We start from the raw sequence: 60948 nt of genomic DNA, 5'->3' as shown, positions 1-60948 counted from the left end.
ATAATTATTTGCTACCTAGACTACATCAATTGCCTCCTAACTGGTCCCCACACTGCCAATTTTGCCCTCCTCCTATCTATTCTCCACTTAGCAGCTGAAGTGATCTTGTAAAATACAAGGGGGAACATTCTACTCCCCTGCCTCAAACCCTCTGATGATTATTTATTCCCCTTAAAATAATGTCCAGAACGCTTAGCCTAATATACAAGGCCCTTTTTGATTTGGTACCTATCCACCTTTCTAGCTCATCTAATAAGATGAGAATACTTCTCCATTCTCACATCCATATTGGCCTTCTTGTACTTCTCCTTGGCCTTGGAGTGATTTCCTCTTCTTCTGGATGACCTCCATCTCCTTTATCCCTTCCCCTCTCATAAGTGCCACTGCCTTATAAAAGCCTTCCCAAACCTCCCAGGCCAAATTTAGTCTGCTCCTAGCATCCTTTCCATCTCATTCAAGATAGTCATGACATTTCTAACCACATGTTAATGTCTCTTTCCCCTGTTATTCAAGCTTTATGAATGTGGGGACAATGCCATGTATTCTTGTTTCTTTACATGTTCCTAGCACCAAGGACAGTGCCTCACAATTATTTGTTGAAAGAAAGAATGAATGAATGAGGAGGACACCCGTCCTCTCTTGGATAATTCTTACTCATCTTTCAAGAACCAAGGTCAGATATTATATCTTCAGATTGGGTTACAGTAAAATCTGATTCATCTTTGGATCCTTAGGTTGTAGGTTGGGACCTGGTACATGGTTCATATATCATAAATGTTTGTCAAATCACAATAAACTCTTGGCCAGGAATTAATAATTATTGAAACTGAATGATGGGTATATGAGGGTTCGTTATACTGTTAAGTCTCCTTTTGTATATATTTGAAATTTTCCATAGTAAACAAATTTAAAACATTCATATTCACCTCAAGTCAAGTGAAAGTGTAGTCAAGGATGATCTTGAGGCTTCTGGCTTGGACAATCAAGTAGATGGTGGTGCCATTCACTGGGACGGGCGAAGTAGAACTGTATCCAGGCTACTGTGTATGTGTGTGTCTGTGTATGCGTGTGTTGGGGAGAGTTCTTTTTCACCACAGTGAAACTTCTTAGAAGGCCAATAAAAGGATGAGGTAATGAATTTAGATTTGGACATCTTTAGTTTGAAGTACCTTGAGGGCTTCTCCAGTCAGTTGTTCAATGGTTAGCATTTCCAATAAATTGAAACCTCTGCCTTAGAAGAATGAACCAGGCGAAGATTTCTGGATGGTAACATTCCCCCTCATATCCTTGATGGCCTCCTGGCCGCTGAGAACTATCCCACCATCCAAGGAGTAGTCTGTGCAGCATGGAGCCCCTCCGTACCTTCCTTCCCTCTTTTCACCCACATTCTCCCTTTTTCCTTCCCTCTCATGAATTTCTACCAGGGAGTGATTTATTCCAGACATTCTAAAGCCCTTGGGTGTCGCAGCTTTACCTTCAGCAGCAGGGGTAGAGTGTTAACAGACATCTGGGTTTCAGTCTGATTTCACCACTTACTTGTGACTGCAGGCAAGTCGCTTTACCTTTCTTAATCTCAGCATCTGTCTCTGAAAAATAAGGATAATAGTGGCGACCTCACAGGGCTGGTGTGAGGATGCATGCCTGTAAAAGGTTTAAACACAGAGCCTGGCACAGTGTAAGCGATCAATAAATACGATCTATTATTATTATTATTGTTACCAACCCTGTGTCCTCATTGCCTCTCCACCAGGACGTCAGGGACTGTTGCCGCAAGAGTGGAGCAGGCTGTCTCCTCGGGGCCCCTCCCCGCGCCGCCGCGGCCCGGCCACCGCCACAGCCGCTCCCGCTCCAGCCTCGTCGGTGCGGCGCGCGCGGGAGTGCGGGCCCTGGGCCCTGCGGGGCGCGCTCGGTGAGTCCGGCGCCTCGCCACAGAGGGCGGTGCCGGGCTAGACAGGGGTCTGTGGAGGCAGGGGCAGAGCTCTGGGACCCGGGGACCCGGGCGCAGGGCTGGCGGCTGACCAGGGCGGCTGGGCCGCGGGGCGCCCTGAGATCCGAGCGTCCCGCAGGGTGCGGCCCTCGGCTAAGCTGCGGCAAGTGTCGCCCGCGACGGGCTCGCGCGCCCGTTCCCGCGCGCGGCCCAAGATGGCGCCCCTCCGTCCACCCCCCGCCCCGCGCGCGCCTCCGCCGCTCGGGGCGCGGCCCCGCGGCCCGCGCGCTCCAGGGCGGGGGATGTTGTGATGGAGAAGCCGCCGCGGAGCCGGAGCCCCGCAGCCTGAGCCACCTCCGCCACCTGGGCCTGGGGCCTCCCCGCGCAGGTAGGAGCTGCCCCTGCCCGGTCCCAGCCCCGGAGGCCGGATCCCGACCTCCCCAGCGGCCGGCGGACCCCGCAGCCCCTTCCCCACGCGGCCTGGGTGTCCCCCGGCCAGGCCCCATCCTTGCGGGCGGTCCTCCCGCCGCGCACATTCCGACCATCCCCCTTTCTCCCCCTTGTAGGCTCCACCTCGGTCCTCACAATGCCCCCTCCCCGACCTTTACCTGGTGCCCCTCCGGGCTGGAGAGGGGCGAGTATGGGGGACCCGAAACGAGAGCAGGTGGGGGATGGGGGTTGGGGGAGGGGAGGTCAAGGGCTGGGAATGGGACGTGGGGTGAGGTGGACAGAACCCTGGCGGATTTCTCCAGGGTCCCAGGCCTGGAATCTGTCAAGCCGCATTCTGTTGCCCTCGGCGACTAAGGGGTGTGCCTTGGGGCCGGCCGGCTGTGTCCCCAGCTCGGCGAGGAGGCCTAGCACTCGCTGAAGCTCTCGTCCAGGGCAGCTTTCCCACCGCCAATTCGGAGGTTATTCGGAACGTATTTTGCAACTGCCTGTGCATTTCTTGCATTCCCAGCCCCTCGAGACTAGTCCCAGCTCTCTCTACTCTTTCAAAGCCGAAACCTTGCCTACACTTGCTGTCTTCATTTCCTCACTTCCATTCATTCTTAAAACCTCTTCATTTGGTCTCTGTCGCGGACACCCACTGAAACTGCTGGAGCCAAGGTCACCGGAGACCTCCAGGTGGCCAACTCCGAAGGACACTTTTCTGTTATCCCCCTTTACCTTTCAGTAGTATTCAGTGGTGTGTGGTAACTGTCCTGGAAGCATTTTCCTGGTTTCTCTTGTCCAGCATTGTCTGCTCCTTCGTGGTCTCATTTGTTACCTCCTTCCCCCCCGCTTTAGATGTTGGTAAAGCTTTTAGTTCTGTCCTGAGCTATCTTCTCTCATTATGTACTTTCTCCTTGGGTATTTTATTCACTACCAAGCCTTCAAATTTCATATATATATTCTGATGATTCTGATGATTCTGATGATATCTTCCCTGTGTTCCCTCTCTACCCTTCTTCCAAACCTGTTCTCCCTTCAGCTTTCAGAAATGGCTACTTTCCAGTCAGTTATCCAAGCTGGAATACTGGGCAACATTCTAGATTAACTTCTCTCACCCTCTGTATCCCTCACCCTCTGTATCTAATGTCACCAAATTCTGTCACATCCATTACCTAATTTTCAGATATTTTCCATTCATTTCACTCTGTTCTCACTGATACTGAATTTAATCTAGGCCAAAACTCTTTTTTTCCCTTCATTGCTCTAATAGCATACCCTCTTGCCTACCTCCCCTTAAATACTCTGAACACAGTGTGATCCTTTAAAATGGCATCTATCTGATCAGTTATTCATTCAACAAATATACTTTGAGCACTTTTTATATATCTGGTACTGTGTTAGGCACTGAAGATATAATTATGAGCAAAATAGACTGGGATCTTGTCCCCACAGAGCTGATAATCCAGGAGGGAATCAGAGAAGAGTAAAATCACAAGTGTAATAAATACTGTGAAGGAAAGGTGGATGGTGCCTTGAGAATACATAAAAGCACAAGCTAAACTGGTCTGGGAGATAGAGAGAGGGCCAAGGAAGGCTTCTCTGAGAACATGACATTTGAACTAAGATGTAAAGGATGAGTATCAGTTAGTTAGGCTGAGTGAGGGTTAGCAGAAGGAGGTTCCAGGCAGCAAGGAAAAATCACATGCAAACACCTTGTGAAAGGAGAGAGCATCATGTCTTCGAGGAATCAAAAGAAGGCCAGTGAGGCTGGAGAGCAGAGTGCTGATACTGGAGAGGAAGGCAGAGGCCACACTGAGCAGGACAATTTAGGCCTTGTTAATAATTATGATCTTAAGGTCTTTGTCCTTGGTACAGATTGTGATGGTAGTGGATGTGGAGAGTAGATGAAATCCAGAAATTTTCCTCAGAGAGAAAATTATCAGTATCTGGGGATGGACGGAATGTGGGGAGTGAGGGAGAAGTTAGTGTCAAGGATGGTACCCCTGCTGCACAACCGGAAGGGTGGTTATATCACTCCATGAGCCAGGATCCTAAAGGAAGACTAGTTAAGGTGTGGGAGAGAGAAGCTTAAGCAGGCATGTTTGTCTGAGAGGCCTTTGAGACATCAGATGGAGATGTTGAGTAGGAAGTTGAATGTACATGTTGTGGAGCTCAGATGAAGGGTCTGAAATGGAGATGTAAATTTGGAAATGAGCAGTGTATAGGTGGCATCTGAAGCTATGGGCATGAATAAATACATTGAATATTTGGTGAGAAAGAGTAAAGGGCATAAGAACAAGCCATGAGAAACCCTAGTGTGTGACAGTTGGTAAAGGAAGATGAGCCAGCATAGGGGGCTAAGGAACCACAGGACAGGAACTAGAGTGTAGGAAGAAAACCAGGAGATGTAGTGTGGGGAAGCCATGGAGGAGAGCCATGGATGAAAGTTGGATGAGGGGCAGGGTGTTGAGTGGTGTTGAGAGTACAACCAAGAGGCTGTGTGGGTTGAATTAGATGACACAGGGTCCTGTTGACCTTGGCAGGTGTTGCCGAGGTGTGCTGGGAATGCAGGCAGGGTTGGAGACGGCTGAGCAGTGAGTGTAAGGTGAGGAAATGGCAACAGTGAGTAAAGACAGCTCTTTCAAGAAGTTTGCTTAAGCTGGGGAGAGAGAGCAGCTAGTGGTGCTGGAGGAGCATCTGTCAAGAAACATTCTGTTTTTAAGTTGGGAGATAGTGGATCCCATTGAGAAGGAGAGGTTGATTATATAGAAGAAAAAATGGATAAACAGTGGTAGAAAATTCCTGGAAAGGCATGAAAGGAAGGAGCCAAGTAACAGATGAAGCAGTTGGTCTTAGGAAGAAGGAGAAAGGGGTAGGTGCTGAAGTCAGCAAATTTGTGTTTCTGGACATTCTCCAACTGCTGGCTTCCATTTCCTCTGTGAAGGAGGAGTGGGAGGTCTTCCGCTGGCAGCGAGGGGTGGTACTGGGGGTGGTCCAAGGAGAGTTGTGTTTTTGTCTCAACTTAAAGGTCCCTTCCTTGGGGCACCTGGGTGGCTAAGTCAGTTAAGCATTTGACTCTTGATCTCAGCTCAGGTCTTGATTTCAGGGTCGAGTTCAAGCCCTGCATTGGGTTCCATGCTGGGTGTGAAGTTTACTTAAAAAAAAAAAAGTCCCTTCACCAAGTTGGTCTTTGCCGATGTCTAGACTGGAATAAGCCTCAGACTCCTGTAGTGCCTTGTTCCTCCCCCATCACAATACACCATCATTTATTCAACAAATAGGGAGTGCTTATTGGTGCCAGGGACTGTTCTAGACACTGGCACTACACTGCTAGATTGTGTACATCACTGGGGAGAAACCAATTCTTTATAATTCATCACTCTTCCCCATGCCTACTACAGTGCCTCACAAATAGTAAGCTGGCAGGCTAGAGGACTCTTGACCTTGAATAGGACTCACCCCTACCCCTGTGGTCTGATATCAGCTCCTTCAGGCTTAGTGGCCACTCTTTTAGCTCCTTGCCTTGAGCCAGAATCCATGTGGATCTTTCCATCCTTTGAGAGGGATCAGGGACTCCCAAGGAGAAGGGAGAAGCTGGCATGTGCCCCTTCTTAAAGATACTAGTCATCCTTTGACCTCAAAAAGTTAGGTGATGGTACCACACAGTGTCTTGAACCAGGTGCTCAGGCTTCAGTATTTGTTGGCAACAGAGCTGCCTCATTTCTCCCCCAGTACTTTCTGCCCTGGTGACCGGAGGGACAGGGATGCCCTGGAGTCGAGCTGGCTCTTCACCGTCTCAGCCTCACAGTATATGTGCCCATCCCAGATCACACCTCCAAGTGCTAAGGAGATTGGTCCCATCCTGACCTCTTAGAAACCTGGAACCATATACTGCTGCTTCAGAGAAGGGCTCATCGTCTCCATCATCCTCTGAGTTTGCCAGAGTCATGGGGTCTTCTACATCCTGGAACTCATGGAGATCCGACTATTGAACAGACTCAAGCCAGGATGTTGGTTTATGCTAACTCCATCCCTCCCTTTTTCCCTAGATCTCGGTCCTTGCTGCTCTGGGATTCCTGCCTTCATCATTCTCCAGCACCTTACCTAACACTCCTATTGCCCATCCCCAGCCCACAGGACCACACAAGCCTGTCTCAATGTCTGTTGCCACTAGTTCTGGGCCTCCTAATTCCTTTCTTCCCATATCTGTCTCCTCCATCTTTCCCTTCCATCCACACCAAGGGCCCACTCTGTCATAGACGCACAGCACACACTCTTTGGTAATGGGAATGTGAAGTTGAATAAGACTTCACTGGGGCACTGGGTGTCGTGAGACAGAGGAGGGAACAGTCTCCTGAGCATGAGGAGAGAGGACTGAACCAGAAAGGCTCACTGCTTAGGGGCCTTGACTGCTGAGCCAACTTTTGAAACATGAGCAGAGATTCTCACATGGGGACGTAGGATTCCAAGCTGGGGGAGCACTATAAACAAAGAGCCAGGGTTGTGAGGGTACGACCAATTCCGGAATCTGCCATACTTCGTGAGGGTGGAGTGTAAGGTGTGAAAGAAGGAGGGAAGGGGGAGGAGGTCTGAGAGGTCATAGGGATTGGCTCAGGTAGGCTCTTGGTGTCCTGCTAATGAGCACAGACTTTATCCTGAAGGCAGCAGTGAGCCATCTAAGTTTTCCAACTGAGGAGTGACACAATCTGGTTTCCATTTTTGGAAGATTACTGTGGTTCTAGGTAGCGGCAGAGCCATTTATTTTTCTCATTTATACCAGTGACCGTGAGTTTGCTTATTGCCCAAGTGGAGCCACACCAAGCAGCCAGCAGTTACATGTGAGGCAGATACACAGACAACATGTTTTCATCTATGCCACAGACGTATACACAGCATTGTCCTAGGGGCAGAGGAGCTGGGCAGGATGGAAGGGTGGACTATGGCTCCTGCCTCAGGACCGCGCACTGCGCCTGAGAGACAGCAGAATGTTGCTCAGGCAGCCAAAAGCACCTCACCAGCAGCCTTGGCTCAGGGCTCAGAGCTGCACTGAGGTGCAGAGAGACCCGGGGCCAGAGGTTCTGGGGGAAAGAACTCCCCAGTGGGGCCAGGGGGAGAGAGAACTCTCAGGTGAGAAATCAGGGAGAAAGAGCCATATGGTAGGAGTCAGAGAGAGAGGTGTGTGTTGAGGGGCAGTAAGTGAGGGAGAGCTGTGCTGGGGGGAAGGGTCAAGTAGGAAGAGAGGACTCCAAGAGAGGGTATCAGGGAGGGGGAAGGGTGACACAGTAGGAGCTAAGAGGGCCAGGATGAGAGAGAATTGGGTAGTAGTTGGTCAGGGAGAATGACCTGTGAGGTGGTGGCAGGGAGGCTCCAGGGAGTAAGTGCTTTATAGTGGGGGGGTCAGTGAAGGAGAGCAGCAGAGCAATGGAAGGTCAGGGAGATGCGGAGGGGAGGGTGAGGCCTTGATGGTGGGATTGTTGGGCTATGTGGCTGGAAGGATAGGTAGGCAGAGAAGGTGGTCCACAAAGGGCTTGTAAGGAGATGGGGTCCAAGGGGAAAGGAAGTGGGTGCTGTCACTCTGGAACAGGAGATCCCCTCACCTGAAGGGCAGATGGGGTTTATTTGGGGCACTGTTGAGACACGTAACATGGCCAAAGTGTGCTTTCTGAAACTGGGAGAGGAGATGATAAAATGGGGCCTTTAGGAGATGGGAGGGTGGAGTTATACATTCATTCAACAAATATTTATTGAATTCTTATTCTGTGCCAAGAGTGTGTTAAGCTCTGAACATATTGCATTGAAAAAAAAAGACAAAATCCTGCACCATGGAACTGAAATTATAGTCATGAGGAGACAATCATAAAACAGATAATAATAATAACGTTGATTAATAGCTTGACAGTCTAGGCACCAGGGAAGGCTTGGGTGTAGCTGAGAGAGGGATTGGTGGCGGGATTCAGTTTTAAAAGGGTATCAGGGAAAGTGCCACTGAGAAGGTGACAGTTGGATCAAGACCTGAAGGGCTGAAGAGTATAGGTCAAAAGCCCCTGCAATGATCCAGGCATGGGGCATTATAGGAGCTGGCAGATGGAGTAATGCCCATGGTGAGACACTTTATAGAAACAGTCATCAAAATGTAGCTTCAACTGACCAAAGGAGCCATGGATTGGAACTGAAGGTCCTTCCTCTGTGACCTTCCTTCCTAGGTCCATGCCCTTGAGGGATGGCTCTGCAGCTCATTCTCTCCTATTCTTACAGCCCCTAGTAGGGGTGGGCTTCAGGGCTGGTTGAGCCCAGTGATTTAACAACAATGGGAACACAGCCTGGGGAGCTCACAGTAGGGGGCTGTGGATAGCAACGTGGCAGGAGGAAGGGAGCAGTTAGTGTCCAGTGTCCAGAACACATGAGCCAGTCCCACGCCAGCTGGGTCCCTGGCACAGTAAGCACCGGTCGGATAAGCTGGGGGTGGGGATGCACAGAGAGCCATTGTGTGGAGGCTCTGGTGTTGGGAGCGAGGGCAGAGCAGGGTCTGGCTGTACTGTCCCAGAAAGCTCAGGGCTGGGCATTTGGGGCCGGAGTGGACTGTGGGGCCTGGCCCCAGCCTTTGGTGGAGATAGATAGGGTTAAGCAGGTGATGGTGAAGGGGGACAGCAGTTGGGCCTAGTTGTTGTCATGGGAAAATAGCTCACAGGACATGGAGTGGTGGGTGCTGGCCTGCTGTGTGTAAGGGAGATGAGGAGATGCAGAGCACAGCCCCGGGCAGAAGCAAGGGTGCTGCTATCCAGACCTGGAGGCTGAACATGGTCTCCTCTCCCCACCCCGCAGGATCTGCCAAGGCCATGTCTGTTCCATCGTCACTGAGCCAGTCGGCCATTAATGCCAACAGCCACGGAGGCCCCGCCCTGAGCCTACCCCTGCCCCTGCACGCTGCCCACAACCAGCTGCTCAACTCCAAGTTGCAGGCCACGGCTGTGGGACCCAAGGACCTGCGCAGTGCCATGGGGGAGGGTGGTGGGCCTGAGCCAGGCCCTGCCAATGCCAAGTGGCTAAAAGAGGGCCAGAACCAGCTCCGGCGGGCTGCCACGGCCCATCGTGACCAGAACCGCAACGTGACCTTGACCCTGGCAGAGGAGGCCAGTCAGGAGCCTGAGATGGCACCCTTGGGCCCCAAAGGCCTGATGCACCTGTACTCAGAGCTGGAGCTCTCCGCCCACAATGCAGCCAACAGAGGGCTCCGAGGATCTGGTCTGATCATCAGCACCCAAGAGCAGGGGCCAGATGAAGGAGAGGAGAAGGCAGCAGGGGAGGCCGAGGAGGATGATGAGGAAGAGGATGAGGAGGAGGAGGAGGAGGACTTGTCTTCTCCCCAAGGGCTGCCCGAGCCCCCGGAGAGTGCGGAGATGCCCCCCAGACCCCAGGCCCTTGCCGACGGTCCCCGAGAGCACAGCAAGAGTGCCAGCCTCCTGTTTGGCATGCGGAACAGTGCAGCCAGTGATGAGGACTCAAGCTGGGCTACCTTATCCCAGGGCAGCCCCTCCTATGGCTCCCCGGAGGACACAGGTACCTTAATGGAGCTTAACTTGGGGAATATGGGAGGGCAATAGAGGCCAGGGCCAGCCTGGGCATGAATCACAGAGCACATGTCCTCAGTCCTCAGCAGACCATATCCAGCCAGGTTTTCCTGAATGAAACCATTCCTGCATTCAGAGTGCTTGCACAAGTTGATAGATCCTCCTGTCATGCACACCCTGATGGATGGTAAACTAGGTGTGTTTATGGAGTACTTACCAGGTACTGCCCTGTGCTCAGCATTATCATATTTAATCCTCACAGTAATGTTGTGAGGTAGAGACTGTTATGATGCCTGTACTACAGATGACAAAAAAAGGAGGCCTGGAGAGGTTAAGTAGCTTTCGTAAAGTCACAGACAGTCTGGGATCACTGTAGAACCGAGTCTAGACCTGAGCTCTTGGCCCTGCATACCCTGCCACTGATGCACACAGCACGATGAACCAGGTGCGCTTGAAACAGGTTTTAACAGGCCGGGTCTGGAGGCAGCAGCAGCACCTCCCCACAGAGGTCTATTTGGAAAGACTGAGGTCAGGGATTATGTGCAGAGACCCCTCTGGGCATTGCAAGGGTACCATTTTGTATCCTTTGTATCAGGAATGGAATATTGACTAAAAGTTAGGAAGTAAAGGAAGAATAAACATATTCTTCTTTGTAGGGTGGGTGGGGGGAGAAAATAGATATTAGGACTCCAAAGATTGATCATTACATGTGTTCTATTTAAATAAATTGAGTCTCCATATTTGCTCATGTCACATAGAGATGCAGACAGGGCTGAGGAACAAAGGACAGAGATAACGGGCTGTAGCTACTATCCTGGACTTCTGTGGGCTGGGGTGTAAGTAAAGATCAGGAAAGACTCTTGTGTGTGCCTGGCAGCAGGCACCATACCAGGCCCCAAATGGTAGAGCCTTTGCAGGGGGACATGCAGTTCATGGAGGTGAGCAAAGGGCAGTACACCATCCCCTTTCAAAAAACTTGTTACAGACGTTTTCAAACATCTACAGAAGTCGAGAGAATAGAATAATGAGCCCAATTTACCCATGACCCAGTTTCAACAATTATCAACACATGACTAATCTTGGTGCATCTATACCCCCACCTACTCCTGGGCCCTAGCCTAGGTTATTTTGAAGAATACACTCAAGCCCAAAAGTGTTTACCCATGCATTTCCAAAAAACAAAACTCTTAAAAAGATCTACAACATTATTGTCATGAACACAAAATTTTAACAATAATTCCTTAATATTATCAAATATCCAGTTAATGTTTATAATTTCCCAGTTGTTTAATAATGACCCCCAACTCAGCTATTTAAAAAAGTTTTGATTGTTTGAATCAATAACCAAAGAGTCCCAGACCTTTCAGCGGTGGATGTGTATCTTAAATTTTCTTTTGGATCTGTATATTGTTGTTTCATTCCTCTGTCTGTCCTCTATTTTTGCTTGCAGGTTGTTGTTGTTGTTGTTGTTGCTGTCATTTTAAATTGGAGACACTGTGTTTTTTGTCCTGGATTTTCCATGGTCTGGATTTGCAGACGCTCTCGCTGTGGCAGTGTTGAACAGGTTTCTCTTCCCCTAGATTTCCTGTAGATTTGGGAGTGAGTTCCAGAGCCTTGATCAGACTCAGATTTGAGAGGTTTTTTGTGTTTTGCTTTTGCAAGAACACTTCATAGGTGGTATTGAGTACTTCTATCAAAGACAAAGTCTGATTGCCTCTCTTTTTGTGATGTTAGTGGCCTTCGATGGTCATTGCTTGGACCCCCTTTAAAGGGAGCAGCTGCTACTCCACTCTAGCTTGTTATTTATAGGGTTGGTGGGGGGAAATGTAGTTGCAGTGGAGCCAGTTCATGCAACTTTTCTAGGTAAATGGAAAACTGGACATTGATGTGAAATATTCCAGTTTCTTTTTTTTTTTAATTTTTATTTTAATGTTTATTTATTTTTGAGAGAGAGAGAGTGTGAGCAGGGAAGAGGCAGAGAGAGAGAGGGAGACACAGAATCTGAAGCAGGCTCCAGGCTCTGAGCTGTCAGCACAGATCCCGACGTGGGGCTCAAACTCCTGAGCTGTGAGATCATGACCTGAGCTGAAGTCAGATACTTAACCGACTGAGCCACCCAGGTGGCCCCCCCCAATTCTTTTTTTTTAAAAGCACCATGCAGGCCCCACCAAATCTGAATCTTGTATCGGTCTATAGGCTGCTGGTTTGCAGCCCCTGCCCTAGCGGTGGGTATGAGTCAGAGGCCTGATTGCTCAGGGGCTGCTAGGATGGTCACTGCAGTAGCTGCCCTTGTGAGTCTTCTGGGAGAAGGAGGATAGAACTGCTGAAGGAGTGGGAAGGGTATGCTGGACATGGGCATCAACCTTAGTGAGAGAGAATGGTCAAGGATCAAGCTCTGGTGGAGACTGTGGAAGTTCAAAGTAGTGAGTGGTGTGGGGCCAGCCTAAGGAAGAGTCACTGCTTACTCTTTTGTAATTGTGGTACTATGACCATGAAGGCCACAGAGGAAGTCTGGACTCCTGAAGGAATGGAGTAGAATTGAACAAAACTATTTTCTCCTTCCCATCTTAGGATCTCCACAAAGTTGTTGATTGAATGCATAAGTGCATGAATAAATGAATGAATGAATGGTAAACGAATGAGCAAAAGAACTTTATTGCCTGTGTTGGGTTCATACTCGGCACCAGGCCTTGTCCTAGATGCTGAGAATGCATTCTACAAGGGACCTGCCCTTATGGTACTCACAGTCTAGTGGGGGAGACAAAGATAAACAGGCAGTTCTGATCAGCATGGTGAGCACTGGGATGGGAGAGATGCAGGAGGGGCACTCAGCCCTGCCTATGTGCATGGTGGGGGGAAAGGGGTGGGTCAGTTTTGAGAAGTGACCTTTACATGGATGCCTGAAGGAGGAGTGGGTCATAGCCAGGTGAAGATTGAGGGAGGGAGGCTGGACTTGGAAAGGATGAGGGGCTTGCCAAGCAGGGAGAGAGAGAGACAAGGGGGGAGCGGGGGTGATCAGAGATAAGGCTGAGGGGCAGAGGCTAGGGGCTCATAACAGCACCCAAACCCTAGGAGTTTAAGTTCTATCCTGAGGGCAAGAGAAAACAATTAGGAATATTAAAGTGGAGAGTAGTTTAGCATTTTGGAACAATCAATTTTGGGTTGTAGTGTGCAGCCCAGATTGGTGGAGATGAGGTTGGAGGAGGGAGCCCACCTGTGAGGCTGTTGCAGTGATCTGGGTAAGAATTCCAGGTAGTAGCTTGGACTACTGTAGTGACATGGGAGTGGAGAAGAGGAGAGAACATTATGCGATTCATTGACTCCTGAGTAAATGGCCACTCCTGGTTTCACCATGAAGGTGTAGATGAATGAATGAACGAACACAAACCTTTGAATTCGTGCGTGAGTGCCTGAATGAGTCGATGCAGGAGTGAAGATTCCTGAAAAAAATGTGTGCATGTGGCAGCAAAGGCCTGAGTGGGGCTGTGCTTGGAGGGAGAAGTGCCAGGCTCCAGAAGGGCCTCCCAGATGGTCAAAGGGGGGAGAGCGGCCCCTCCAGGACAGATCGGAAGGATGAAGCTCTTTGAAGCAGGAAGGTACAGGCTACCAGGGATGGCAGATGGATTGGTATGTGTGACTCAGTCAGAAGATGGTGAATTGGTCTCCAGATTCAAAAGGTGTATGATCCTTCATGAAGAAGGGTGTGGCTGTGTAAGGTATGGTTGCCCTGGTTGTTGGTGTTCCTGAAAGGTTTGATAGGAGAACCCTGAAGATGATGGAGGGCTCCTGGGGAAGAGCAGGCATTCTAATTCCCTGGGGCCTCAGGAGAAGGGAGGGTGGAGGGAGAAGAGGTGGTAATGGCTACCTAGAAGGCTGGACAGGCAAGAAGAGCCCCTCCTCTGTGAACCCACCTCACTTGGAAGCTGAGGGTGGTGAGATATCTTGCTCAAATAAATGACTCTCACATTAGGTGTGCATCCACCTTGGGTATCCGCGCCTGCTCCCAGTCTCTCTGTGCCCGGTTGCCCAGCAGCCTGGGTCTGGGGACTGCCTGTATCCTCATTGCTGCCTCTTGGACCAGTCAGGATTCCTGGTTTCCTTGGTAACGGGAAGCACGTCAGCAGTCTGGGCGCTCCCAGCCATCCTGGTGCTGCGGTTGCCGAGGAGACGCTGCAGCCTAGCTGGGCCCTGGCAGGTGAGGGGGGCTGTGATGGGAAGCCCCAAGCCCAACCTCAAGCTTGCTAGGGCCCAGCCCTTAAGGCCCACTTTTGGCCTCAAACTGCCGGGCAGGTTCTGGGCCCGGGAGGGAGCTCTGGGAGCCCTGAAGCCACACCCTTTTTGTTCTGAGAGCTACAGGCTTTGCAGGGCCCCAGGTGGCTGGGGTATTCCCGAGGGGTTGAGCTTCCTGGTGTCCCCAAGACTAGGTTTAACTGTGGTGCTGTGGCGACTGCTGCTGCTGCTGCGGGGTGGGATGGAGATTCAGGATTGGGGGAGGGGAGCCAGGATTAGAAAGAAGAGATGTAAGCAGGATGGGCTGGGGTCTTATGAGGACCCTCCATCCCCACCCCAAGGAGGTCCCCTCCCGTGGTGGTCCTGGCCCCTCCTTGGCGAGCGCCAGGCGGGGGAGGATCTTGCCTGGCAGGCGCTCTGCCCTGGTGAGAAGGGGGTGGGATGAGCTTTTCTCTGCAGCCCAGCACCAGGCTGTGAGCCCAGCTGGCTGGGCTGGAGGGGCTGTGAGGAGGGAGGGTGGAGGCAGGAGGGGCTGGGAACCAGCGCCATGTTCTCCCAGGACTTTTTCCTGGCCATCATCCTGCAGGACAGTAGTCCAGGTGAGGGGTGGCATGGGTCTGGGCATGATGTGGGGTGGGGCTGGGTGGGAGGAGAGGCAGAGGAGGCATAAGCTGGGCCACAGAGCTGGAGTGGTGTGGCTCTGCTAGGGGATGAAGAGTGTATGTCATAGGTATGTGTGCATGTGCATGAAATATTTGCCTGCGTCTGTGTGTGGTAAAGGGTCTGGGTGTGAGTGTCTGTGGTATCTGCACACATGTGGCAGAGGTTGAGTGTGCACTCACTATTTGTGTGGTACCCACACATGTTGGGGGTTGTTGTGGGTGTGGTCTCTGCGCACATGTGGTGGGAGCTGATATATATAACTGTGTGTGTGCACACCTCTGTGTATGGTGTCGGCATTAGTGTATGGCTGGAGTTGGTGTGTGTATGTATGTTTTTGCCCTTGCACATGTGGGTGCCCCTGACTTTGATACCTGCCGTCTATATTGGCATTTTCTATGTGTGCACACCCTTGTGTTTCTGTGTTTCTGTGGCTGCACAGGTGTGTAGTAGGGCTTGTATGTGTTGTGTGCCTGAGTGCACATGTGTGTGCAGGAGCTGATATGTGTGTGCACCTGAGATATGGGTATGTATGATAGGAGGTCAGTTGGGGTCACCCAACCTCCCTCCTTCTCTCTGCCTTCCTCCTTCCCTCTATGTAGCCACATTAGCTAGGCGCAGGGTCCAGGGGGAGACCTGAGTCATGTCCCCTGCGGGTGGTCCCCCATGTTGTGATTCCAGACTGCAGGCTTTAGGAGGAAGCAGGAACCTTGTGCTGGAGCCCTCCCCCCATCCCTCCCTCTGTACAGTGGAGTGTCAGTGAGGGGACTGGGCATAAGTACCCACTGCTTGTTGGGTGGGCACACCCTCATCAGCACCCCCCCACCCGGCAGATTCCTTCTGGAACCCCAACGCCTTCGAGACGGATTCCGACCTGCCGGCTGGATGGATGAGGGTCCAGGATACCTCAGGGACCTACTACTGGCACATCCCAACAGGGACCACCCAGTGGGAGCCCCCGGGCCGGGCCTCTCCTTCACAGGGGAACAGCCCCCAAGAGGAGTCTCAGGTGAGCTCACAGGTTTTTTGTCCAGGGATGGAGTGGTGGTGCTGCTGGGGCAAGATGAGCCACCCATTCATTGCTCCCATCCCTCTTCCTAGCTCACTTGGACAGGCTTTGCCCATGGAGAAGGCTTTGAGGATGGAGAATTTTGGAAGGTGAGGGGACCTGCTTTATAATGGGGGAACTGGAGAGGGGGCATAATTTTGGTCCTGACTCCTCTCACCCCTTCCCAAGGATGAACCCAGTGAGGAGGCCCCTATGGATTTGGGGCTGAAGGACCCTGAGGAGGGGACATTGTCCTTCCCAGCTCAGAGCCTCAGGTGAGTGGGAAGGCATAACACAGTGGGCTAGCCGGGGGATGGATCTCTCTGGGAGAGGCCTTGGGACAGTTCCCTGTTTGGTGATCCATACTAAGTGTTACCATCTTCCTCCAGCCCAGAGCCATTACCCCAGGAGGAGGAGAAGCTGCCTCCACGGAATGCCAACCCAGGGATCAAGGTTCGTTCAAGACCAATGCCCATTCCTCAGGCTGGAGCTCCTGTGTGTGTGGGAGACCCCCTCATGTCATGTTCTGGGAGTATCTCTGGTCTCAGTAAGCTCTCCAGGTCCTGAGTTAGGAGCTCCTCTAGTCTTAGCACAGACCCCTGTGTCTGGACCAGAGGCATGTCAGTGTTTAACTCAACCAGCCCAGTGGCTTGGCGGGGGTGGGGTGGGGGGTCCATCCAGGCTTGGCTCAGATGCTTCCTTGTACTAGCAGCGGTCTCCTCTGAGACCAGCACCCCTCCCACCAACCATATCCTGTTTGGGGAGCTCAACATACCCTCCCAGATGCCATGTTCTGAGTCAGGAACTCCTCTGCTCTCAGCAGGAGAGTGTCCCATGTTGGGGGTCCTCCAGTTCTAGCTCAGACCCTCTACCTCCCACCCCCTCTTCTGTGTCTGGCAGTGTTTCGCCGTGCGCTCCCTAGGCTGGGTGGAGATGACCGAGGAGGAGCTGGCCCCTGGACGCAGCAGTGTGGCAGTCAACAACTGCATCCGTCAGCTTTCCTACCACAAAAACAATCTGCACGACCCCATGTCTGGGGGCTGGGGGGAGGTGAGGGCTGAACTGGCAGGTGTGGTACAGTGGAGAAGGGAAGGGAGCTGTGAGGGAGAGGAGAGCTGGGCTGCCTGAGCAACGGCGGGGTGATGGAGGTGTCAGCCCCCCAAGTGACAGCCCTGTGACATGGGTGTGTGATCCCAGGTTGGGGCCTTGGGAGATGGTTTCTAACAGTGACTGGATGTTAAAAGGAGTCACATAAGAGATGACAGATGTGACCTCTACTAGAGTGAGGCTTGCACGGTGGGTGGTCCAACGCCAAGGTTGGGGGTGCCCTGAGCTGGAGGTGGCAGAGATCAGCACCTCCCCAGCTGGGGCTTCACTGAGTGCTTGCTCTCTGGGCCCACAGGGAAAGGACCTACTGCTACAGCTGGAGGACGAGACACTAAAGCTGGTGGAGCCACAGACTCAGGCCCTGCTGCATGCCCAGCCCATTGTCAGCATTCGCGTGTGGGGCGTCGGGCGGGACAGTGGAAGGTGGGAGCTGAGCCTGGGATCCTAGGGCGGGGACTCATCCATCAGTCAGAGTGGGGGCTCTCCTCCCTAACTTTATTCTTTGCCTCTCTTGTGCTGCCGGACCCAGAGAGAGGTACTTATGCCTAATTTACCTTCCTGTTCCTCCTCCCACACCTGGACCAGACACCTCAAAGCACCTGAGGTCCCCTATTCTGCCCTGCCCCTTCCTGCCTGCTGTGCTCGCCCATTTTCCCCTCCTCAGCATGCTTGCCTGTCTACCCATCAGCCAGAAGGCAGCACCCACAGGACACCATCCTGAGGCTGGAAGCCCTGAGGAGCTGCGATGGACAGGGAGGGTGTGGGTTTGTAGGGATGATGCCTTGCACTGGATGGCACTGGGAGACACTGAGGTGCCCCTCCCCCAACAGGGACTTTGCCTACGTAGCTCGTGATAAACTGACCCAGATGCTCAAGTGCCACGTGTTTCGCTGTGAGGCACCTGCCAAGAACATCGCCACCAGCCTGCATGAGATCTGCTCTAAGGCACGGCCCCCTCCACTCCTTGGACTAGCTGCCACCTTTGCTCTACAAGGATGTGGGTGGGGTCAGTGAGTTGGGGTGGGGGGGCTCCAGGGCAACGAAGCCCTAATGGATTCTCCCTCGCTCCTCCCCTCCGCTTCTCCCTTCCTCAGATCATGGCCGAACGGCGTAATGCCCGCTGTTTGGTAAATGGACTCTCCCTGGACCACTCTAAACTTGTGGACGTCCCTTTCCAAGGTCAGTGACACAACTCTTCCAGATCCAGCTCAACTGTGTTAGCAAAGGTGCGGTGACTCAAGAAAAGGCATGTGCTACTACATGGACATGATAAAAAATGGGCACATGGACACTGAATTCTTTGGAGCAAATAAGTGAAGGGACTCTGGTTAAAGGCAGATGGGGAAGGGGTGGAGGTGAGGACTTGGCTGGGTGCATGTCCAGCTTATGCCCTCATGGTGGGGACTGGGGGGTGAGCAAGACCTGCCACCACAGTTGATCCTCCTTTTCTTTTCCACAGTGGAATTCCCAGCACCCAAGAATGAGTTGGTACAAAAGTTCCAAGTCTATTACCTGGGGAACGTGCCTGTTGCTAAACCTGTTGGTATGTGTGTTCTTTACCTAGGGACCACCAACACTGATCCCAAAGCAATGCTCCCACCTTCTGCCTCCCAATACCTCTTTTATCAGACCTTCCTCATGCTTGATGTCACCTTGCCCTTTAAAGGTACACCTCCTCTACCTCTGTCCCATCTGCACTCTGTGTCCTGCCTATAGCAGCAATTGGCATGCCTTTATGGAGTGTGAACCAATGAACTAGGCAAGGGAGACCAACTCTTGCATCCTGTGGAAAAACTTTGATTGGGTTGGGAGGTAGGTCTTAGATGACTGGAAACACCAAGTAGCAGCTGGGAGCTGGGTTTGGTATTACAGCACTATGAGCTGTGAGCACCTAGAGAGGAAGCAGTGAACATAATTGTGAGATGCTTTATTGTTTGTGAAGTACTTCTATATATGTCATTTAAATTTTATTTTTATTTTTTTTAACGTTTATTTTTTTGAGAGAGAGACACACAGAGTGCGAGTGGGGGAGAAGCAGAGAACAAGGGAGACACAGAATCTGCAGTAAGCTCCGGCTCTGAGCTGTCAGCACAGAGCCCGCTGCGGGGCTTGAACTCGTGAACTATGAGATCATGACCTGAGCCTAAGTCGGATGCTTAACCGACTGAGCCACCCAGGTGCCCCTTTGTCATTTAAATTTTGATGATCCTATGAAGTTGGGATTTTGGTAATACCCATTTTGTAGATAAGGGGACTGAGAGTAGAAATCTGGTTCTCACTTATATTTCCAGTGCTTTCACAGTACCTGTTATTTATTTGTTCATTTGGCTAACAAATACATATAAAGCCTACCATGTGCTAGGTCCTGGGAGAACAATGGCCACAGCTTTCATGGAGGTTACAGCAGAAAAAAAAAAGGAATTAATCAAATAATCATATTAATAATAAATGTGTAATTACAAATGAACATTCATTGAAAGAAAGTAGCAAGGTGCTATAAAACTTGTAACAGAGGAACTTCATTTTGTTTAGAATGTCAAAAAAGACTTTCTTGAGAAAGTGACATTTGAACTAAGACCAAAAAATGAATAGGAGCTAATGTGGCAAAATGGGATAGAGATGAGAATAAAGCAGGGGAAGATCATTCCAGGCAGAATGAACAGTGTAGGGGAGGACCCATAGTGGAAGGCATTTTGGTACTTCAAAGGCATTGAGAGAAGATGATTGGTGCCAGATGACGCTGGGAGCTGGGTAGCAGTCAGACACTGTGGGACCCCATAGGCCATGTTAATGATTTGTCTTCATCCTAAGAACAGCAAGGAGCTATAGAAGAGTTTTCAGGAGGCACTTGGCATAATCAGATTAGAATGTTGTAAAAGCTTGCTTTGGCTATGCCATGGAGAAAGATGTTTAGCAGGTGGAAGTGGGCATGAAGAACTCAGTTGGGAGAGTCTTGGGAGTAGTCATGGCTGGTAAGAAGAGTATTGTGGACTGTGGTGGAGCTGAAGAAGAGTGTGCAGATTCAAGAGATGTTTAGACAATTAAAATCAAATATCTTGGTGATTGACTGAAGGTGGGACGAGGGACAGAGGCATTCAGGCTAACTCCTGACTTCCTGGCTTTGGGAACTAACTGGATGGTGATGTCATTCTCTAAAGGTAGCAGACTTTGGAAGAGGCCAGTTTTGGTATAGAGATTGGAGTTCAGTTTTGGACATGCCAATTTTGATGTGCCTTGGGGAAGCTGAGTGGCAAACTCAGGTTGGCAGCTGAATTCACAGAGGAGAGGTCTGGGTTGCAGATTCAAATGTGGCATTATTGGGTTATGGAGGTAATCAAAGCCATGAGTGTAGAGAAGACTGACCCCTGAAAGTAGGCAACCCACAGTGAAAAGAGAAATGAGGCTAGGCTTAGCTTTTAGGTCCTCCAGCATTTAATGGACAGTGCAGGAGGATGAAGTTGACAAGGATAGTGAGAGCAGCAGGAGAGAGGCCAGAGGAAAAAAAGAGACTGCTTCAAGATGTGGTCAGGTGTCACATCAAAAGATACTTAGGAGGAACTCAAAAGTGTTTGGTGAATGGATAAACAAATCAAAGAATGAATGAGATTTGCCTCAAATGACATGGCCAGGAGATGGTAGACCTAGGACCCAAACCTGGTCATCTTCAGTTCTCTGCTCTTCCCCTCAAACAATGCTGACTTTAATGACCAGCATCTTATATCCAATGAAGAAACCCTTCTTGGAAAGGATGGGGATTGAGGTGGGGTTTGAAAGAAGGCCTGGATTTGCAGCGGGGAATTGGTATTCCAGTTAGGTTGAATGGTACTGCCACAGACATGGAGCTGGAGGTGAGAAAATCATGTTCAGGGAGCAGGAAGGAAGCTTGGCTGACCTCTTCACCTTTGCTTTCGTTTCTTTTTGCCTTTCACCCTCAACTTTCAAACCCTCATTGCCTCTTCCGGTTACTACCCCTACTCTCTTGTCTTTCTGCCACCTTACATAGGTTCTCATAATGATGAAGCAAGCATCTGCAATCCTTGACGCTCCTCTGCTGCCTGTCACCGTGATGGGTCTGCTCTGTTGAGTCCCTAACCTCACTTCTTGCTTTGTCTTATGCTCCCTTTGTAACCTCTAGGAGTTTAGCATTGGCCCCTCCTAAAGCTGCAATATTCACTCAATCATTCATTTATTCAATGAATAAGTATTGAATGCCTGATTTGTGCCAGACACTATTCTAGGTTCTTGGTATACATGAATGAACAAAACTGACAGACTACTGCCTTCAGGTAGCTGACATTCTAGCCAGGAGAGAGAGGCAATAACAAAATTACATACTATGTTGGAAGGCAACAATTGATCTGGAAAAAAAAAATGCACAGTAGGATAAGGGGTATTGGGAATGCAGGGCTGGGGTTCAGGGTGTAGGTTTCACTCCTGAGTTGTTACCAAATATGGCAGACTTTCTAGGCCACTTGCTCCACTACTTTCCCCCCCTCCACGCTGATCCTCCCCCTCCTCTGAGGCCAGGCCCCATCCCCACAGCCCCATGAGTTTGTTAAGCTGTTTGACTTCGATATCTTGTCCACACTCATGGTCTTCAGGAGTTTCCATTGAGTGGTATAAATGTCGAAAACACCACAGCCCTTGGCAGTCGGATCTGACCCACTCAGGACTGCCTGTGTTGTCACCGTTCTGTGGGCTTCTAGGTTCCTCGGTTATGCCAGTTTGGATGCATTTGCCCATGTTGCCTTCAGGATGACTTGCTTGTACATCTGGAATTTCTTCAGTATATAAGCCCTGTGCTAGGGTTGGGGACATGGGGATGGATTAAACTTGGCTTCTGTTCTTGAGATGGTCACAGCCCAGTGTGGAGAAAGGTTTTCTAGCAGTTACCAGATGTGCTAAGAGTTGTTCCTGCAACATCCTCTCTCTTCCTTGCAGCAGGGAAGGCTTCCGGGCGGGACTTGGATGAACCCCAAAGGATGAGTATCGGGAGTTTCTCAGTCAAGAGGGAAAGGGTACTCCAAACCGAAGCTTTTCCACAGTTGCAGCCTGTGTCCCTCGAGGGCATCCTCTTCTCTTACTCTGCATTCCCCATCTGCCTAGTAGGGCATTTGCCAGGACTAGATGTTAATAAATGCTACATAAATCATTTGAAGCTCCGGGAGCAGTAAAATATGAGGCTTGACAGCTCAGATGAGGCCAGTTTTTGGAGGACCTGCATGCTTGGGAGAGGAGTTTGGCCTTGATCCAGTCAGAGGTAAGATGAGCAAGGCCAAGATGAGGGAGGACTTTCGAGGAAGACATTTGTCCTCTTCCTTGTCCTCTGCCCAAAGAGGGTCCATGTAGTCTGCTCCTTTGGGATCCCGGAGGCACTGAGAGGGGCAAGAGGGCCCAGGAGTGGCCCACAGGGCTGCATGCCTCCACGTAGGCACTGCTTATTCTAACCTTTTAGCTGCGAAGGTAAAGACCAGTAGATCACACTGCCTGTTCATGAGTAGTGCAGGGACCAGCACCCATGCAGCACCATGCTATGTGCTTCTCCTGCCATGGTTTTCTGCTGAGTGCAGGCAAAAGTGGGATGCAGGAGTGAAGTGTTGAATAACAGTTTGAGATGGAGGAAACCACTGTGTTACAGAGGAAGTTGATTGATCTAAAAAACCAGGAATCTTGCATTACTTCCTTTGAGCACATTATAGAAATTACTGAATCCAACTAAGATTTGACATTCCTTCTACTTCTGAAAACTAGGAATATAAAGAAGGGAACTTTAAGCATCAGTTTCCTTATCTGTAAAATGGTAATAAAAGAACCAATTGGGAGATTGTCATAGGTGTAAATGCAATTGTGCACTATAATGATGTAGCATGGTGGGACACAAAAGTCAACTTACCTCAAGTGGATACAAAACAAACCAAAGTTTGGGTCTTGGGAGAGGAGTGTTCTTTAGGGGCTGGTTTGAGAGTTGTAGTGTGACGTAATTGAATGTCTGAATGTGGGTGAACACTGAGAGCCAAGATGTGGGGAGGTCAGAGCTTTGGGGGATCAGCTCATTTAGGAGGCTGAAGGAAGAGTCAGAATCAGGTGAAGAAAACTAAGCCTAGGATTCAATATTGAAGAAACCAGAAAAGTGCTAAATTACTGAAGCCAAGGAAGAGGGTACCAAGGAAAGGATACCTGTGCAGCATTGTACAGGGCTGTAAACTGGTGAAATGGGGATGGAGCAAAGGCCCTGGGGTAAACTCTCCCCACCCCTAGTGGTATCATGTTTGTGTCCATATCTTCCAGGGGTAGATGTGATAAATGGGGCCCTGGAGTCAGTCCTGTCCTCTAGTAGCCGTGAGCAGTGGACCCCAAGTCACGTCAGTGTGGCCCCTGCTACCCTTACCATCTTGCATCAGCAGGTAAAGACTGGGATGGGAGAAGGCATGGCTGTGCCTCGCCATGGAGGGGAGCCTGGGGTGGTGGGGGAAGAGCTGCCAGTAAGGTGGATGTGCTCAGTGGAAGAGAGGGTTGGGCTGTTCCTTTCTAACTGGGCTCCCTCCCTCCAGACGGAAGCAGTGCTGGGGGAATGTCGGGTGCGTTTCCTCTCCTTCCTGGCTGTGGGCAGAGATGTCCACACATTTGCATTCATCATGGCTGCCGGCCCAGCCTCCTTCTGTTGCCACATGTTCTGGTGCGAGCCTAATGCTGCCAGCCTCTCAGAGGCTGTGCAGGCTGCCTGCATGGTAAGTGGGTAGGGTGATGGAGTGGTGATGCCCGCCCCACATGGGGCAGGCTGGAGAGTGACTGCCGCACCTGCCTCTTTGCAGCTCCGCTACCAGAAGTGTCTGGATGCACGCTCCCAGGCCTCCACCTCCTGCCTCCCGGCACCCCCTGCAGAGTCCGTTGCCCGCCGTGTAGGGTGGACTGTCCGCAGGGGCGTTCAGTCGCTGTGGGGTTCCCTCAAGCCCAAACGCCTGGGGGCCCATACCCCCTGAAGTCCTCAGTCCTCCCTCCACCTGCTTGCATTGGGCCCCAGGGAACTCAAGGGTATGGGGCAGGGAGGGGCCCTAGAGGCTATTGTTAGGCCTCAGGCCCCCTCAAAGCTGCCCCTCCCTAGTAGCTGGGATTCCCTGCCTAGGGGCTGGGGAGAGAGAGACCTAATCCCTTCGGGGAAATGACAATATCGGATCGATAAGAGGAGCAAGAAGCAAGGCCAGCCCCAGGCTCTCCACCCCCATGTTTCAGGTGGAGCAGGAGGAACTGGTCTAGGCCAGGCCCTATCTTGGTAGGGTCTGGCAGGGGCAGAAGGGGGACTGGTCCAGGCATGGGTCCCCTCCCCACTGTTCCATGGGCACCTCTGCTGTACTGATATCACTAATAAAGTCTGTCTGCCCTGCTAAGCTGTGTGCCTTCCTGTGCCTGCACCATACCATCACCCCCAGTACCCTGATCCCTCAGTTAGGATTATATTCCCAAAGCCCCCTTCCCCTGCCTCCTTGAAAAAAAGAAAGTGGGACACTTGCAGAGGGGTCTGGAGTCCAAGTCTCTTATCTTTATTTTAACGGCCTGACAACCAGGCAGCAGCAGTCCAGGGTTCCTGGCTGGCCAGCACAGGCCTGGGGTGAGAGCTCCTGTGTGGTCTGCTGTGGCAGGACCAACTTAGACCTTTGCTCCATAGTTATGAAAGGCAGCAGTCCCAGGGCAGCTGAGATGCTGGGCACAGAGCAGCCACCCTCTCTCCTGTATCTTGCCAAACCAGCTCCATGAAAGATGGTCCTGTTTCCCCGGTGTGCTTGGGGCTCAGGGATAGGGTTTTCCACCAGATGCTCTTCTTACCACAGCTGTCCTCTGGAGTTTTTGCAGCTTTCCTCACATTTGCACTTTCACAAATCTGGGCCATGGGGGTACTAGCAGAAAGATGGCCTTGGCTGCAGGCTCTGGACATCAGGGAGGCTTCCATCTGGCACCAGATGGCGACATAGAGCAGGGCTATCCGAGCGAGCTGAGAGCTGGGCGCACAGTGTAGTCAGGCGGCAGGGCATGCCACAGGGCTCTGAGGGGGGGTGGCCCTTATGGTAGAGAAACCAGAAGGTCTGGAAAAGTTGTGTGTCACCCCGCATGCGGTACACCAGATCATGCCAGGCGGCAGGCAGTGCATTGGGCAACCCGTAGGTTTCTCGAGCTCTATAGAGACGCTGCCAGTGTGGTATGGCTCCTGGCTCATTAGCCTGTGTCAGGTTCAGGATGTAGGTCTCATGATCTAGGACCACATGAGAGCTCCCCGGATAGTTGCCATCTATTTGGTAGACCCGGTAACCTGCAAGGAAGGAGGGCTGACTGGAAAGGGAAGGAACCAAGGCAACTCCAGGGAGAGGTCATATGTCCCGCCTGCCCCTTGCCAGCCATGGCCCCAACTCTGTTTCTGCTTCCTCTATCTCAACAACTCCCACATCACTCACCAGGATTAAGGCCGATGTAGGTGGTGGCACTGGGTGCCAGGAAGGCTACAGACAGTGGCCGGCTCAGGGTCTCCTCATCATAGAATACCTCAAACTCATCCACGTGGGTGTGGCCAAAGAACTGACCAGCCAAGGTGTTCTCATACCTGGCCAGAAGACACTAATTAGATTCAGAAGGTTTTAGGGACAGGGAAGAAATCTGGGGAGATGGGATGCTTTCTTTCTCCACACACTGAAGTAAGTAGCCTCTCTACCCCAAAGGGGCACCAGGAATGATAAAATACCCAAAGGAGTTTTCAAATGAACTTCAGACTCTTCATCTACCCCTCTTCTCCCCACTTCCCTCCTACCTGGCTACAATTCGATAATAATTCCAGCTCCAGCTTTTCAAGCAGTGCCCTGGGGGGATGTGGCCAATTATATGTACCTGCAGGGAGAGTTAAGGGAGGTTATCAGGGAGAATGCCCCTCTATTTGCTAGATGGAATGCTGCTTGATTCATCAATTGTTCAATAAGGCCAATTAGAACTTGAAATTTGGGGGGGGGGGGTAGGGGAGGGGAAGGAAGGTTATGAGGACAAGGAGGAGTCCAGGCAGCCCTGGCCAGGAGAGTTGGTACTCATCACTCTTACAACAGCTGTTACAGCTGGCCAGACACGGGAGTGAATGAGAGCTCCTAAGGGGGACCAGGAGCTGAACTCCTAGGGAATCCTATTGTTGGAACTCCAGAAAACCAGGCTTCTCTGCTCACAGATGCTCTGGCTCCAGATAGGAATATGGTCATAAAGGGCCTGCTTCTCCCCGCCACCCCCATGGAGCACCTATCCACCATGTTCTCACCACTTTCCCTCACCTTGTCTCCTCGATCCTCAGCTGCCTGAAGCTCTCCTACCAGCCACTGGAGCTGTCCAGCAGGATCTGTGGAGTTGATCAAGAGCCAGAAGTTCTCACGGGAACAAAAATTCATATTGAGAGAGATGAGGCGGAGGCCAGGGCGTGGGGAAAGGGCATAGAACCCCCCAATTCTGAAACAAAGTGAACACAAACAGTCAGCACTCATTCATAATCCTGGTCCTGTGCTCACAGTCCTATACTAAGCATTTGGGTGGAGGGCAGAGGCATACGGGACATCATCCCTACCAAGGGGCTCACATTCCAGCAGAAAACCAAACAGCACCGATTATAGGGTCCATATGACTGGGCAAATGGCTCAGAAAGCTAAGGGCTCTAGGCCTCAGAGATAAAAGAGAACTATAATGGGAAGCAAGGGCCATTCAGAAGGAGTATGATCTGGACCTGGAAAGTTGGGATGTTAAAGTTGCAGGGGGAGGGGAGGTGTTTTAGAGGGCCAACATGAACAGACACAGACTAGCATGGAGAAAGTATGCTGTCAATCCTGAGGGAGAGTGGCTGGACAGACATAAGGGCAGAGGTGGAGTATGGGGTTAGAGCCAGTGAAGAGAGCTGAGGACTCATGCTAGAAGAGTCACAGGTATGCCCAGGTCCCCTGCTCCCTTCACTATTATCCACTTTCTTTTCCCTTCCTGGGTTTCCATGGACCTCAACTACCTGAGGGTGTGAAGGGCTTCAGGAGGGAGCCAGGACTCCCATGCCTTGGCCATTGCCTCATAGAGCCAGCTGGAAGAGTGATTGCCCTCTATGAAGGGGGGAGGGAAGCCATTGACAGGTGTGCTCTCATGGTTGCCCACAGCAGGGTACACAGGCACTGGCCCCAAGAACTTCTTCACAAGGGCTGTGACAGTGGTCAGGGCCCGAAGCTGGTCCTGACGTGATTGGTGCCAGATATTGTGGGCGGGGATGTCTCCTGTCCAGTACACCATATCAAAGGGGCCGGCAGGGCCCAGCCCGCTCAACAGGCTCTCCAGGGTCCGCAGGGGCAGGTCACACTTGCTGTACTCGCCCCAGTATCCAGCACCTGGGCGGGAGGCAGGTGGCAGGCCAGAATCCTGGCGGCAACACAGTGGGTTCTCACAGTCAGGATCTGTGCCCTCCAGGTAGTCATGATCCCAGTGCAGGTCAGTGAGAAAGAGGATGCGGCTGACAGGGGCGCCTGGGGCCGGGGGCTTGGGTGGTTGTGGGGCCGGCTTTGGTACAGCTGGCAAAGAGATGTTCCAAGATGAGAAGACGTCCCAGTGCCCACAAGTGGAGCCCAGGAGCAGACCACAGGCCTCAGATGGGCTCAGCACTGAGCGTGTCCACACCTCCACCACATCATCTTCAAAGAGCTGGACAGTTGACTGGCACACAGCGGGCGGTGCTATCTTCAGCAGTTTGCAGAGCTTGGTGGCTATGGAGCCCACCCACTCCACACCGGACTCCTTCTGTGGTGGGAAGAACCAGTGATGAGAGGTCAGAGACAGCACAGGGACCAGGCCAACCCCTGGCTACCATCATCTGTGCCTTCATATCCAAACTGGGGCCAAGCCAGACTCAATGCCACTGTGGTGAAGAGACCTCAGAGCACCCCCTGACTCCCACAGATATTGCCCTGTGACTCAGGCAGCACTAGGCCAGTACTTCCTCTTCAGCTCAGTAGGCAGTGGCATTTCAGGCCTTTTGCTTGCCTGGCTGGCTTCCTCAGTCACTGTCTGCAGAGTGCCTTGAAATTCGGGCTGGGCAATATAGCTGTCCAGAGTTTGGGGACACATACAAAGGCAGGTTCCCTGGGGAGACCTGCAAAACTCACCTACCAACCAGCATTCATCATCCCATCAGGGTCAGGGCAGCCCCATCTACTCCCACACCCTTGGATCTTTCTGAATTCAAGTCCCTTCTGAGCAGCTAGTACAGGCATGGTGCTCCGGATTAGCGATGCCAAATGTAAGGCACAGGGGGATCCAGAGTCAGATATACCAGGAAAGGAGTCCCAGCCTTGTCGCCAGCTATGTGCCCTCGGTGAAGTTACTTCACCTCTCCCAGATGCTCTTCATTTGGCAAATGGAGATACTGTAATGAAAACACCTCACAGACTTGACTTGACCTGTATAAAATGGCTAGCACAGTGCCAGGCATATAATTTGAGCTCTTTCCTTACTTCACAAGGTCACAATGGAGGTAGTGGTGGCGTGTAGACATGGGTGTCCCTAAAGGAGAGCAAATCCGGTAAAGGCTAGTATCCTCCAGCCTCTTCATCAGGGATGCTCTTCATGACCCCAGCCCCAGCCCATCCACTCCCCGCTCCCGCTCCCGCCCCCGCCAGCGCTCCCTTGGCTGCTCCGCTGCAGGCCCTTTAAGCGCTCACCTTCAGCCCAAAGTCGATAGCGGTGAACAAGCTTTTGCAAACTGGGCAGGTGAGGTTCCACCACCCAAAGGCGTCACGGAGCTGGGGCACTAAGCGACCGACGTGTTGGCTTTGGACGGGAAGAGGGTGGGCCCCGGCCGGGGCCCAGAGAACCAACGCCAGAATCAGAGGCAGGCCCATCCACAGAAGCCTCAGTCTGGGGGACCCTCGGGTCCGGTCCGATTCCTGCTCCGGGCCGGACCTGCGGTGGCCCTGGCCGGGAGATACTCCATGGCGGGGCATTGCCCGGCTTCCTAGACAGGGCTGGTTCACCCCTCCGGGTCCCCCGGGTCTCGGCCCTGGCTAGCTCTCAAAGCGCGGGGCAAAAGCAGGGACGGCCAACGAGCCCCCGGGGCAGTCGGCTGACTGCTCCGCGTCCAGCCGCAAGGCAGCTCCGCCCCTTCCTCTTCCTGGGTTCCCCAGCAGGAGATCTCCCCAGCAGCCGGGATCCGGGTCTGCGAGGGAGGCTGAGGGGGCGGAGCGTACCAGGACCCCGCCCATGCCCCGCCCCGGCTCTGACCGGACTGCGCGCGCAGCTGAGCGGAGGGAAGCTGTGTGCGCCCTAACCGCGGGAGGTCGCTGTCGTAGTCCTTGTACATGCTGTGGAGGCAATCAAATGTGGCTGGTGAAAGGCTCGCGGAGGCTCCTAGGCGCCTGCTCTCTTCAAACCTGGACTAAATTCCTGGAATAGCTGATTGCCAGGCCCACCTGGCACACTACTGGCCCACCACAGGAAAGGAAATCTGGGGAACAGCACGCCCTAATAGGGCAGGGATTCTCACACTGAGTGTGTTGCCTCTGCCCTGAGAGCGCCTCCCCTCCATCTCCCCTGTTCTGCCACAGGCACCAGGACCCTTGAGTCACCCTGAGAATCTTTGAGTCACATTTGATGCAGAGTTCCTGATGGAAAGGGCTCTGAACTCGTGGGGACACCCATACATTTACCTTACAGATGAGGAAACTGTGGCTCAGAGATGGTGAAGTGACTAAAAAGGAGTACAGATCATACAGCGAGGAGGACCAGGAACATGAACTAGAACTTGGGTGTCCCTTGCATCTATGATGGTGAAAGTAACATTTACTGAGCTCTATGCATGTTCCGGCATGGATCCAGACACTTTATAGTTACTATCTTCAATTGGAACAACCCTAAGAAGTAAGTATAATACTATTATTACTTCCATTTTGCAGATGGGGAAAATGAAGCATGGGGAAGTTAAGTGGCAGGACAGCAGTTAAAACCTGAGCTGTTTACCTCCTCGAGTGCTTCTCCAAGATCCACAGAGCTACCAAAGTCCTGTCAGTTCTTTCCTTTGAGAATTTCAAGTGACTTTTCCTGAGTTCATCAGGGCATCTTCTCAGAGTAATTGTAGTATAATAAGTATATTTGGTCTTTGTCTCGAATTCCTGTTCAGGGCACTGAGCTCCTAAAACCCTTTGAATTTCCTGGGTGATTGAGTGCTTTTGTTATTTATACTACCCCTTTTCAATCACACCTAAATTTATGCTAATGAGCCTGAAGATGGGGCTGGTGACTTAAAGACAAAGTGATTAGAGGGTGAGAAATTTCAGCTCCACCCTCAACCTACAGGGAAGGGAGGAGTGGAGATTGAGCTCTTTATCTCTTTGATAGTTTCCTGTTGGTGAATTTAAGGAGTTGCTAGTAGGGTGGCACACCTGGAGAGCACATGGCAGCTTCATGACATCCCCCCCCCCCCCCCCCCCCCCCCCGTGCCTTATCCTGTGGATTTCTTCCATTTGGCTATTTCTGACTATACCCTTTATAATAAACTGGTAAATGTAAATAAGGTGTTTTCTGAGTTCTGTAAGCTGTTCCAGCAAAATATCAAACCTGAGGAGAGTGTCCTGGAACCCCAGAAGCTGGGCAATTCTGTGGGACTGAGTTCTTTAATTTGTGGGATCTGATGCTGCCTCTAGGTAGTGTCAGAATTGAATTGAATTGCTGTATAGCCAGTTGGTTTTGGAGAATTTGAGAGTTGTTAGGTATCACCAGAAGTGGTGTCAGAAGTAGGATATGCTGGGGTGCCTCGATGGCTCAGTCGGTTAAGCATCAGACTTCGGCTCAGGTCATGATCTCACGGTTCATGGGTTTGAGCCCTGTGCTGACAGCTCCAAGCCTGGAGGCTACTTCAGATTCTGTGTCTCCCTTTCTCTCTTTGCCCCTTCCCTGCTTGTGCTCTCTCTCTCTCTCTCCCTCTCTCAAAAATACATAAATAAACACTTAAAAAAGGATTTGCTAAAATAATAATAATAATAAATAAAATAAAATAAAGAAAGAAGTAGGATTTACTGGCCTGGCCCTAGCTTATGAAAACATGTGTTTTGGGAAAAGAGAGAATGAAAGGGTAGAGGAGAAGAGAAGGAACCTTTGATTCCTGGGTGGCAATGTTCACATAGTCACCCATAGTATCAAACAGCAATTGTGCTATAATCAATTACTAAAGGTAAAATTTACCAATGGAGTTTAGAGATGGATCTAATTCCTGGGAAATTGATTCACTGGATGCTTAAGGAAATGGAAACTAATAAAAAAGCAAACTATATAATCTCTCTTTCTCTCTTTATTTATTTTTGAGAGAGAGAGAGAGAGAGAGCACTCACAAGCGGAGTAGGGGCAGAGAGAGAGGGGAACAGAGGAACCAAAGTGGTCTTGGCACTGACAGCAGAGGGCCCAATGTAAGGCTTGAACTCACCAACTGCGAGATCATGACCTGAGCCGAAGTTTGATGCTTAACTGACTGAGCCACGCAGGTGCCCCCAAACTATATAATCTCTTGGTTGTTGTTATCTGTAATCGCTAAAATGAAAGAAAGGTAGAGGGCTGGGTGAGACCTTGATGCTGGACCAAGCTCAGATTTTGGTTAGTCTGGGTTTTGGCTTATGTTGGGACTATTGAGAGTACCTCTAAAACTCTGTCATAAGAAGATGGGCCACAAGGGAGAGGACAAAACCACGAAACTACTGAAACCATGAGGTATCATGTGAGGGAGTTGTTTTATTTTGTAGATTAGTATCATCAACTTCCTGAAGAACCTTTACTGAAATGGATTGTGAGTGTGACTAATTTAGGGGCAGTATCTTTGTTTTTACATGCTTCAGCATGGAAGAGCATGTTTGGGTTGTTACTGGACCCATAGCTCACTATGGAAAAATCGCAGATGGCCATACAGAGACACAGAGGGTTATTCCTAAGGAAATGACCAGCCTGCTAGATTGGATAAAACCACTTCCATCCCCCACCCCCCACCCCCCACAAGTAACTTTCCTGCTGTAAAATCAGTCCAAGAAGCCTTATCAAATTTGGTGTCTAAGCTTCCCTTCATGGGTGTTACTGATGTTAATAAAAACATTAGATTAACAAGAGAATGGAGAGACAAAAAGGGGAGAGTCAAAGTTCATCTTGATGGACAGCAGGATGGACATATCTAGATGGTTATTAAGAAGAAGGTTTCAAGTAGCCCCATTTGTCCCATTTGTCCCATTTGTTAACTATTGTTGCTCTCAGTCTCTGTCCTTGCTATGTAAGAGGACATTGATGACCCTCAGAGCCCAAATTCTACCTGTTTTCCAAGATCTTATCCCATGAAGTCCTTTCCTTTGCTCACATCTTATTTCCTTAACAGTCTCTTTCTTGCCCACTCCCTTCTTGCTCATTTGCCCAATTCTCTTTCTTACAGTGTTCTCTTTCTTACAGTTCATATAGTTGGTTTTGGTGGCACCATTATCGATGCATATCACACACCCTTATCCTTCTGAGTAGGTGATCAAAAGCCCCTCTTCCCCTGACATGGATGACATTATTCTTCAGGAATTGAATTAGATTCTGAGACAAAGATGAACATGCAAGAGATTTCTTCAGGGACACCTGGGTGGCTCAGTCAGTTAAGTGTCTGATTTTGGCTCAGGTCATGATCTCATGGATTGTGAGTTCGAGCCCCACGTTGGGCTCTGTGCTGACAGCTCAGAGCCTGGAGCCTGCTTTGGATTCTGTGTCTCCCTCTTTCTATGCCCCTCCTCAACTCATGTGTGCGTATGCGTGTGCTCTCCTTGCTCTCTTTTTCTCTCTCAAAAATAAATAAACATTAAACAAAGTATAAAAAAAAGATTTTTTCAGAAGTGCTTTTGGAATCTATAGCTGTGGAAGGATGGGAAAGATAGTGGGATTGGGCAGAGGGACATGTTGAGCTTTGATGCTACCTCAGTAGAGACCTCAGCAGACCCAGTGGGAGTTCTGAAGCTGGGATGACCCTTCAAAGTTGTCCTGAAATGGCATGAGGGGGCTTGCTTCATTTGGGGAAGTTCCTGTGGGTGCTGATAGCTGAGGGCTTTCTGTTGAGAGCAGGCCTAACAGATGGGAGAATAAGTCCTTCGTTCCTGGAGGGAGACCAGGTGGCAATGACAGTGTCTACCACAGTCCATCCACCTCGTGTGCCACTTGGATCCATTTCTTCATATAAGTTCTGGGAGCAGTTCCCCCAGCATTGTGGTGAGCCTCTCTCTTCATGGTGGAAACTTAGAAAAGGAAAGCTAGTAGGAAGAATTATGGTTACTGTAACTGATATCAGGATAGCAAGGAATACCCATCATTTTTCTTTTCTACCGCACATTCTAGATTTCCTTCCTCCTTAGCTAGCACCTCTGGTGATTTCAGTGGCTTTACCTGATGGTGTGATCCAGACTTTTACTCCTGAGGTGTGTGAGCATCTGGTATCCATGCCCTCCTCAAGCCATTGCTTCTGCATTTTTTTATTTTACCATCAAAAGAGAGGAGGAGAGTGTCAAGAGGCTCCCGAGTGGACAAGCTGATGCCAGACTATTTCTCCTCCATCTCTTTTGTGTAGCAGCTGCCCTGCCTCCTCTATTCTTGTAATCAGGATCTACTCTGTGGCCAAGATGGTGATGCTTCTTCTTGCCCTTCACACAAGGAGCCAAAAGTTGCTGGGCAGCAGCCATACTCTCTCCCCTGTTGGACACATTTTCCCTTTGGGAATCAGGACCTCTAAACCTGTGGGGCCTAGCATTGTAGGGACAGGAAGCACAAATTCTCCAGGCAGATCATAGGAGTAATGGTAAGAAGCCAATTCCTGCTTCCTCCCTTGTTTTTGGACTCATGCGTTCTACCTGTTGGGCACACTGCATAATATGAAGGTTGCTATTTTAAAGTGGACACTGCATGCTGGAAGACAGCACACTGTCTTTAGGTATCATTTTCAAGTTTATGCTTTAGCTGTGCCTTCACCAGCCCATTCCATCACTGTATCAGACTGGCAGTTTCTGGGTTGTGTGGTATGTAATGTGACCAGTGGGTTGCCTAATCACTTTATACCTCCTTTGGGCTCCTTGGGCTTTATACCCCTCCTGGGCTCACTTTATACCTCCTTTGCCAAAGACTGGGTCCTTGGTCTGATGTGATGGGATTCCATGCCTGTTGTTCAAACACTGTAAGCTCTTAGATGATGGTGATGGTTGACTCAGGAAAGGTAAAACCATGCCTGAAATATGTTATTTATTCCTGACAAAACAAACTGCTTCACCCTTTAGAGTAGAAGGAATCCAGTGTAGTCAACTTGCCACCAAGGGGCTAGTTGGTCTCTTCAAGGTATGGTGCCATCTTGGAGACTTGGCTTCTGTTTTTGCTGCTAGCAAGTTTGCTGCTAGCAGGTTAGACACTTGACATTTGGCAAAAACCTTTATCAGGTTTGGTAAGTGGGAGCCCACCCTATTGGGCGTATGGGAATGGGTTTCTAATGATTAATGCTGACGCCTAGCCTCTATTTTGGGAGGAGACTCCTATCATTTCTATTGCTGTCAGTGAGTCCACCAACTCAGCAGTAGTGTTTTCTGCCATCAGCCTTGGCCTATATAGTAGAGCCATTATGGAATGTCTTGGTGATGCTGGTAGCCCTCCTACCAAACATTCCTTATTACTTTGGCAAATTATGTATCCTGTGGAATATAGTTATTTCATGAGTTTTCCAACCTTATAAAGTCTATCCTTCTTGACACCCACTTTCTGAGCCTTTTTATCCTTCCTGTCAGTTACGGCATTTCTGCCTCACTTGGTGCAGGCTGTCACTTTCTCTGTGCTTTTAGTTGCAGATTAATTATTTTACACTTTTCATTACTCTTTTCTAGAGCATCCATGAGCTTAGCTATAATCACTCAACTTCCTTATTCTTTTTTTTTTAATTTTTAAAATGTTTATTTATTTTTGAGAGAGACATAGACAGAGTCGACCAGGGGAGGGGCAGAGAGACGGAGACACAGAATGGGAAGCAGGCTCCAGGCTCCAGGCTGTCATCCCAGAGCCCGATGTGGGGCTCAAACTCATGAACTGTGAGATCGTGACCTGAGCCAAAGTCAGACGCTTAACTGACTAAGCCATCCAGGTGCCCCTCAATTCCCTTATTCTTATAGTTACAGTTTCCCTCATGTTTCTCAAAAATCTGATTCACTGAACCAGCCAGTGCATTTCTTTGCACCAGGATACCATCCCAATTCACCAGGGACTCTCCAACTCCACCTAACCGATGCTGGGTCCCTGTCAGCTGGATGGCGAGTGATCCTGCTTTAAAATCCCATGTTAGCATCTGCTTTCTTAGAGCATCCTGGCACCAGCTGCTGCAGGTTGGGTTATCCATAGCAGACCCTAAGATGGAGATGAACTTGCTGGAGGTTTCTTAGGGAGTACTCTCAGGATCACCTCCTGTGAAGGAAAGGAAGCAAGTAGGATTGGGCAGGGGGAGAGGATGAATGTTGAGTCAGTCTCTGCAGAGGCCTCAGCCAACCCTACAGTGGGTTCTGAAGCTGAGAAGACTTTTCAGATTGTTCCAAGCTGAATCAGGGGGACCGAGCCTTTGTTCCCTTCTAAATTAATTGGTCATAGGATGCTTCAGAAAGGGGGTATGACCTTGGGCAAGGTGGCTTTCCTAGGTGAGGGCTCCTGTATGGGCTCATCATTGAGGGCCATATTCCAGCAGCACCCCCAACATCTGGGGGGGCCAAGTCCTTCATTCCTGAAGGGGAACCTGGGTGACCCATAGCAGTGTCCACCACACTCCTATTCCCAGGGTCCACCTTAAGAAAGGACATAAATACAACTTGGATATCCTATGGCCTAAGAATCATTATGAGCAGAGTTCTGTGGGGCTAAGAGTGAGAGTGGTAAGGGCCACTTTATTCTTTATTTTCTCTGGATTTTAGAAACTCTGAAACCTATTTTGGAGGCTCCTAGGCTACTGGACAATGGGTAAAACTCAGGGAAGGGGAGAGGAGCCTGGTGTTAAAGATCTAAGGCTCACACAGCCCCTGCTTCCATAGCAAATTGGGTGCCAGGCTTGGAGAGTGATTGGCATGGGAATAATATGCCTGGTTGGGACAGAGAACTTCCTAGTTAATTTGGACTAATTGGATCAGGTACCACTAGGGTACCTGTGCTCTTTTGTGTCAGGAAACCTGTTCAAATTCTGTACAGGTAACCAGCCAACTCTCCAGCTGCCTTTAGAACTGCAGATTAAATCCATAATTGCCCCTCCTCCCTGGCAGCAGCCTAGAACTGATGGGAAGAGGTCCCCCTCTTGTGGATATTTTAGGGAGTACTAGAGAACTAGGAATTTATGGATTCGAGGGCATGGACCCTGAAGAAATGGAATCTTCTGACAGGCAATTGCAACAGTGTGTCCCAAACCCTCCATGGTAGGGACTGTGGCTGTGGGGATGGGCGTTAGATTCAGTCTCCTGGGTTAGAATCCTGGCTCTGTTGCTCACTCATTGTGTGACCTGGAAAAAACACATCACTTTCTGAGCTTTGATTTCTTCCTAGATGACATGGGGATAATAATGGTGCGTGGTGGTTGTGAGATTCAGTGAGATCCCACGGACTTAGAACAGTATGTAGTGTCGAGGAGGTGTTTAGTGTCTGATGCCATCCTGTTAAGCTACATCTTCAATCTGTACTATCATTGCTTTAATGAGGTCCAGCTCAGTGCTCCCGGCTACCCATGCCCCATTCATAGTATCCATTGCAGGGGAGAGGAACTTACTGTGGTGAGGTGAAGGCCAAAGGAAAGAATGTGGGAAGAGGCATCTAGGTGGCTCAGTAGGTTAAGCATCCGACTTCAGCTCAGGTCATGATCTTGTGGTTTGGGAGTTCGAGCCCCGTGTCAGGCTCTGTGCTGTCAACTTGGAGCCTGGAGTCTGCTTCAGATTCTGTGTGTCTCTCTCTACCCCTTCCCTGCTTGTTCTCTGTCTCTCTCTCTCTCTCTCTCTCTCTCTCTCTCTCTCTGTCTCTGTCTCTCAAAAATAAGTAAACATTAAAAAAATGTTTTAAAGGAAAGAATGTGGGAAACTTTGAAAAATCCTTTCCCTCACTGCCCTCACTTCCACCTAATTACCCATGGAAGATGTAGGGAGCATTTACCTAACAGATGGTGACTTGGCTCCTTTTATTGCCAGGCAGTCATACATTTATTAGCTCAACACACACACACACACACACACACACACACACACACACACCCCCCACACACACACTCATACTCTGTTTGTCTAAACAAAAACCTCACAGAATTCAGCCTCCCTAGAAAAGCCCTTTAGTCATCTACTGTTATTCATGCAACCTCTCTCCCCACCCGAATTCCTTATGAAAGGATTCTTTCAGTAACAACAATTCCCTTCAGAGGGGGAGAGAGAAATTTTGCATCTAAGAGAAATATAATTTAGAAATTTCCCTATGTTGTTATACTAGTAACTGAGCAGTTCTAACCAGTCCAATAGGAGTTTCCATGGGGGACATGTGGGGAGTTGTGGGAGCAGAGAGGAGGCATGTCACCTGGATCTGAGGGCCTTAGTGCAGGTTCCCTAGGAAGTGAGTTACGTCTATGCTAGGACCAAAGAATGGAATGAGACTAATGTCCCTGCAGAGGGAACTGCAAGTGCAGTCCTGTGGCAAGGAAGGGCTGGCAGGTTTGGGAACTGAGGCAGAAGACAGTATGACCACAGGAGCCCTGGGAGGGAGTTGGAAGGTGTATGAGGCTGAGGCTGGAGACTGGCACTGGCCAGAGTAGGAGAATTACATTAGAGGTTAGTCTTAATCCCCAAAGGAATGAATGCATTTATTATTAATTAATTAATTAATTAATTATCCAGCCAGCCAGCCAGCTATTCAGGTGACACATACGCAGAAGTTTATTCTGCGCCAAGTGTTGGGCCAGGGACGCTGAAACACAGAGATGACTGTGCCCCAGCACCTCCCACAGACAGCTCATGGTGGTGGGAAGACACAGACATGAAGCACAGACCTACGAGAAAGGGCTTCTGGAGGCAGCTTTCTTGGTACTGTAGAAGTCGAAGAAGTGGTTGATTCCCGCTAACTGCAGAGAAAAGGTTCATGGAGATGAGGACATTTTTTCCAGGAGGCCAGTCTTGAAATATGAGTTAGTATTTGCCTGGAGGACGAGATTGGGAAGAGGTTTCTCCTTCCTTTTCAATGCTTGAGATGTACTAACCATCTTTCAGAGCCTAAACAACAGGCTCCCAGATTTCTCAGGGCCTTTGCACCTATACTGTTCCTTCTACCTAAAAAGATCTTCCCTCTCCTTTCACTTAATTAACTGCAACTCATTCTTTTAAAAAATGTTTATTTATTTTGAGAGAGAGATAGGGAGCAAGCCGGGGAGAGGCAGAGAGAGAGGGAGACAGAGAATCTCATGCAGGCTCCACACTGCCAGCACAGACCCGGATGTGAGGCTTGAACTCATGAATCATGAGATCATGAACTGAGCTGAAATCAAGAGTCAGACGCTTAATGGCTGAGCCACCCAGGCACCCCTGCTACTCATTCCTTAGTTCAACTGTGACTTCCTTGAGGATGCTTTCCCTGATCTATTTTTTTCTTTTTCTTCCTCTTTCCCTCTTTTCTCCTCCTCCTTCTCCCTTCCCCCTCCTCCTTGTCCTCTTTCTATCCTACCCCTCCTTCTCTTCCTCCTCCTCCTCCTCCTTCTTAATCCCCCACCATAGTTCTCATTGCAGTTATAACATTGCATTTGTTTATGTGCTTATTTAATTACTGCCTGCCTTCTCCAGTACATTGTAAGCTTCATGAGAGTCGGGACCATGTCTAGTCTTGCTCCCATTGTATCCCTAGTATTCACCACAATGTCTGCCAGTGCCTCCATAAGATTGGTTGCTTGAATAAATTGGAAGTGAGAGGATAAACAAAGGGCCAAAAGCATGAAACACTATGCAAAAGAGGAAATTTCCAAAAGTTTGAATGAAGGCTAGTTGTGCAAGGAGATGCAGGGAGATAGGCACAGCCCATGTGTTGAAGAGTTGGTTGCAAATTTGGACAACTGAGTATTAAAGGATTTTATTGGAGTTTATCCCGAAGGCTATGGAGCTTCAGTGAGGAGAGCCAGAGAGATCAGCTGGTAAAGAGGGTGATAGGTGAGGTTAAAGATGATGAATTCTGAAGTGGGATTTAAGAGGGGTGTTTGGCAGGGAAATAGATAGAAGAGATACCTGGAAAGCAGCATCCACAGAACCTCCTGGATGCTGTGGGAACAGGGCTCTTGATGCCTTCCAAGTGGCCACCTCAGATCTGTACGTAAACAAATGAACACAGGGAGCACTTGAATTAAAGACACCAAGGTTTTTGTTATAGCTGATAGGCAGATGGACCACACATGTAAGAGTTGGGCTGGCACAAGAAAAGGGATGCAGCTTCCTCTGAGGTTAAAGGTAGGTGTAGGAGGAGGACAGAAAACAGAAGGATTGCAAAGTCCAGGTGATCTTTTAGGAATTGAGGTCACGTAAGCCATAATAACCTGCTTCCTCCCGCATCTGCCTAGTTCCTTGTCCATCAAGTTTTACCTTAGTCACTCTAGCACACACAGGGCACCCTCCCTATGCTTCACCCACATCACACTCATCTAGCACCCAGCACTACACAATTACTCAGTGGTTTCCCCAGGAGATCACAAGTGATGGGGGGTAGGGGAGCAAGACCTTCAGTGTCTCCCATTTTATCCCCGCTCCCTGGCATGGTGCCTCGGGTATAGTAAAGGCTTACTGTTTATTTGTTCAAAGAGAAAGGAGAGGTTTTCTAGTATCTAATCTAATAATTTTATATACATACTCCCCTTTCCCTCAGTAAAACTTCATTCCCCCCAAAGAAATTTTTTCAACTGTGTTTCTTGGAAGTTTAGCTTCCTTGAGGGGAAGTTTGAAATAAAACTGTAACCTTTGCTTGAAATCAACTTGTGTAAGTTGCTTTAACAAAGCCCTTGCTTTGCTTTATGTGAGTAATAACACCCACACTTTTTTGTTACATCAGTGTGAGGACCACACCCTATGTGTTTCATTTTGAAAACCAGTTTTCTTAAAACCAGAAATGCAATATATTCACGTTTAAAAAATTTTTTTTCAGGTACTTAAACGGTTTACTTTAACTAGAGAATGCTTCTTCCTACCCCAACTCACTGAGCCTTTCTTTTGGAGAGAAACATGGTTCCTTTTTTGTGTGTGTTTTTAGAATGTTTCTAGAATGTTTCTACTATAGAGTGTGTGTGTGTGTGTGTGTGTGTGTGTGTGTGTGTGTGTAATAGAATGTTGAATGGACTTCTGATGCCTCAATTAAAAAAAAAATTTTGGGGGCGCCTGGGTGGCGCAGTCGGTTAAGCATCCGACTTCAGCCAGGTCACGATCTTGCTGTCCGTGAGTTCGAGCCCCGCGTCAGGCTCTGGGCTGATGGCTCGGAGCCTGGAGCCTGTTTCCGATTCTGTGTCTCCCTCTCTCTCTGCCCCTCCCCCGTTCATGCTCTGTCTCTCTCTGTCCCAAAAATAAATAAAAAACGTTGAAAAAAAAAAACTTTAAAAAAAAAATTTTTTTTTTTAATCTTTATTTTTGAGAGAGAGAGAGAGAGAGACAGAGTGCGAGTGGGGGAGGAACAGAGAGCGGGAGATGCAGAATCCCAAGCAGGCTTCAGGCTCCGAGCTGTCAGCACAGAGCCCGATGTGGGGGTCGAACTCATAAACTGTGAGATCATGACCTGAGCTGAAGTTGGATGCTTAACCGACTGAGCCATCCAGGCGCACCAGTGATGCCTCAATATTTTGACCAAAGCTCTAAGGTTAGACAATATACATACCCAAAGGATTACTTAAAAGTTGGCTGAACAGATCCTTTCACCCTCATCCTAACATCCACCTTTGGTCTACATAAAAGAAGTCTAAAAATTCTATGGCAGTTAAGCACAGGGGCAAGTGCTGTGATTCTTCTAAGTATGTGTATGTTTGTGTACATGTGTGGATGGCAGGAGGAGGCTGCTAAGGAAACCACTAAGAGTGATTGGTAATCTAGTATCTTTCTTGGGGAGAAAGGCTTGGGGAATTGCAGAGGCTATACCCAACGCAATCCCAATACAGCTACCACAGCCAAGTATGGTGAGAGAGTTCTTGGAAGAGCTTCATATGTGACATAGACTCTCCTGCTTCCTCTCCCACCTGTATGTTTCAGGCGGGGAGGCTGGCTGGAGTAGCCCTCAGCGTTAGGGTGAGGAGAGAAGGCAGTGATGGGGTAGTGTGCGTGCTAACAGTATGTGTCTAAGTCACATGAATACCAAAGAAAAGAGCTGAATGGGAAGGAACCTTGTGCAAGGGGGCACTTGGTACTGCAAGAGGAGACTACAGAGTATGCTTCACTAGAGAGGAACTGAGAACATGGGGACTCAGGACATTCACTGGAGGGTGCATACCCCTTCCTCCTCACTTCTTCCCCATCCCCCAGGTCAGAGAACTGGACACTGTCCATATCCCTAACAGGGCCTCTGAAATCCATACATGTCCCCAAGAGAGAGCCATATTCAGACACCTCTATACAGAGGGTTATGCAGAGCTCAGTTACAGCAGGCCAGTGCCACAGTATAAGCTCACACCCACACACCCCATGTGGACTCTGGAGGAGCCAGTTGCAGAAGGTGAAGGAGGTGGATGGAAAATGAAAGCACTGTCCACACCTCTTTTATTATTACCAGTTCCCAAACCACAAGACTGGCCTGAGATGGAAGTGCAAGGCTGGTGGGGGAAATTTTGAGTTGGAATCATTTCAATACACAGAAGTAAGCTTAGTGTTAATTATCAACTTGAAACTATTTTTCTATCTGAAAGTGACTGTAAATCTATGGGATTAGTTTGAGACATCATGGGAGGGGGCTTGTGAAAAGGGCATTCAGTGGGGCATGTGTGAAGGCTGTGTTCAGAAGGAAAGCTGAGGCATGTTTGTGCTCCACTGAATTCAGTTCATTCAGTAAATCCATTGCGTCTGTGTTTATAGGCTTGTAATGCAAAATACACAAAGGAGACAACAGTACATTGTTTCTTCTGCTTAGCAAAGTATCTTTTCATATCAACTGGCAGAGAGCTAACTTCTGGATAGTTCCAGGGAACCAGTGAATCACATGGGCTTTTCACTGGATTCTGAACAGAGGGCAAATGCCCAGGGGCAGACGAGGATTGAGGTACACTATCTGCTTTAACCTGGTACTGTACTGGAGAGGGATGCTTGGGCCTGAGGCCACAGTGAGACTTTCTACGAATCTTCTGTCCTGGCCACCCTTCAGCTAGGTTTAGACATTGGGATAGGTCCAAAAGATGGGCTTGGCCCATGGCCCATCTACTGGGAGAGGAGAGCAACACATCTTTAGGACCGTCTCTAAAATAATAATACCCTGGGGCTTCTGGGTGGCTTAGTCAGTTAAGGTCTGACTCTTGATTTCAGCTCAGGTCATGATCCCAGGGTTGTGGGATCGAGCCCCATGTTGGGCTCCGTGTTGAGCATGGAGCCTGCTTAAGATTCATAACAAAATAAAAAATAAATTAAAAAAATAAAAATAAATAAAAATCAGCATCTGTCACACACACACAAAAAGATTCTCTTGCTCACCCTTTGCCCCCCTCCCCCTCTTCCTCACTCAGGCTCTCTCTCTCTCCCAAAAATAAAAATAAAGATAAAAGAAAATGAAGTGAAATACCCAAACTTTTTATTTGCAAATCCCTATGAATAAATGATTTTTGAGCACTCATCCTCAAATGTTGCTTCATTTACAAATTATATACAAATTTATAGTCATATTGTTTTTCTTTAATGACTTATTAGAATATAAATTTGAGAATGAAATAAAAGTAAAAATAAATACCAGTTCTAATAATCTAGTGTATTATTCTTTCACCTGCATGGATTGGCCTACATGCTGTACCACCTGGGATGCACATACTCAGCTGCTCCAGAAGGAGAATCTAGGCCTGACTCGAGAACAGAAGTGGAGGAAGAGATGCTCCATGTGGGCCTGCAGGTCCCATGAGAGAGCAAGAGCCAGGAACCTGGGCTGTGGTTTGGCAAACACGGCTTCATCTCACCAACTGAGTTACAAGTTCGATGAGAGGAAAAAGAGACCAGAAGTACTCTTCCAATAGAGTTTTCTCTTGGAGAATGGAACAGAATCCTTCCCCTCCTTGAAAATTTCAAGATGATAAGAGTGATAAACAACTCCTCCTACTTTAAAATTTAAAATCAGTGTAGTATTCCACTATCATGAGATATCTTGGAATATTTTTCTTTGTGTATGTGTGTTTTTCCTTTCTGCATGTTCCAGCTCTAGACTGGGGTGGGAAAATTGCCATTCATGGGCCAAGTCTGGCCTGTTGCCATTTTTTTGGGGGGGGGGCAGTCTGTAAGCTAAGAATGGTTTTTACATTTTTAAATGGTTAAAGAAAACCAACAGAAAAATGGTATATTAGGACATACAAAAATTATAGGAAATTCAAGTGTCAATATCCATAAATAAAGTTTTATTGGAACACAGCCACCTTCACTCATTTATGTGTGAAGAATGGTAGAGCGGAGTCGTTGCAACAGAAACCCAATGACCCTCAGACTCAAAGTGTTTGCCGTCTGGCCTTTTACAGGAAACGTTTGTTGAGCCTTCCTCTAGAGAATCAGAAATAGCCATATTATTTCAAGGAAAAATAAGATTGTTGTAATAGTAGGAATGCAAGTAGAAGCAAAGGGCTAATGTTAAGAGTGGTGCGTTTGTATCTGGGGTGTATGTTTATTTTTAAATAAGTTTTTGAGAATAAAAAAGAAAAGGGGAGAGGTGCCTGGGTGGTTCAGTCAGTTAAGGGCCCCCAACTCTTGATTTCGGCTTAGGTCATGATCCCACGGTTGTGAGATCAAACCCTGCATCAGGGGCTCTGCACTGAGCATGGAGCCTACTTAGGATTCTCTCTCTCTCTCTCTCTCTCTCTCTCTCTCTCTTTCTTCTTCTTCTTCTTCTTCTTCTTCTTCTTCTTCTTCTTCTTCTTCTTCTTCTCTCTCTCTCTCTTTCTCCCTCCCTCTGCCACTCCTCTGCTCATGTGAACTCTCTCTCAAACAAAACAAAACAAAAAAAATGGAAAGGGGAATCAAGGCATAGACTTCATGTCATTACAGTGATAGGGAACAGAACAAGGCAGGTAATTTAATTCCCCTTCTCCTTGCCCTGGAGAAACTAGAAAAAGAGCTTTGGGACCTCAGATTGCAAGGAGTTGGTGGTAAGAGGTGGGCTGGGGGTCTGGAGGAGAAGATCAGACTGGGAGGAACTGTTATGCCAGGGTCAGCATCAGATGGATGAACAGCCCGCCCCACCGCCGTCAGGAGGCTGTTTATCCAGCTAAAATTCATAGATTCAACTACCATGGAATTTGGGAGAAAGGCTATTGGAGGACATTAATAGTCTCAGCCATACTCCCCCTCTCTGGCATCTTCAACCTCTCCTGCTCAATTTGAAAATTCAACTGACACTCCCTCTTTACAAATGAAGTAAGCAGGGGCGCCTGCGTGGCTCAGTTGGTTGAGCATCCGACTCTTGGTTTCCACTCAGGTCATGATCTCCTCATGATCTGAAGCCCCACATAGGGCTCTCTGGGTTTGGAGCCTGCTTGGGAGTCTCTGTCTCCCTCTCTCTGCCCCTCCCTTGCTTGTACATGCTCTCAATCTCTCTCTGAAAATAAAGAAATGAAAAAAAACTTAAAAAAATATAAATAAATAAAAATAAGCAAACAAAAGTAGGACAAAACAAATGCAATCCCCTCTCTGGACCTAACCTGATCTCTAACTATCCCCGTTTCTCTGCTCTCCTAAACAGGAAGCATCTCAAAAGAGCTCTCCACACATGCTGTCTCCACTTCCTCACCTATTTGTCCTTCAAAACACTCCCATCTTGTCTTGACCCCACCAATCTACCAGAACAGCTAAGGCACCTATGACCTAGGTGGACAGATCTAGTGGACACTCTTTGGTCTTTCTCTTCTGGATCTGGACATATTTGATTGTCTTCAAGCACTCTCTGCTCTCTGCTTCTCTGACATCTCAGTTTTGGCTTTTCTCCATTTCCCTGCAGCCTGTTCCTTCTCAGTCTTTCACAACATTGACTTCTTGTGTCTTCCCTGAAGAAAACCCAGTGAACAGGAGTTACTGCAAACACAAGGTGAGTGCACTGTTAACACATTATCTGATTTCACTGATGGATGAAAGAACCTTGTTGTTGTTTTAAATGTTTATTTGTTTTGAGAGGGAAGTGGGAGGAGCAGAGAGAGAGAGAGAGAGAGAGAGAGAGAGAGAGAATCCCGAGCAGGCTCAGGGCTGTCAGTACAGAGTCCAAGTCAGGGCTTGATCTCAGGAACTGTGAGATCATGACCTGAGTTGAAATCAAGAGTTGGATGCTTAACCCACTGAGCCACCCAGGCACCCTGAAAGAACCTTGGTTTTATAAGCTACCTGCTAACCCAGCCTAGCATCAGTGGAGAGTTCAAGATGCAAAGGAAAGAATCTGGGCTGATATGTGAAATCATGGTTCTTCTCTTAGCTTCAAATAGCATCAAAAACTCTAGATCCTGTTTATGACACTCAGTTCACAGTATTGCCCTTTGTTAGGGCTTTATGCTCTTTCTCCTTAGAATGCTTAATCTCACATAGGCAACTTGTAATATACTTGTATTTTGCCCTTGTTGGGATGGGAGAGGGAGCTTCCTCTTCACCAAGGCAGCTAATCTCAGCCTCTATTACCTAAGAGTATATGAAGTCATTGTCTGAATAAGGACAGATCCCATAATTGGGCCTCCTGCCTGCCTGGCTCAGAACCTTATTCCCCTTATCTTTCTTGTCTTGCTTAAATCTAAGCCAAGAGTCAAGGCAAGTGTCTTATTTTCTGCAACAATTTTCTTCTTTTTTAGTGGTTTTTCTTCTAAAAATATCTCTTATCTATACCTCCCTTGTGACCCTGTATGCAGTGTTACTAGTAGCCAATGATGGACTTTCTTTTGCTTTTTATCTACTGAAGAGCTCCAGCCAAAATCAGGCTTCCTGTTTTAACTTCCCTGAGCTGATGTAGACATTTCAACCACTCAAAGATGCTTGGAAATCACTGGGGCTGAGGTGTGTAGGTCTCACCTCACTGCAGAGTTGGCTGCTTTCCAAGTCCTATGATGCTGTGCAGCATGGGTAGGGCAGGTGGCCTTCTAGAACTTGCCAGGCCTGTTGTATCCTTTATGTTGAAATCTTATTTGTCCCTCTTGCCATTTCTTTGGATTGGAAATGTTCAAATTCTTATTTTCATTTATTGTAGTCAGAATTTAATCCACATAGTCTGGAGGTAGTGGGGAATAAAATCAGATTCTGGGCTCTAGTGTCTTAGCAGCTAAGAATGGAAGGAGGAAGCCTGGAAGCTGAGAATTTAATCAAATTATCATAACATGACCCTGAGACAGGTACTGTTATCATCCCTAGTTTATAGGAAACGGAGGCTTGGAGAGATTAATTGACTGACTGGTAGAGTCAAGACTTGGGACTTGCTTTCAGGTTGTCCAAACCCTGGCCATGCTCTCAAAATTCCAATGTCCACATCCCATTGTGAAAGTCTTGCCAGATAGAAACAGGCCTATAAAATGTCAAGCTTTCTTCCAATTTAGGAAATAGTTGTAGATATCAGGATGCCATGTAAACCTCTCAGAGAGTGTGCCTCAGGGACTGGACATCATTGAAAAGGGGGGAAATTCATGTGAAACTCCAGTGTATACCAAGAACGTAATGAATAACTTTAACATAACAAAAAAGGTCTTTTCTCTACCCTTGGTTCAGTAAGAAGATATCTGGAGTTGTAATAAATGACTAAGGAGGTGGTCTGATTCTTTATTTAAAAATAGAGTTTTGGTTTTCTATCCTTGGACAGACAGATCACTGTAGTATGAAGATATAAATGAAGAGTGTGGATGGGAATTTGCTGATTTGAGGAAAGTTAGAAAGTTGTGGATAGCACAAAAGCCAGTTGATTAGGGAAACATAGTTAATATTGTGGGACAATTTTGGCTTTATAGGACTATTACTCTAGTTCCATACTTGTGTATTAGTCATGATAAGTAACAGTAGCTGCTTTAAGAAACAATCCTAAAATGTAAGTGTCTTAACACAATATGGGTTTACTTTTAGCTCTTGTCACTGTTCACTGTGGTGAAAGAGAAGTAAGGAGGACACAGGTAGATGTAGGTTCTATCACCTTCAACTCATGACTTCTGGAATTGCCTGGATATTGAAATCCAGACATCAGGTGGGGATGGGAGTGAGGGTGGGGAGAGAGAGAGAAAGAGAGAGGATCATGCAGATGATCTAGGCTTGGAAGTAGTTTTCATGAAGCACCAGACTTGGAATAGTGCCTGCTGCTACTGCCCAAATTCCCTTGGCAGGAAGTAGGGCAAGGAGGAGGCCTGGGGAGCTCTGTGGGCCAAAGTGGAGAGAACAGGGATATTGCAGAGCATTGCAGCCTCTGTTGCAAGAGCTAATTGAACTTGACATTCCCTCCTTGCATTCTTTCACCTTCTCAGTGTCTCCACCCACAGGAGCTCAAAAACTATGTGGAATTGTTGAATGACTTAGTGCTCAAGCTTCGATAAAAATTCAGGCTTTCTAATTTTTAACTCAGTGTTCTTTTACCCCCTGTATTTACCTGATTCAGACTGTATAAGAAGATGACTGTTTGGGGGGGGGGGAGAGGTCAGTGTGGGCTAAGGTGAATGAGAAAGGCTCCAGGGGAAAGCAGAACTTGAAGTGGATCCTACAGTTTGTGTAGGATTTGTATGGGCCAATCAGAGGCACAGCACATTCCAACCCAGTTTGCAGACATAGAATTGGGCTCAGCCAGGGGCGCCTGGGTGGCTCAGTCGGTTAAGCGGCCGACTTCAGCTCAGGTCACGATCTCGCGGTCCGTGGGTTCGAGCCCCGCGTCGGGCTCTGGGCTGATGGCTCAGAGCCTGGAGCCTGCTTCCGATTCTGTGTCTCCCTCTCTCTCTGCCCCTCCCCCGTTCATGCTCTGTCTCTCTCTGTCTCAAAAATAAATAAAACGTTAAAAAAAATTAAAAAAAAAAAAAAAGAATTGGGCTCAGCCAATGAGTTTATTTATTTATTTATTTATTTATTTCAATTTCTATTCTTTTATTGATTACAATAATTTTAAATAAAAAATTTTTAAAGATAACATATTTGCATGGTTCAAAATTCAAAAGGCACCAAAGGACATAGAAATGAAAACAAATTTGTCTCCCATCCCTATCCCCCGCCCCCATTAGCTTCCCTTCCCAGAGGCAAACATTGGTGTCTTTCTAGAGACCTGTGCCTTTAAAATTAATATTTGGATTGCCTATCTCCTAATAATTTCACCATAGCAAAGCATTATATTTGCTAGTAGGATCAGATAAAAAATTGTATTTCAGAGTTGTTTTAGTTTGTACTTTAAAGAAATTTTTTTTAAATCTTTGTTTTTGAGAGAGAGTGAGACAGAGTGGGAGTGGGGGAGGAACAGAGAGAGAGGGAGACACAGAATCTGAAGCAGGCTCCAAGCTTTGAGCTGTCAGCATAGAGCCCAATGCAGGGCTCGAACTCAAGAACTGAGACATCATGACCCAAGCCAAAGTTGGATGCTTAACCGACTGAGCCACCCAGGTGCCCCTAGTTTGTACTTTTTCTAAGTAAAGTTGATCATTTCATATTTAGAGCTGTCCGTATATTGTTTTATCTGAACCCTTTCCTTTGCCCATTTTTCTGTTGGATTATTATTCTGCTGGTATTAATATGATTAATTTCTAGGAGTTTTTTTTCCATATTAGAGAAATTAGGACTTTGTCACTAATATGAGTTTCAGTTTTTTCCAGTTTGTCTTTTCTTTTATGGTAGTTTTTTCAATGCAGAATCTCAATTTTGTGTTGTTAAAATTTTGATCTTTTCTTTTATGGGTTATGAGTTTTGGGGGATACCTAGAACGATCTTCTATCCTCCAAGATCCCTTTTACAAAAATCCTGTTTCTTCCTCTGAAGGGAGGAAATAGGGACCATGGCCACATGGATCCAGACACAGACCCACCGACAGCACTGCTGGTCTCAGCTAGTCCCAGGCACCAGAGGACACAGAAAATTTTGATCCCTTGAGTCATGGGGTTGGAGCAGGGGCCTTGCTTATAGGAATCCAAAGGCCTTACTGGTTCACTTCTGACCAAGGGGGGAAAAATAAGAAAAGGGGACTCTAGCTGTCTACAAAGTGATAAAGAAGATCTGCTGCCTATTCTGGGAACTTTTTGGGGGGTCAGTTTGACCCAGAATCAGCATTTCCTGTGTCTCCTGAGAGCCAGATGATCTTGTCCATACCCACAGCCTCACATACCTTTTATGTGTTGATGAATTCCAGATTTATATCTCCAGTCCCGGCCCCTGAGTGCAGGTATCTCTAACTTAACTATTTCTAAAATGGAATTTGAGATCTTTCCTCCTGAATTTGGCACTGCTCCAGTCTTCCAAACCAGGGATTAGGTGCCTCAACCTACATAATGATTTGTACCAGGGACTTGGAGTCATCTTTGGCATTCATCTCTCTTTAGCTCTAAATTTTATCCATCACCAAGTCATATCTATTTCCCCTCCAAAATCTGTCCTGAATCCTGCTACTGCTAACCTCTGCAGCCACTGTCTTAGCCAAAGCTGTGTCATGTCTTGGGTAGATTGCTTCAAGTTATCTTAACTGATTTCCTGCATCCATCCTTGCCTCCAACCCATTAGTCTACTTCTCATAGCTGACTCTTCAGGTCTGTCTTCTCCCTCCCTCCCTGCCTGCTTTTCATGTTGTGCCCTGCCGGATGGATATGGAGTTCTCTGAACAGCCTGGCCCACTGTGTACTATATACATCAGTTCCTTCTTCAAATACCTTCCTATCCTTTGACCCCCTGGCAGACTCCTACTAACCCTTCACATCTGAGCCCTTTTCTGCGCTGCTGTCCCCTGCATGCAAACCCTCAAGCCCTCATTTAGGTGATTCCAAACACATGTAGAGGCTCATTTAATGTTTGTTTGAATGAATAGATGAATTTGAGTGGAATGAAGACCAAGGAGGGAAGGGCCTGACTCATGCTGGGGTGTGGAAGAAAGGGACAAGGGAAGAGTCAGCAGTAGGGCCTGGAGGAGGTATCAGGCCTGGTGAGATGCTGGGTCTGAGGCCTTTGCATGGCAGGACCGTGGTGATGTGATGGAGGCCTTGTCTGTGATGGGTCTGAGGAGGTGTGGGGCTGACACATACATGTGTGGTCTGGTGTTGGGGGGCCAGCAGAAGTGAGCTCCAGGTGGTAATGGGTAGGCCGCCCTGCTATGGAATCTGGTCTTCTCAGGCCAGAGTTCCTGGGATGGGATTAATTGCCTTAGCAGAGCCCAATTTCCTCATGAGACCAGGGCACAGCTATGGCCATATCTGAAGCAGGGACCAGGAGTAAAGGCCAAAAAAAAGATGGAAATCCCTGGTGACCAGAAGCCTCTGTTTTGGACACCAGGGGGAGGGAGCCAGGAGCTCCCCAAAATGCCACTCCTTATGCCCACTGGGCTCTGAGTAAAGGTCTCTAGTTGCCGAGGTACAGAGGGTTCTGAATGAGGGGCTCCGCGTGACCTGAGGGGCCCTGGTCTCTGGGAGCCATAAGCTACAGGTCCTGGTCACTGAATGGCCTGTGTGTAAGGCCAGGTCACTGAGGGGGCCTGAGTGAGAGACCCTGGTTACTGTGTAGCCTGAGTGAGGGGTTCTGGTCATTGAAGCCCAAGTAAAGGTTTCTGGTTATTATGGGGCCTGAGTAAAAGGCCCTGGCTACTGGGAGCTGGAATTAGGGGCTGAGTGAGGGGGCTTGATCTCTGGGACCTAGGGGCCATGGCCACTAAGGGACATGAACAGGGTCCTCTGATCACTGCAATCTTAGTGAACTTGAACCTTAGTGCCAAGAAATTTGGCAGCTGGGTTCTTAAGAGGAAGGCCACTCCATTAATCCTGAGCTGAGGTACTTGGGGAAGGCTTCCCAGTGCCCCCAATCTGCCCAGCACGCTCTGCACGTTCTAGGCCTGACCAGCATGGCTCACAACAGACAGCAGGTGGCACTGTGGCCCCATGCAGCCTGGACTCACAGAGGGGCAGCTGGCAAGCAGTCCTTGGGGTAAATAAAGTTCAGCTGAGACAGGCTCAGGGGCAGACTCCACCAGCTTTGGGAGCTGCAAGGCCTGGAGGGTGGGGTAGGGGGGCATTAGGTGGACTCTAACCAAACTCCCTGGGGTGATGGTCCATGGCAGATCCCCTGGAGGCAGAGGATTCTGTGCTGTGGGTTAGGAGTCCTGTGTCTGTTCCATATCCCAGGAGCCAAGGCAAGCTTGAGCAGTAGTTCTGGAGCACAGAACAAACTTTACTCGAAATCTGGCCTAACACACCCAAATGCACTTTCACCTCTGGATCGGTTCAGCTATCCCAGTCCACAGATCCAAGACAAACCAGGATCCACGCTAAACATTAGAGCTGTTGTTTTGCATAACATTCAGTGCCTTGTGAAACTCAGATAGAATTAGAGTCTGTTCCTTGCCATAGCCAGAACTTGTCACAGCCCAGAACTCGTCAGTACCTCACATCCCAGGGCCTGGTCACATTCCAGGACCATGTCACATGACAGGGCTTTGTTGTACCTCAGATACAGTCACAGAGCAGGGCTCTGTTATATTTTGAATACAAGCACATCGTAGGACCTTGTCAACAGCCTAGATAGCGCTTGTCCTGTCAGTACTTCCCAGGGTCCTGTCACAGCCCAGACTTGACCTTGAGCTGTGACAGTATTGGGTATGTGACTGAGCCCTGAAATGTGCCTGAATTTGAGGGATACAGGGCCCAGGGCTGTGACTGTATCCACAATACAGTAACTGGTCCACAGACTTGCACCTGTGAGTTTGGCCGTCATCAGCAAGTATTCAGGATCAGCCTCCATAATGATCATGGTGACAAGTGCTGTGGGGGCATACAGATAAAGCAGTTCTTCTCCAACTATCTGTGGGGACCATTTTTGTTTTTTAAATTTCCATTTTGGATCCATTACAGACTGACACTTTTGTAAAATGCAGTTAAATTGCTCAGAAAATGAAATTTAAAAAACACACAAAATATAAGCCCATAACTTTTAAAAATACAAGTTTCATTTTATTATTTTTTTTTGTTTGTTTTTTGTTTTTTTGTTTTTTTTTTTTTATATATATATATGAAATTTATTGACAAATTGGTTTCCATACAACACCCAGTGCTCATCCCAAAAGGTGCCCTCCTCAATACCCATCACCCACCCTCCCCTCCCTCCCACCCCCCATCAACCCTCAGTTTGTTCTCAGTTTTTAACAGTCTCTTATGCTTTGGCTCTCTCCCACTCTAACGTCCTTTTTTTTTTTTTTTTTTTTCCTTCCCCTCCCCCATGGGTTCCTATTAAGTTTCTCAGGATCCACATAAGAGTGAAACCATATGGTATCTGTCTTTCTCTGTATGGCTTATTTCACTTAGCATCACACTCTCCAGTTCCATCCACGTTGCTACAAAAGGCCATATTTCATTTTTTCTCATTGCCACATAGTATTCCATTGTGTATATAAACCACAATTTCTTTATCCATTCATCAGTTGATGGACATTTAGGCTCTTTCCATAATTTGGCTATTGTTGAGAGTGCTGCTATGAACATTGGGGTACAAGTGCCCCTATGCATCAGTACTCCTGTTTCATTTTAAAATAATTTTAGATTTACAGAAAAGTTGCCAAGAGTATAGAGATACTGTATAGCCTGCACCCAGCTTCCCCTAATGTTACCGTCTTAGATAAAAAAGGTACATTTGTCAAAATTAACAAATTAACATCAGCACAGTATTATTTCCTAAACTACGATTCTCTTCAGATTTTAGTAGCTTTCCTGCTAATGTCCTTTTTCTATATCAGGATATAAGCCTGTATACCACACTGCATTTAGTGCACTTTTTTTTTTAATGTTTATTTATTTTTGAGAGACAGAGTACAAGCGGGGGAGGGCAGAGAGAAAGGGAGACACAGAATCGGAAGCAGGATCCAGGCTCTGAGCACAGAGCCTGCCGCAGGGCACGAACCCATGAGCCATGAGATCATGACCTGAGCTGTAGTTGGATGCTTAACCGACTGAGCCACCCAGGCACGTCTAGTGCACTTTTTATTATTGGATTCCAGTGACATAATTATTCTGTCAAATTGCTATATAAGTTTCTAAGCACTTAGTCTTAATTTTGGAACTTATGTCATCATGGACTGGTACAAACAATTTGTGGCCTGGTACTGGCCCACAGGCCACACCTTAAGTAGCACTAGCATGAAGAATAGTTATTATATTTTTAGTGGTATAGCAGGGGAGTGAGAAGGGTAGGAGGCAGCTGACATGAAGTTAGAGCACAGGGTACAAAGGAAGATGGTAGCCATGTGGGTGGGCCTTGGGATGGCCTGCTTAGAACAAGATGGTGGTAATGGAGGCATTTGGGAAAGAAGTCCCAAAAGATACCCAGTAAGGCTGTGAGTCTGCATTTGTTTGCATTGCACTGACGTTTGCATTGCACTGCTGCTAAACACTGAGGCTACAGCATAAATATCTGCAACAACCAGCAGGTCCTGATGACTATGGGAACTCACTGAGCTATAAAGGTGTTTGGGTGGAGGGGTGCCTGGGTGGCTCAGTCGGTTGGGTTGAGTGTCTGACTCTTGATTTCAGCTTAGGTCATGATCCCAGGGTGGTGGGATTGAGTCTGAGTCGGGCTCTGCGCTGAGTGTGGAGCTTGCTTACAATTCTGTCTGTCTCTCCCTCTGCTCCTCTCCCCTGCTTACACACACTCTCTCTCTACAAATAAAGTTAAAAAAAATTATATAAAGGTGTCTGGGTGGAGAATATAAGACTTGAAAAGATAATGATGTATATGGGGCCAGAGATTCCAGGGTCTGACCCAGGCCCCTGCTAGTCCATGGACTCTGGTGAGTCTACACAGTCTTAGGAAGACTCAGGTCTAGGATCATATGACAGGAGACCAGGAAGCATAGAGTTTCAGGGATGGGAGCGATCCCCTCACCCCTTCCGAGGAAGGAGGAGACCAGGACAAGGGGGCTGTGCTCATGCTTTAGGGCCTCCCTTCATCCTGAATATGTTGTGATCTGGGCCTCCAGCAAGTGGGTAATGTAAACACTTTGAGTGTGTGTCTCCCCATGTAGGCAGGGGGGTAGATAATGCAATCTCAGGGAAGGTTCTGAGAATGAAATGAAAATCACGTGGAAATGCTGTCATGACACCTGCGTGGAGAAGGAGCTCCTTTGTCCCGCTCCAGACAGCCAGCTAGAGTCATTAGTTTCCTGTCTTCACCTCTTTCTTTTCCTCCAGGAGCTGGAATCAAGTAGGGGTGACCTGGCCCAGGTCCCATTACATCCCAGATTCTGCCAGCCCCCTCTTCTTTGCATTAGTGCCACTCAATCCTCCGGTGTCCATCACCTGTAAGATACACAGGTTGCTGCTAAACACTTTCCCCACTTTATCATCACTGCTTATTTTTTTAAAATGTTTATTTCTGAGAGAGAGAGAGAGAGAGAGTGTGAGTGGGGTAGGATGAGGGAGGGGGGGATAGAGGACCAAAGCAGGCTTCATGCTGACAGCAGTGAACCTGATGTGGAGCTTGAACTCATGAACCATGGGATCATGACCTGAGCTGAAGTCAGACACTCAACCGACTGAGCCACCCAGCTGCCCCTCTTCATTGCTTATTTGATTGTGAGAATAGCCATGGCAGAAACTGCCTGGCTTATTCTCCAGTCTGTTTCCAGCACCCAGCAAGTGCCTGGCCCACAGTCGATATTTAACCAGTATTTGTTGAATGAATAATTGGGAGGAAAATATGTGATTTCTTTCTTTAGACACTTTCGAATGTAGTTAACAAAGAGTAATACAGAATGTACAGTCAAGTGTCAAAATAATTGTTGTTTTGGAACAGAAAGTTTGCCTGGAAAGAAGATGGCCCTGATACACATGAGTTCAATAAATAAAGGTGGAATCAGGAATCACTGGTAAAGGAGCATATTTATTCTATACATGGTCTGGGAAAATGGGCTATCATCAAAGAAAAAATAATTGACTCTTGCTTATGTTATATGCCCAGAGCTTTCCAGATGAGCTGAAGAGCTTTAAAAACCTCAGAAGCACTAAACTGTTTATCAAGTCTCTAGAAGGAAGTAAATTTCCATCTTAGAAGCAACAGAAGCTGACACCAAGGGGAAGGTTAACTGACTTGACTAGAAGTATTTCAGGGGCAGCTAGGTGGCTCAGTTTGCTGGGTGCCCAACTTCAGCTCAGGTTGTGACCTCACAGTTCTATGGGTTTGAGCCCCATGTCGGGCTCTGCGCTGACAGCTCAGAGCCTGGAGCCTGCTTCAGATTCTGTGTGTGTGTCTCTCTTTGCCCCTCCCCCACTTGCAGTGTCTCTCAAAAATAAATAAATGTAAAAAAAATTTTTTTTAAAGTATTTTAAACTTTTGCATGTTAGAAAAATAAAGGCAACCCAAATAAAAAGGCAAAAAAACTAGGGAAATATTTGTAGTCAGCTGCTGTAAGAACTTCTATAAATTAATTTTAGAAGAATACACTGAGGCCCCAATGAATAAAGAGGCAGAGTATATCAGATAGTTTCCAAAAGAGGAAAGACAGAATGACACTTAATCTTAATAATTAAAGATAACCAGGGGTACGTGGGTGGCTTAGTCGGTTAAGCGTCCGACTTCAGCTCAGGTTATGATCTCATGGTTTGAGCCCCACATTGGGCTCTGTGCTGACAGCTCAGAGCCTGGAGCCTGCTTTGGATTCTGTGTCTCCCTTTCTCTCTACCCCTCCCTCGCTTACTCTCTCTCTCTCAAAAAAAATAAACATTAAAAAAAAAAAATTCAAGATAACCAACCCCAGGAGGGAAAGGTCCATAGTGGCCAAAAGAGTCAAGGACAATTCCATAGGTGAGTTGGAATGTGGGCTTGTTCTCACAGATGTGGCCTGATGGAGGTAGAGGGAAGGGATGCCATACATTTGGGTGGCATGTCCTGCTTACTAGCCTACCCCAGCTTCCCTCTGAATTTGCAGGGCTTTTGAGGCCTAGAGCTGGATATTCTCCCTACTGTCTCCCTGGCCACCATTATCCATCTGTAATGGAAGCAACTTCCTTCGTGGGGAAAAGCCACTGTAGAACCTCCGGAGGTCTAGCAGAGGGGTATTCTGGAAGAAGAATTCTGGCGGTGGGGGTAGGGAGCTGGCCAAGGACCCTGACTTGCCCTGTCCCACCTTCCCCACAACCTTGGAGTTTTCTGACCTAAAAAGTGCTTGCCCACCTCTGCCTCCAACTACTAACTGGGGTTGAACTCATTTTTTTACAACTCTTCTGGAAATGTGGGTAAACTTTTCTTTATTTTATTATTATTTTTTTAATAAAGAATATTGATTTTTTTTAAGTTTATTCATCCTTTGAGAGAGAGAGACAGAGACAGAGACAGAGAGACAGAGAGCATGAGTGGGGGAGGGGCAGAGAGAGGAGGACAGAAGATCCAAAGTAGGCTCTGGTGTTGACAGCAGAAAGCCCGATGCGGGGCTTGAACTCCCAAGCCATGGGATCATGACCTGAGCCAAAGTCGGATGCTTAACTGACTGAGGCACCCAGGCACCCCCAAAACTTTCTTTAATTCTTCTGAGTATAACTCAAACTATCATTATCATTTTAGAGTCTTTTCTTTATATGACTTAAAATGTTTATTTATTTATTTTGAGAGAAAGTAGGAGTGGGGGAGGGGCAGAGAGGGAGGGAGAGAGAATCCCAAGCAGGCTCTGTGCTGTCAGCACGGAGCTTGAACTCACGAACCACGAGATCATGACCTGAGCTGAAATCAGAGGTGGACACTTAACCGACTGAGCCACTCAGGGGCCCCACCTTTATATAACTTTTAATAAATATCTCTTAAAAAATTATGCAGGCCATACATATTCATCAGAGAAAGTACAAATATAGCTGGCACTTCTGAGTTTTTCTGAAGAATCAAAAGGAAGAGAAAATAGAAAGTTCACCACCAATCAGATTTCCAAGGGCAGCATGCAGACCCCACAATAAGGAGACCCTGCTCTGCTAGGAGGCTGTTCAGGCACCTAGGCTGGCTTCCTCTCTTCCCAGTTCCAGACCCACCTATAGCTGGGCACCTCCACTCCTTCCACATCGGAGAGGTCTCCTGACGTCATTGTTGCCTCCAGAACACAAAACCCTGATTCATACTTGCAGCTCCTTCCTGCTGGCCTCCCACTTAGCTCTCTTCCTGGCCGAAGGAGCTAAACTCATTCGCAGCCATGTGCATAAGCCATTCTCAATCTTTTTTCCACCCACTACGTGTGATGGATGACATCCATATTCATACACACTCTCAAAGGTTAAACCCAATTTTATCTAAACCTGGACAGGATTTTTGCAGGAAATGAAAGTCAGTGGTAAAAATAACTATTACATCTCAATGCAGTACGATGATTTGAAATTGGCCTGTTAGCAATCTGCCCACTCCTGGCTACTGCACACGTGGCACAGGCTTTGGAGAAGCAATACCTGAGTACTGGCATGATGCCACTCCTTCTTCTCCCAAATTAGTGAAGGTGTCATTATTATAGGGGTAATCTTAGTAGTTATCTAAGACTCCAATGCCTGACATTGATCAGTGCACACTGATTGAACACATGAGTGAATGAACCCATTTTGGTGTGAAGCCTGCATGCCTCTTACCCTGACTCTTAGAAACCTTGCCTTCCCTTTATTCCTCTCTCCCTACCCAGCTGGTTCTACCAGCAGCTCTCTGGGGGTACATTTTTCTAAACTTAATTTGCTTTCTTGTTTGGCCTTTTGGTGCTAGTCTGGCATCCCAGCCCTGACTGGTTGGCCCTGTTTTCTGGACTTCTTTACCCACATTTTGTCTTTCCAGTCACCAGGATATTCTCAAGGACTTTATTTAGAGTGCAAGATTTCTCCAACCTTCTCCTTCCTTAGCAAGAGCTCTAGGTTGGCTGTCCACCTAGATTTTGACTCTTTGACAGTATCCTTATGCCTTATCCACTTCTTTTTTTTAATGTTTAGTTATTTTTGAGAAAGAGAGAGAGAGCGCGCGCACACACACATGTGCATGAGAGGGGGAGGGGCAGAGAGAGGGAGACAGAGGATCTGAGGCAGGCTCTGTGCTGACAGCAGTGAGCCCAATGCGGGGCTCAAACTCACGAATTGAATTGTGAAATCATGACCTGAGCCGAAGTTGGACACTCAATGGATTGAGCCACCCAGGTGTCCTATGCCTTATCTACTTCTTTTATAATCCCCAGAGCATGCAGCATAGCCCTAGATACATGTTAGGCCCATCTTCTTTGCAGCATGTAACATACTGTTTATTAAATAAGTAACAGTGTAGTTTGTCTAACATCTGTGTCTTCCATTTGGAGGTACATTCCACAAGAACAGGGATTCTGACAATTTTATTCACTGTTGTATCCCTGGCATCTAGCATAGGGCCCAGTACATAGTAGAGTTCAATAAAGATGTGTGGTCAGAATGATTGAATGAATGAATGAATGAATGAACTGAATGATTAACCCACAATGACTTTGATAGGCAGGGGATGGTTTTGTTTCTTTGAAAGGAAGCCTTAATGCTGAAGGATCTGTTTGTGAAAGATGAAACAGGCCTTGGGGCAGTTGGCAACCAAGAGCAATGGTTGATGCTTAAAGGGCCTCCATGGGCAGTCTGGTCAAGTGCAGGGGAGCCTACTGGGCCCAAAATAGAGGGAACAAAAGGTTCTGAGAGGGCTGGGAATGGGAGTGGGATGGTGAGTCACAATTTCCTATATCCATTGCACTGGTTTTTTCCATAATCATATTTACTTTGGACACTGTACTATGTTCCCAGGGGATCTGGGTAAAAGCAGAAGTTGGTTTGTTTATCTGTTATACTGTTCATGTGGATTACTGTTTGGCAATAGCATTTCAAAGAGGGTTATTGCTAATCACTTCTGATGCACATGGAGTGGGGCAGAGGTGGCCAGAACTGGTCATTTGGGAGATTATCTCTGGGAGTTACCAATTAGCCCAGCAGGCTCACACTTCCTCATGGGACATGGGCCCAGCTGTGGTCCCTGTCTGGACAAGGGGCCCAGGGACAAAGCAGGAGGCAGAAGTCCTGGAGGCAAGGGGCTTTGGCAGTTTCTTAGGGGACCAGAGGTGAGCAGAAAGTAGATGGGCAATCTGAAGGGACTCCCTAGCTCTTGTTACACTTACTAGACCTTAATTAAGTCTGCTTGATCTCTGAGCCCCGAATGATGGGCACCAGGTCCCTGAGGGAATGGGGCTGAATCAAGACTGTTAAAGGTCTAAACATGTTCAAGATTATTGTCGGTCTCCATATGTCATTCAAAGTAAAACAGTTAAACCATAAAATAGGTGCAAGGAAGGTCAATACAGTTAAGGTTTATCCTGTGATGGTCATATTGATGTTTTTCTGCAAATATCAAATTCTTATTAAAAACCTTTTTTTTCAGTTCTGTTTTGGTGGCTCTACTTCAATAATTCTATAAGGTCTTTTCCTTCAGCCTGTTGAGGAATCCATCCCTGTGGAGGGGTCTGAGGTAGAGGCCCTGTCACTGAGACCTGATTGAGAACTGGCTCACTGAGAGGCCAAGTGAGGGGCTAAGGGGATGGAGGGAAGAGCTTGGATAACTGAGTGAGGGGTCTATGTGAGGATCCTGGTCACTGAGGGGGTTGGCCTAGGATGTTGTCATGGAGGTCTGAGTGAGGATCTCTAGTTGCTGACAGTGCTGAGGGTGGGCTCTGGTCAGTGAGGGGCCTAACAAGGTGCTCTGGTCACTGAAGACCTGAGGAAAGTTTCCTGATCACTGAGGCATGCATCTGTCAATGGCCTTGCTTACTGAATCTTTTGATGGAGGCATCTGGTTACTAAAGACTAAAGGAGAGGTTTCTACCAGAAATTCTTGAGTGTGGTCAACAGGCCCTAAGTAAGAGGCTTTACTCCCTGAGAGGACCAAGGAGGACGTTTGGGTCACAGAATTAGGGTTGCTACCTTCTGAGGGGACTGTGGGTTGAGGGTCCTGGCTTTGAGAGGTTTGAAGAAAGAGCTCTGACCACTGAGATATGGCTGAGGGTCTTGGTCAGTGGGAAATATAAATAAAGTCTCCATCAAGTCTGGACTCATATAGGTGGAGAAAACTGCCCAGTGTGGAGTCCAATAACAGATTCTATGGCCAGATTAAACCTCCCCTTCCTCCTTCATTCTGATCTGCAGGCCTCCTAGTCACCAGTAGATGGCACTGCAGCTTCACACGAGGACAAGGCTGCTGGCTTGCGTCCTAAGGTGGGGTCCAGGTGCAAGCTGCTAAGACCAGAGAGAATTAGTTGGTCCTCTGACCAGATTCCCTGGAGACAGGGAGGAACCAGGCTATGATGGACGAAGCAGATCCCCTAAACAGAGGCCACCTAGAGGCCAAGTCCTCTTAATCTCCAGGCCAACTAATTCTAAATGCAGTGTGACTTTTTATATTTGATTCATTTCTACATTCATTTGTTCAGCAAGTCCAGTACCTAGTAGAATTTGTGCTAGGCACTGAGATACAGCGGTGGTTAAAGAATGTTGCCGTTGTTGAGAAATCTATAATCTTGGAGGTGAAACATTAATGTAAACAAAATAATTACAATACATATGATAAGGACTATAATACAAGATGTACACAATGCTGTAGAAGTCCAGG

The 60948-nt window shown here is 48.2% G+C and overlaps 2 protein-coding genes across 7 annotated transcripts; one reads left to right on the top strand and one right to left on the bottom strand.

Annotated features, from left to right (window-relative positions):
• The first annotated feature begins 1887 nt into the window (after positions 1 to 1887).
• On the top strand, positions 1888 to 24357 carry APBB1 (amyloid beta precursor protein binding family B member 1). Of its 5 annotated transcripts, XM_030332195.1 has the most exons (16): positions 2215 to 2315; positions 9182 to 9916; positions 14009 to 14122; positions 15651 to 15826; positions 15919 to 15975; positions 16055 to 16140; positions 16255 to 16318; positions 16766 to 16915; positions 17268 to 17395; positions 17502 to 17507; positions 17803 to 17917; positions 18067 to 18151; positions 18432 to 18515; positions 23261 to 23376; positions 23524 to 23700; positions 23785 to 24357. In XM_030332195.1, exons 2-16 carry the CDS (start codon positions 9196 to 9198, stop codon positions 23950 to 23952), a joined length of 2247 nt encoding a protein of 748 aa, XP_030188055.1. In that variant the 5' UTR covers positions 2215 to 2315; positions 9182 to 9195; the 3' UTR covers positions 23953 to 24357. The 5 variants fall into 5 exon arrangements, with proteins under 5 accessions (XP_030188050.1, XP_030188055.1, XP_030188049.1 ...); XM_030332190.1 differs by lacking the exons at positions 2215 to 2315; positions 14009 to 14122 and adding an exon at positions 1888 to 1909; XM_030332189.1 differs by lacking the exon at positions 14009 to 14122.
• Positions 24358 to 24487: 130 nt separating this feature from the next.
• On the bottom strand, positions 24488 to 29175 carry SMPD1 (sphingomyelin phosphodiesterase 1). Of its 2 annotated transcripts, none has more exons than XM_030332196.2 (6): positions 28678 to 29175; positions 26985 to 27757; positions 26269 to 26440; positions 25767 to 25843; positions 25417 to 25562; positions 24488 to 25274 (listed from the first exon to the last, which is right to left on the bottom strand). In XM_030332196.2, exons 1-6 carry the CDS (start codon positions 28957 to 28959, stop codon positions 24865 to 24867), a joined length of 1860 nt encoding a protein of 619 aa, XP_030188056.1. In that variant the 5' UTR covers positions 28960 to 29175; the 3' UTR covers positions 24488 to 24864. The 2 variants fall into 2 exon arrangements, with proteins under 2 accessions (XP_030188056.1, XP_030188057.1); XM_030332197.1 differs by having other exon boundaries at positions 25155 to 25294; positions 28678 to 29150.
• Between the last annotated feature and the right edge of the window lie 31773 nt (positions 29176 to 60948).

The sequence above is a fragment of the Lynx canadensis genome, chromosome D1, assembly GCF_007474595.2.
Source record: "Lynx canadensis isolate LIC74 chromosome D1, mLynCan4.pri.v2, whole genome shotgun sequence".
Taxonomy (NCBI): Eukaryota; Metazoa; Chordata; class Mammalia; order Carnivora; family Felidae; genus Lynx; species Lynx canadensis.
The sequence above is the reverse complement of the archived record's forward strand: the minus strand, read 5'-3'. Positions and strand labels throughout refer to the sequence as shown.

Bases quoted from the DNA above. Each gene is read 5' to 3' on its own strand.
- APBB1 (XM_030332195.1), top strand. From the start codon at position 9,196: ATGTCTGTTCCATCGTCACTGAGCCAGTCGGCCATTAATGCCAACAGC. The intron at 16,319-16,765 runs GTTCGTTCAAGA...TGTGTCTGGCAG, and splicing joins ATGCCAACCCAGGGATCAAG to TGTTTCGCCGTGCGCTCCCT. The intron at 23,377-23,523 runs GTAAAGACTGGG...CCCTCCCTCCAG, and splicing joins TTACCATCTTGCATCAGCAG to ACGGAAGCAGTGCTGGGGGA.
- SMPD1 (XM_030332196.2), bottom strand. From the start codon at position 28,959: ATGCCCCGCCATGGAGTATCTCCCGGCCAGGGCCACCGCAGGTCCGGC. The intron at 27,758-28,677 runs GTGAGCGCTTAA...TTCCCACCACAG, and splicing joins CTATCGACTTTGGGCTGAAG to AAGGAGTCCGGTGTGGAGTG. The intron at 26,441-26,984 runs GTAGTTGAGGTC...ACTTTGTTTCAG, and splicing joins GAAGCCCTTCACACCCTCAG to AATTGGGGGGTTCTATGCCC.